Here is a 69,028-nt window from a genome sequence, read left to right on the forward strand (position 1 = left end):
CAGGGAATAGGGGAAGGAGAGCTTTGATTGATTGAAGAATTTATTAGAAGTTTGCAATAGAAAAAAGTATAGTTTCATGACAGTACAAATCACTGGTACAAGGTCAACTAAAAGGAGATCCTAGAAAGCCGAGGCTTATTTCCACAGAAACCACACTTTAAGTATCTCATATAACATTGAAAGACAGACGGATAGAACATAGTACTTTATCTAGGATAATATCAGTTTCAAAAGCATAACATCAAATACAAAGGCAGAAAAAAAAGAAAAGGGGGGGGGGGGGGGCATGGGGGCTTAGTCTATTTACAAGTCACGGGTAGCAGCTGTCTGAAGGTGACTTTTCATACCAATTTTGAAGGAGGCTAGGGATTTGCTCTCCTTTAAGGCTTGTGGAAGGGCGTTCCACTGATGGTATAGCAGGAGAACGAGCCACCCCACGCTTTCGTGGTGATGATCGGTAAGGTGGGTCTGAGGTGGAAGACCAAGCACAACCCTAGTTTGTTCTGGGCTGTTTGGAGCTTTAACTTTAAGGCAGCTGGGGCGTCGCGATACCAGACAAGGACTCCGTAATAAATGAGGGGCCCAATAAGAGAACCTCCTAGTGTCTTTCGAGATTTAATATTGATCAGCGGGGCAACCCTTTGCAAGAAACAAATTTGTTGGTTGATTTTTTGATTACCTTGGTAGTAATTTTTTCTCTGGATAGGTTAGCCTCCAGGATGCAACCCAGGTAGCAGATGTGTTTTTTTCTTTCTATCACAGTGTCACCTACTTTAATTGTGAAGTTCTCAACTAGGCTAAGTTTCTGACTAGATCCAAAGAGGATACATTCAGTTTTACCTAGGTGAATTGAGAGTCTGTTGTCTTTGAGCCAGGTGCAGATCATGTTTAGTTCACAGTTAAGGGCCTTTTCATGAGATGGCAGGGGTGAGTTATTTTGGTTGCAGCTTATTGGCATGAAAGGCTGCCCAGGAGATGAGTTCTGCTGGTTGATTTTCCTAACCCTAACCCTATTCTTTAAATGTGTGGAGTTAACCCTTGATGTCTGTTCCTCAGGCAGACATAGACATCAAAGGGGGCTTGAGCCCCTGCTGTTTTGTTTGTCTGTAAAACGTGCCCTCTCCAGACCATGAATGCAGTTTTTACTATGGAGAAATGCAATTGCCCTCTTTCCATGCCATACCTGAAGGCAGCATTCAAGAGAATTGTCTTTTCCAAACTCTCCTGAACTTGAATGCAGCATCTTATGTTGAAAGAATTTCCCTCTCTGTGTAGAAAGCTATGCCGTTACACCACTATTGACTTGATTAGTTCAGTGTGGTATCAAGCAAAATAGCAGAGCGGTGTGTCTGCTATTTTCAATATTTCACATCCCTGCTGTTCCAAGCTCAGTTGATCTAGGTGGCAGGAGTACAGCTTAATTAAAACTAAAGACATACTTCATTACTTCATTTGCACAGACATTCTCAATATAGTAAACCAGCTCAGCAAAGGCTATGCTATGACATACCATATCATTGGTAACATGCATTCTTTTGTGCAGTTTGGCAGGAAGGTACTTGCTTCATGAAGGGGTTCAGCAGATGACAGATCTTCACAAAAAAGCACTGAGATGAGTCAACCAAAAATAAATACTTATTGTGGACACCATCATAACAGTAAATCAGGATGTGGGATGACATGAAATATGCTTGAAATGTAATTATCTCATCTATTTCATTGCAATCCTCACTATATCACTGAATTGACTAATAAATAACCATTCACCTGAACAGTTTATGATGTTGTACACGTTATCAATGGAATACTTGACCATCATAACATAGGTGTAGACATCACATATTCTGTATTATGATGTATGGTTTAGGAAATTAGACACAAAATTCATTATTTAGTTATATTTTCAAATTTTTGCAACCCATCTTTTCACCCAGTGCCAATTGCCTAAGCTGTAATCCTGGGCTCTGCTCTCCCTCTGCCAACCTGGGGAGAGCCCTGAACTGAGCTCATGCTTCCTTCAGTGCATGAGGAGTGAACAGGCCGTTTCTTTTCAGCTGACGGGGGGAACTTCCCTGGTTGGACGTAGCGCATGGAAGGAACACGTTATTCCAACCAGTTCCTTTTCCCCTCCATCAGGCTGGTCAGGGGGAGGCATTATAGAGACCAGGATTACTGCATGTTGTGAGGGTATCTACCGTAGGAGAGACGGGGAGAACATGCTAACTGCACACAGAAAGGCCCTTTTGCCAACCCCACCTAGGGTGTGGGTACTGAAGACTGGAAGCCCACAGCTTCCCCCAGCAGGAATCGAACCCAGGACCTTCTAGCTGTGAGGCGACAGCGCTACCGACTGTGCCACCGTGCCCCCATTATTTGGTTATGGCGGATATTAAAATAGCCGCCATGACGGATATTAGAATGGCCGCCATGGCCACCAGTGGGCGATTTTGCGATGGCTCCATATCTGACAATGTTCAGTGTCCCAAACTGTACAAGTGTACCAAATGTCATACTTTTATGAAAAAGTAAAAATAAATTGGACAAAACCATCGTACTACCTTACAACATCACTGAATTGGCAATTAACTATTCACCTGGACAGTTAGATATCAATGGAATCCTTGACCATCAAAACATAGGTGTAGACATCACATATTCTGTATTATCATGCTTGGTTCAGGAGTTATGATGCAAAATAAATTAATTAGTAATGGCGGAAATTAAAATGGCTGCCATGGCCACCAGGGGGTGTTTTTGCGATGGCTCCATATCTGAAAATGTTCAGGGCCCCAAACTGTTCAAGTGTACCAAGTTTCGTAATTTTATAAAAAAGTGAAAAAGAATTGGACAAAGCCACGGGACTACCTCACAACATCACTGAATTGACTATTAACTATTCACCTGAACATGTTATGATGTTATACATGATATCAATGGAATCCTTGACCATCAAAACATAGGTGTAGACGTCACATATTCTGTATTATCTTGTTCGATTCAGGAGTTATGATGAAAAATACATTCAATGGTAATGGCGGAAATTAAAATGGCCACCATGGCCACCAGGGGGCGTTTTTGCGATGGCTCCATATCTGAAAATGTTCAGGGGCCCAAACTGTACAAGTGTACCAATTTTCACGCTTGTATGAAAAAGTGAACGATTCACCCAAAATATGGTGTGAACTCATCAGGTGAGTAGAAGGAAGAAATGAAAGTGAAACAAGAAACAACTTTGTATGAGGAGGTTGCTATGGGAGGTTGCCTTCTGATTGGACAATTCTTTGCAGGGATGGGATCTATAGACTGTCGGGCTATGGGATTTTAGCAACGTCAAAATAAAAGCCTGGGTTTCTGAGGCAAGCAAAGTAACCTCACCAGGGCCAGTTAGAATACTCTGCTACCTGTAAAAATACGCCCAGCATGGCAAACTCGAGATCTGATTAGTTAAAGAACCTGACAATCTAAATATCAGCCCCATTAATTTGTACAGAGGCTTGATTTCTGAAGGCTCAAAGTGGAGAGTTCTACCTGGAGACAACACAACAAAAAAACCTGATTGGTTAAAAAAAAAACAAGCTGTGTCTTTAGACCTCCAGGAAGTGGAAGCAGAGACCAGCCTCACTGAGTGAGTTATGGCAGCCAGGGACGTGCTGGGCCCCTGATTCAGCCCAGGAAAAAGAGTTGGAGAGGCCCTTATATTTCGTCGTTGTCGGGTGGAAACCTTATACTGTATGTCAAAAACCTGTTTGTTTTGTATTTATCATTTTAAAAACGATTTAAACTAGTGAAAACAGCCGATCTACAAGCACACAACGCCTCGCACCGCGAGGCGTTGTGTGCCTGTAGATCTGCTGTTTTCACTACTTTTGTGCAACAGCCTTGTATGATGAAGCAGGGCTTTGCTTTGCGAAAAAAGGTATAAATTTGAAACTTGGAGATACAAGGTTTCTGCCCGACAGTGACGATTTACTTTGTTGGCCGCACAGCCCCCAAAATGGAACGAAGGCCGACATTTTATTATTATTTTTTTTCCTAATGGCCGGCCGGGAATGAACCGGCCGTTCGGGAGTTGTCCCGCTTTTCCCAATGGCCAGCACGTCCCTGATGGCAGCAAAATAAATACAATATGATTGTAGAAAAATAAATATATATTATGAATTATAATTTTCTTTTTCAGCAAGTGCAGGGCCAGCAGAGAAGGCCTTGCTGGCCCTGACCGCCCGCCACAGCCGTACAGTATACGACTGTGGATTTTAATACTGTCAGTATACAACTGCAGGAATTAGTTTGCACCGCTCGGGTGCAAATGACCTTTTCCAACTTTCGAATGGCCCTCTTTAACACAAGCTCTATAGGCCCTGCACACAGTGGTCTCATCATCCCAAGCGATCTTGACTTCCTCCTTCTGACCGAAACCTGGGTTACTCCTGGTGACTGTACATCATTATCTGATCTCCTCCCCCCACCCCAATGCTCATTGTTTAGCTCACCCAGGACCTCCAGCACTGGCAGAGGCCTGGTTTCAGTTTATACTGGCAACTCAAATATCCAGTGCCAGTTAATCACACCTGAGACTAGTTTCTGCCTCTTTGAGTGTCAGCTATTTGAAATTAATTTGTCCTCTCCTAATCCATGTGCGCTGGTTTATTGCCCCCAAGACAATAAGCACTGTATCAATGATTTGGGAGATTTTCTATCTGGAATCATGGTCAAATATGACAATATATTAATTGGGGGAAGATTTGAACGTCCATTTGTGCTGTGACTTTTTACGCCTCATTGACGCAACTGGCGCTACTCATGAAGAGGGACACACACTGGACTGTCGCATGGCATAACCGTTATGGTAAATTATGTTTTCTCCTCCCTGTGCATTTCCGTCCATTTCCCCATAATATTCACTACCTCAACTCCCTGCTCTCTAAATAAATCTAGTCGTCTTGTTCGCCTCACACGCAATATAAATTCTTCTTTTATTGTGCCTTGCTCTTTTTGACTGTAGGCCTACACAACAGTACTTTTTTCTTTTTCTTACCTCTCTGTAACTTTGTTATCCTTAAACTGCTGTGGGGCACGGGGCACGGCGGGGCACGGTGGCGCAGTCAGTAGTGCTGTCGCCTCACAGCTAGAAGGTCCTGGGTTCGATTCCCGCCGGGGGACACTGTGGGTGCTGGGGGCGTGTTCCCTCCTCCGCGTCATCAGTGCCCACACCCTAGGTGGGGTTGGCAAAAGGGCCTTTCTGTGTGGAGTTTGCATGTTCTCCCCGTGTCTCCTAGGGTAGATACCCTCACAAAAACATGCAGTAATCCTGGTCTCTATAAAGCCTCCCCCTGGCCAGCCGGGGCGCCTGATGGAGGGGAATGGAACTGGTTGGAATAACGTGTTCCTTCCACGCGCTACGTCCAACCGGGGAAGCTCCCCCTGTCAGGTGATAAGAAGCGGCCTGCTCACTCCTCATGCATTGAAGGAAGCATGAGCTCAGTTCGGGGCCCTCCCCAGGTTGGCAGAGGGAGAGCAGAGCCCAGGATTACAGCTTAGGCAATTGGCACCGGGTGAAAAAATGGGTTACAAAAATCGTGGGATAAAAAATTAAAAAAAAATAAATAAACTGCTGTGCTGCCTCTGGGCGACTGATTTTCCCCCTTGGGACAATAAAGGTATCTATCTAACCCCTAAACTGCATCATCGTTTTCCCTCAGTTTCAGTGACTCTTTGATTCATGCTGGACTCAACCTGCACTCCCAGCGCCGAAACACTCCTCACTATGTTTAACTCCACTTGCACTGAAATACTGGACTTTGTCGCGCCTCTCGGGTAAAGGCGCACCAAAGCCCTTCCTGCCTTTTATGGTGCATTTATATAGCGCTTTTATCCAAAGCGCTTTACAGAGATTGTGCATTACATTCACCCATTCACGCACACATTCATACACCGGTGGCAGAGGAATTAAACCATGCAAGGCACCAACTAGCTCACCGGGAGCAATGTGGGGTTCAGAGTCTTGCCCAAGGACCCTTCGACATTAACTCAGGGGGAGCCCGGATTCGAACTGGGAACCCTTCGGGAACCCTTCGTGCTCTAATAACGGTTTCTCTACCCCTGAGCTATGCCGCTGTGGTTAAACCACTCCACCCGTGCTTCTAGGCACACGGCACGTGTAGGTGTGCGGTGAGGAAATGGCGTAAGGACCATCTTCATGTCTCCTTGGATATATTTCGCAACAGTCTCTCCGATTACGAGAGAGCAGTAAAAATGGCCAAAACTCAATAAATCTCCAATTTAGTCAATAACACACAGGTGCTTTTTAACTTTTTTAATTCTCTCACAAATCCACACATGATGTACCTGCTATTGTCCCCTCCCTAAGTCTCTGTATTGACTTTATTAACTATAATTTTACATAATTATACTGCCCCAGATCCAGTCACATCCACTCGCAATTACTGTATACCTGCCCCTCATAGCCAATTCAACAACTCATTTCAATCATTACTCAACTGCTTACATAACATGATAACCTGGATGGATGCCAGATTTTTAAACCTAAATGAAAACAAAAAACTAAATAATTATCTTTGATCAACACCTGGCCCCACCTTACAATACCTCGGACACCCTTAATTCCAACATCCGCATCTGCCAAAAACCTAGGTATAATTATGGATAGCACTTTCAAATTGGATGAACAAACCATTTCCGTAGTCAAAACCTTTTTCAACTCTGCTTCCTCTGGAAGTATGTTTACTAATGGGAACTGTCCTGTGGTAGGGTCCACTCCTTATTTAAGGGAGGCTGCAGAGACAGTCAAGTTAGTCTGATGGGGGCAAACACACTGTTAACATCCCTGAGGGAGAGCTACAGGGTCTTACTGTGATTAAGGGGTTACCTGAAGGGAGCTCTTAGCCTGTTGGGTTTGTTTTATTAGTGTATTTATTTATTTCTCAGCATTGCTCTACTTTTTGTATTTTTGGCCAGTCTTATTATTGCAACTTGAATTCATTGTAAACTGCACTGCTGATGGGAGGTGGTTGGAGAAATAAAAATCAAACCAAGTTTGAAGTGAGCGGTGGTGTGTGTGTGTGTGTGTGTGTGTGTGTGTGTGTGTGTGTGTGTGTGTGTGTGTGTGTGTGTGTGTGTGTGTGTGTGTGTGTGTGTAGTCTACTGACCTTACTGTACCGTACTGTACCCTACTGTACTGTACTGTACCTTACTGTACAAGTCAATCGTTTAAGAAGCGCTATGTGTTCTAGATCTATGTTTTTGATTCTATGTGTTCTAGATCTATGTTTTTGATTCTATGTGTTCTAGATCTATGTATTTGATTCTATGTGTTCTAGATCTATGTTTTTGATTCTGTGTTCTAGATCTATGTTTTTGATTCTGTGTTCTAGATCTATGTTTTGGATTCTATTTGTTCTAGATCTATGTTTTTGATTCCATATGTTCTAGGTCTATGTTTTTGATTCTATATGTTCTAGATCTATGTTTTTGATTCTATATGTTCTAGATCTATGTTTTGATTCTATAATGTTCTGGATCTATGTTTTTGATTCTATGTGTTCTAGATCTATGTTTTTGATTCTGTGTTCTAGATCTATGTTTTCGATTCTATATGTTCTAGATCTATGTTTGTGATTCTATGTGTTCTAGATCTATGTTTGTGATTCTATGTGTTCTAGATCTGTGTTTGCCAGACCCATGAAATGGGTAGGCCTACATAAGCAAATGTCGGTCCGGGTTTTCTATATAAAGGGTATATATGATGATGACATGATGATGACATGCCTACAAAAGGCATGATGTCATAAATGATGATGACAGACAGGGGGTCTGGCACAACCAGGTTGACCTGGTCTAGTTTTGATTCTATGTGTTCTAGATCTATGTTTTTGATTCTGTGTTCTAGATTTATGTTTTTGATTATATATGTTCTAGATCTATGTTTTTACATTCTGTGTGTGTGTGTGTGTGTGTGTGTGTGCGTGCGTGTGCGTGTGCGTGTGCGTGTGCGTGTTGCAGTTGATTTTCAGGCTAGACTCAACAGCACCCTCTTTGGTCAACCAGTGGTACTCCAGGCTACAGACCCACATACATACATACATACATACATACACTGATACACACATAGATAGATACCTTTATTATCCCAAGGGGGGAATTCAGTTACCCAGAAGGTACAGCAGTTAAAGGTTACAGGACAGTAAGAAAAAAAGAAAAGGACTGTTGTGTAACAGCCGAGCGACAAAAAACAAACAAGAAGAATCAACAATACAGGATAATCAACCATACAGAGCAATTAAAGGGATATTACACTTTCAAAAAACTTTTGGTCATTGTATGGTCTAATCAGGCTTGTATGAACACCCTGAACAGTTTTTAATTTGCTTCATTCAGTATTTAGATATTTGATGTAAATGTTACCAGCTCCAACACGCCCAGGCCCTCTCCACATACACACCCATTGTAACTTCAAACTCCATTTTAACCATGATAGATTCATCAAAAACACCCATTATTTTTTCTGGTGACTCATAATACCCTCCTAATACGTGAGCAGACCGTGTTTTTTCAATAACTTTTTTCTTTTATTTTTAATAATTCTTTGGGAAAATGGAAAACATTAAATACAATAATATTTTATTGAAAATAAATGAAAAAAGTTATTGAAAAAACACGGTCTGCTCACGTATTAGGAAGGTAAAATGAGTCACCAGAAAAGATAATGGGTGTTTTTAAAGAATCTATCATGGTTAAAATGAAGTTTGAAGTTACAATGGGTGTGTATGTGGAGAGGGCCTGGGCGTGTTGGGCCAGATAACATTTACATCAAATATCTAAATACTAAAGGAAGAAAATTAAAAACTGTTCAGGATGTTCATACAAGCCTGATTAGACCATACAATGACCAAAAGTTTTTTGAAAGTGTAATATCCCTTTAAGTAAAAAATAAATAAATATATATATATATATATATATATATATATATATATATATATAGGCTACATAAAGTGTCGAGACAGAACACAACAAGGAAAAAGTAGTTCTAACGTATCATGTAAAGGATTGCAATTTTAAGGGACTTTTCTAAGCATATTGCAAACTCAAAGAACTTACAATGGTCCAGTCAATCAAACATTAGGAACTACTTCTCAACGTAGTGCCAAAAAAATAATAAGTAATTTGGATGGCCCGGGATGGAAGTTTGGAACAATATCGTGGAGTTGTGTGCGGGTTGCAATCGTCCTTCCGAGCCTCGGTATACAGCGTCTCCTCCAGCCGTCTTGGCCCACGTATGATACGGACCTCCACAGCGACACATCCTCCGGTCCTCGTCACGAGCCTCCGCCGCGAGGGCTCCGCTCCTCCGGTGCGCGTTGTGCGCCTCCAGCCCGAGTTACGGGCTTTCACGACGACAGCGTGTAGGCCTCCTCATCTGCGCGAACATCGCGCGGATGTAGTTTACTCCGGATCCGACTCCCGCCGCCATCTTCTTTAAAAAATACAAAAAGCACGAGCACACCAAACACTCTCTGCGTGCACCTCTGTCAGGTTGGTGGGAGGAACCAGCAACCACCAGTAACCCCTCTACCAGGTCAAGATAAGATACAATAAGCTGACATGAGATGAGATAAACCTCCATTGATCCCGGGAAGGAAATTCTGCTGTTATTCAGAAGTAGGACATAATAACACAGTAGAAGCTCACAACGTGTGGCATTGTGACACGTTGTGAGCTTGTAGATCTGCCATTTTCAAAATGTCTTTGAATTTGAATGTTGTATTTATTTTAACAACACAAATCTTGAATGACCTGGCAAAATATATATAAACTAGAAAAAGTGCTCCTCGGAGCACAGGTCTCCGCCAGGTCAGGTAGGATATTCATACAATTAACTTTTTCATATTTTGGAAACAATTGCCAATTTCAAAATGCAAAACATACATAGCCTACACAATATTATGTGTTAGTTGCGACCGTTTACTTTCAGAACCGTCACAGCTTGTCTGTATACGTCCGTCCGGACATGTACACGTAAGGTCTATGGCCCACATTTATCAACGTGGATAACATTTTTGGCGTACACCGAAATTTTGGCAAGTGTCGGCATTTATCATTTCAACGTGACTTTGACGTTGGCCTAGGGTATAAGATCAAATATCACGTCAGGTTCTGAGGTGGTGTAGGATTCATCTTACACCTCTTATTCCATTGTAGACATGCGGAGCAGCATTATTTAACTATCTGACTCATGTATCCACTCTAAAATGTATATTTAACACACTAATAAATAATCCCTGTGAAAATATAACATTTTGAACTGAAGCATGCGGAGTAAACGCTCTTCTATTGGCTATTCTTTCGTTGTAAGGTCGTATTCGGGTTGTTCTTAGTCGTAAAATCGGGGCGTTTCGAGAATAATTAAGGGTGTGTTATTTAAATTTCAGCCTGCACATTTATCAAGGCTGAGATCAAATGTATGGCAGGTGTGTCTATTTAGGAAGTGTTGGTAAATGCCACTTGAACCTTGGCCTACGCAAAATTTGGGGAGAAAAATACACTGTTTTTTACATTCCATTGATAAATTAAAATGAGGGCCTATGGGTTTGCCGCTCTGACATCGTGCTCTGACATCACTGTGATGTCAGGGGAACCACACTAACAGAATGGGTTTGCTGCTCTGACATGCTCTGACTTCACTGTGATGTCAGGGGAACCACACTAACAGACTCCCTTTTATGCCCATAATGGAGATCCCTGATGTCATCAATATCATGCCCATATCTAACAGGACTTCATATGGGAATGCCCATACTGTATATGGAGGCCACATCGGCCACATACCACACTATCAGAATCTATATATGGCCAAGACAGATGGCCAAGACAGCCCATATCTGTGTGGCTGGTTCTACAGACATCTCCATATATGGGCATACAAGGAATTGTATGTATGATGTCAGAGACGTCATAGGACTTTCACATAACAAATAACTGAGTAAGCATGTTTGGGCTCTCACAGCATATCTCCATATACAGTACATGGATCTCCATATAAGGTACCAGGGGTCTCCATATATGGGTAACTGGTCCGATATACATCACTGGCCAGATGACCAAGACATGGAGTGACCTTGCCCTTTAGGTGGTTGTGCCGCACGCCCGGAATGCACGCCGCCACATGGGCGGAAGAGGTGTCCCTTATTTCAGTTTCTGAAAGTTGGCAACCCTAGGCACAGTACGCAGAGAGGAAGTTTGTGGTTTCCCCGAGACGAGCGTTGCTCACATAGCGCGGGTGAAAAGAGAAGTCAAGAGAGGAACTGGTTTCCTTTGCATCAAGATAAAGATGACTGAGAAGTCCAGTAAAAAAAAAGAAAGAATAAAAGAGTGTCTCATATTGAAGGATTTGGTTAAGTTTGCCTGACCATGCATAGGGCGAAGTCTGAACACGTACGTTATGGCTGCCAACATCACACGCAACGCAAGCTGCAAGCATAATTAAGCAATATTACATGAGGGGGTGTGCATTATAACGGTTATTTGGCACGACAGCCTTGCTGCAGTAGGCAGGACTGAAGTGCCAAATAACCGTGACAAGGCAGAACCTCGAGTGTAATATTGTGATTATACAACTGTTGCCCTTAAAAAAAACACGTCAACTTAATTTCATTGTATTTAAGATATTCGATAGGAATTTGTAATTTTTTAATGCCACATTTAGCTACTATGTCCCTGAACTTCACATGAAAACTGCATAGTGTGGGGAGAGGGAGAGCGCACAGCTGAAATCTTTGCTTGATGAGACAGTGCAGTTGGAGAGCCTGTTTTTCATTGAGAGCCCGACTAACTGTTGTATAATGCAGGGCATTTATTTGGCGTGTCCCGATATGGCTGCTATGTTCACCCTGTGTATAGGACTCTATAGCCCCTTTTCGACTGAGCTTTAGCACCACACTACACAACACTACACTGTGATTATAATACAAAATATTTTTTTTATTACAACTATCTTAATTATAATACACTATAATGGATTATAACTGTGATTATAACACAATAGAATCTATTATCATGTATTACAATTATATTCTGGTGGTCTAAATGAGAAGTCAGTGAGTGATCAGTCATTATGAAGTGTTTGGCCCTGTTTGGCCTAGCTCAGACCTACTCTGGATTGGATACTTTTTAGTACCACATTTAGTACCACTTTCACACCACTCTACCCAGGTCCTTGTAGTAGAACACCTGGCACAAGTGGGCCATGTAGAGTGGTGTGGTGTTGCCGTGTTGGACCATGTCAGTGGAAAAGGGGCTTTTGTTCATTCCACTGTCTTATGACCAGACAAGTGACAGTGCTCAAAGACTAGACTTCGTAAAAGAGGGAAGGAGTGAGCAACTGTACAGGATGATGACATCTATGATTATAGACTATATTATTCAAGGCCTTAAATCTGATTGGAACTGATTGTACTATTGCCCCGATTTACGTGGACTTTTGACCTTCAAGGCCTATCAAAAGTTGAGCCAAGAAAGCGAGCCAGTAGCGAGAAAGCGTGTTTTCCCGGCCAGACCTAATCCTAATCCTAAAACCTAACGATGACATTAAGCAGAAGACCGAATGTGTGTCAGATGCCAAGAGAAGGTGTCGAGGAGACAGGGACGAATTGTCTTCAAGACTCGGTTATTGTAATTCCCTGTACACCAGTATCGATCAGTCGTCACTCAGACGACTGAACTGGTCCAAAAGGCTGCCGCTCGCCTGCCGACTGGAACTAAAAAACGAGGACATACAAGCCCTGTCCTGGCCTCACTTCATTGGCTCCCAGTTAGATTTAGGATTGATTTTAAGGTTCTCATATTTGCTTTTAAATCTTTAAACGGGCTGCTCGCCCCTCAGTATCTCTCTGAGCTCCTGAAACCCTACACCCCAGCCAGAGGCATGAGATCTGCCAACAAACAACTGCTGGTCGAGCTCAACACCAGCAAGACAACCAGGGAAGTTTGCGACTGCAGCCCCCAGGCTATGAAACAGCCTGCCCTTTCATATTAGGTCTACTAAGCCCATCAATGTTTTTAAATCTCTGCTTAAAACTCACCTATTTTCTTTGGGCTTGAGTCTCACCTCAGCTCTTTCTATGTTTGTTTTTAGTTTGCATGTATGTGTTTTGTGCTCATGTTGACACTTGCTTTACATGTACTAGAAGTTTGCTCACATCTAGAGATCGCGCCCACAGCAAAGTTGCAGTAGTGATCCAACTGATATGGCCATATATGGAGATCTGTATCCGTCAGTCCTTGCACACTTGCCCACATGTCCCTAGTACCCAGTTGTCCAGGTGCCCAACTCTCCAAGTGCCCATATGTATACCTAGTGCCCAGTATTGTTTGTCTGTCTGTCTGTCTGTCTGTCTGTCTGTCTGTCTGTCTGTCTGTCTGTCTGTCTGCGTCCGTCCGTCCGTCCGTCCGTCCATGGATGGATGCATTCATCTCTATCTATCTTTTTTAAGCAAAAAATAATAAAAAAGCAAAACACTCCCTGACTGTGTGGGGCCCCAGGCAGTCACCTAGGCCCGGCCCTGCACCGCCTACCAATATTTGGGGAGAATTTGTAAACATTTTGTGATTATGAGAAGTAGAGACATATCTGAAGGTGGAAAAGTACATAGTCAGCGAGGCAGAAGCATTATTGATTTTTGCAAACTCACTACAGTCGCATCCACAACGAGCTGTGAGCCTGTATATCAGCTGTTCTCGTGCGCAATGCCGTTGCGGGGGTGAAGTATGTATGTGGAGCGTCTCCACATACATACTTCCACAGGTTTGGGGATATTTGGGGAACCTAATGATTATATGAAACAGGCAGGTGCAGTCTTAATGTTGGTTAAACAATAAATCTGTCTATATATCCTGCTGGCTGGCATCAGTGGCGAGGCCACTGTGTGTGCACCATTTGGATTTTTGAAGCATGTGGAGGAGACCAGAGGGGATAGTCCGGCTGCCAACAGGCCTTTTTTGCCAACAGACAAACGATCACAAACAAATTGAAACCACCAGTCTATAAAAACAGTCTGTAATGATGTATGGGACTAACAACAACAAGCATACTTCTCCTAGACATTTGGTAGTATGACATTTGGTATATAGTTTTTCTTTTTTGTTTATGTATACATTCTTGAAACCACCTGCTGACTGCCTGTCAGCATTGAATTTCTTTTTATTGGGGGTAAAAGTTTGGGGCCCATTCACTTACTATACACAATAAAACCTTCCTTGGGCTAAAGACGGCCCCCACAAAACTGTGAAAAGTGATGACTAGACTGTGAAAAGTGACTCATCACTAAACCATTGTTTTGTGGGGCTGTTTTTAGGAATAGCCCAAGGAATGTTTTCCATGAAAAACAAATGCTTGCAATGGATTCAGAATCAATAAAAAAAAACCTAGTTTGACCCCTCACATGCTACTTAAAGCAGATTTTTGGGGGTATTTTATTCCTTTATAGTATAGTGAGTAAGTGAATGGGCCCCACACTTTTACCCCCTATAAAAAATGCTCAATGCTGACAGGCGGTCAGCAGGTGGTTTTCATGACTGTATGTATATAGACAATATCTTAGGCCAAAAACAAAACTATATACCAAATTTCATACCCCACCTCAGGGGCAGCCGGACTAAGGGAAAGTGTAGTTCATGATCGTGTTACATTTAGCAAAAAAATTAACTGTGGATACCCGATAATAACACCAAAAAAATCGGATAGAACCCTTTAGTTTGCGTGTGCACCATAGGCGGCATGTCTGGGGGTGACGTGGGGCTGCGGCACCCGTGGGCTGAAAGTCGAAATTTACATTATCATAGCATGGCCGGTTGAGCCAGTTCGCTCATTGTGGCACGCGCCCCCGTGGGCATTAATGTAGGGCCAATAGTTCTTTTGTTTTTACCTGGCCGATTTGAGATGGAGGTGATCCTCCACACAACTTCCAAACACCAAAAAGAAGTACACAGACAGCAATTATTCGAGGTCATGGCACATCATCATCATCATCATCATCATCCCTGAACTGCAGATGCTTCTGTGTTCAACCACAATCATGCAAGATGTAGAGCATGTTGTGGTCGGAAAGGTCTTTTCATTTTCTTTCATTTAGCAATACATGATGCACTTATACGAGGACGTGAAGGCAGTGGCAGACAACGGCAGAAAGGGAGCAATCGAGGAGGAGAGAGAAATGTTTCTTCCAGAATTGAAAAAACTCTGCTTGCACATGTACGTAATCTTTTGTGAGATCATCAATAAATATCTTCAATGCCATTAGCTGTTACTTTGATAATATTAGCTGTTACTTACAGTAAATGTATGCTGAATAACATTGTAAAATGTACCACTGTAGGCTGCTATTGACAAACTCTAAATGGAAGTCCACTGGACTGGGTTCAGCAAAACCCAGCGCCTCTGGTGTGCACTGAACCCCCCCCCCCCCCCCCCCCCCCCCCCTCCGGCTGTAAATGACTTTCCGCGGGCCTGCTCATTACTAACCACAAAGCAGAAGTAAGAAGTTGCATAATGTCTTACACTCTCCTCTCCTCTTCCCTCTTCTGTTCCGTTCTGTTCTCAATAAATACAGTAAATAGATGGATTTGCACAACCCAGAGCAAAATGACTGATAGTAAGGAACCAAATGTACGCTTACATATGCGTATCTCTGAGAGTTTACAAATGGAACCAAATGGAGCTATAGAGTCCATTAGATACAATACATTTCCAACTAAAGCTATTATGAATGATCTCTTTCCACGCCTTGCTGTAGTAGATGTCCAGGGTCACATCAAACAATGTGTACAGACTGTGGGTAGAAGGACAAGGACTTCTTACCTGGTGTGCGTTGTTGTTGTTGTTGTTGTTGTTGTTGTTGTTGTGTGTCTGCAGTGTCAAGTGTCAGCCAAGTGATCTTTGCTGACAGGACACAACACGAGTCACATGACCTATTCATGAAAGGAAACAGGCTCACGGACATACTGTACACTGTACTGTACACACACACATCTCAAGTCAAGTCAAGTCAGGGATATATTTTTTTAGTTTTTTGTCGTATTCCTATGACAATAATTTGATTACAATAAATGTGCCCCCATTGATTCCGGATGGGGACCCGAATGCATTTGCAATTTGCCCAATTATTTGGATATAGAGTGCCACCATTCATTCACTTACGCTTTATTTTGAAGAGCCCAAAAGAGCCCCGGAAGCCACGTGCGTTTGCATGTTGTGTAATCTGATGGTTTTAAAATGGCCGTCAGTTTGCTTTCTTTCGGTCGCAAAACTAAAATCCTAACACGGCTGAAAATACAGGTAACCAGGGGCCTTGCGTGGCTTATTGTTTTTATAAAACGGTTACAATATGGCAACATGAAAAATCATAGACATGTACCAATTAAAACTGCTCTATTTCACTAATAATTGACAAGGTCTGCAAGAAAGTAGTTCCCAGGCCAGGCTGCAGAAACAACACACCTGTTACTTGCAATCAGAATGGGGAATAGGGGGTGCTTGCTGTTTTTACAAGCCCCAGCCGGAGTCACTCAGTTACCTTCCTATGTTCGCGTGCGGTGCTTAGAAGCCCCGCACGGCAGGATTTGAGTGAAAATCAAGCGCTCCCTTCTCTAGTTCAGCTTCACAACTCTGTGGAAAGAAATAACGCACCTGGGTTTGATATAAACTGATTCAAGGTGTGGATTATCGTGTGATTTAGACACTGGTCTAATCAGAAACCAGCCAATCAGAATCAAATATTGGAACTAACCGTTTTAGAATTTTAGAATTGTGGGTCACAGGCTAAAACATTTGGGAACCACTGCCCTAAATAATGGCCCAATTCCTCCCTCTGTCCTGCAAAGGCTGCAGGGTGCAGACTTATGGAAAGTCACCAAAACGTGACTACACTTTGGAAACCATTACGTCATGTTGTAGTCCTCAGGCGGACTAAACTTTGGCCGGATCTATCAATCCGGAAACAGTTTTAACCCAAAATAATTCCCCACGCTCAAGGGCATACTTTTTGGACTTACCCAATAAAACTGTTGATGCAGCGTTTTTTTCTTTCTTTTTTGTACAGTAGGCCTATATCCATCTTTTGATCCAACTTGTAGCGACTGGCAAGACTACGCTTCTCGAGCATTTAAATAGGGATTGGGGAAACAAACAGGGAGGAACAAAACAAAGTGACGACACTTCTTCTGCCTGCTGCCGGTTTAGGCCAAGCTTAGACCAGATCACATGGCCTGTTTAAAACTAATACCAGACTTTCCTCCTAGGTGGAAAGCCTGGTGACACAAGGTTATTTGAATGTAATGGGAACTATATGTCAAAGTTGCACAGACACTCCTTCAACGTGAGCATACAGTGCCATCTGCTGTTCAATGTATGAGATAGACTATTTTGAGAAGATGGAGGGTTTTATACTTACATTTCAAACATGTTTGGGGTCATTTTAACTTCAACTCAGGCTTTTGAGCAACCCCAGATAGTTTTTAAGTTGCTAATTCGGTATTTAGATATTTCATGTTGATTTTTTTAATCAGACACCACGTTAAAATGAACCAAAACATGTTTGAAAGGATATGTCCCTTTAAGCTATAGACAGGGACGGAATGTCAGTCAGTCCTATGAAGCAACGTTTCTCAGGCCAAGGACTAGGCATAGGACCATATGAAAATGTCAAGTCACGATTATTGTGACATTGCGAAGTACGATATTATCACGATAATCAAACAAAATACCCCCAACATCCATTACAGAAAGATTGGGGGAAAAAAGACTGTATCAAGTATGATATTTCCAGGTCCGTTTGACCAATTATAGAGGGTTTTAAATGGTATCGTATATGCAGCTCGGCTAATAAAAGGTGAATTGATCCCCCTGCACAATGATACATTTAAATCTCAACGATACCATTATTGTTTTGTGTGTTTTTTATCACGATAAACGATAATAATGATGATCGTCCCATCCCTACCAAGGACCCCTCAGCCCTGGGACAGAGATGAAGCAGGGACCCCCACTACTAGGGACGTGCTGGCAATTGGGAAATCTGGGACATTTCCCGAACGGCCGGTCCAATCCAGGCCTATCCGGGCCGCGCCAGTAAAAAAAAAAGAAAAAAAAAGCAACCGGCCGGCTTGTCACACACACTGAACGGCCGAGTGAGACAGGATCTAATTAGCTGCTACAGCTCTCAGCTGCGCACTGCCTGCCTGTGTGTGTATGCTTCGTACTTGTCGGGTGTCACGCAGCCAATATCAAAGGATGCACGGGCTGCCCCGGTGCCTGGCTGTCTGACCTGAGAATGAACTGGGATGATGGGTCAGTCCACTTAACGAGTTGACTGTTGACACGGGGGGGGGGGGGGGGGGGACTGGTGATACCCCCGCTACCTTTGGAATAGTCCCAAATTTTGCTGAAATCTGATTGGCTCACGTGGTGGCATGCACCATCTCTCTCCATCAGTTTGTTTCGGAACGACAGAGTGAGTGATGGTCAAGTCAAGTGACAAGTAGGTGAAAATTAGTAAGGAAAATAAAAATGAAAGAGAAAAGAAAGAAGACAGCTGAGAAAGAAATGGGTGGTGCAGAAAAGAAAAGACTAAAGAAAAGGAAAATGTTAGAGCAAGATGCTGCCACATGTGTAAAGTTAACAGAGCTTTTCCAAAGTGGAACGGCTAAGGATGCTACTACTGCTGAGGCTGCAGGAGGACCCAGCACGGCTGACACAACGGCAGGTGGGCATGGTGGAAAGTAAAAGCACGTTCAAAATATTAGACCTAGTAGGCTAGTAGGCCATTATCCATGCATTTATTAAGCAAATTATTCGGTAACACTCTTTATTTTAGGGGGAAATACTTTTAGTCTTTTTATTTAATGCATGACTGAATGCATCATGGATTTGTGTTGTTGCATGTACATTTTCAGAGAACTATCAAGCTATGCCTTGACTTTGTTATTTGGTCATATTACACTTAATTTAAACAGATATTTATGTGTATTCATAGTTACTTCATACATTATTTGATATGTAAATAAATGAGCTGGATTAAGAAAACCACCCCAAGTAAAAGTGTGTGTGTGTGTGTGTGTGTGTGTGTGTGTGTGTGTGTGTGTGTGTGTGTGTGTGTGTGTGTGTGTGTGTGTGTGTGTGTGTGAGAGAGAGAGAGAGAGAGAGAGAGAGAGAGAGAGAGAGAGATCCTGGCTTTGTGTATTAGTACTCTCTGCAAACTTGTTCATAATCATTATTATGATTATATTGCATCAACAGCAGCAGCTGTTGATAGTGAGGTACTGGATAAACCCAGTCATGGTGGTGACAGTGAGGAGGTGGTGGTGGTGGTGGAGGAGGAGGAGGAGGAGGAGGTGGTGGAGATGGAGGAGGAGGAGGAGATGATGGAGGAGGTGGTGGAGATGGAGGAGTTGGTGTTGGTCTTGGATGAGGAGGAGGACAGAGCTGAAACCAGCAATAAACAGCTGACAGGTACAGATGCATTGTGTGTGTCTGGTTGGGTACTAGGCAACTGTATAAAACAGAATTAAATATATTTTTATAGAATCAGATGCGTATGTTCCAAGTTCAATCACACAGGAATTAGGAAGGAGCATTATGCACTATTGCATTTAATGGCCTGCTGGATTAGACATCTATGTTCCTTTCCAATGATAATATGAGTTATTAGCAGTCTTATTGATTAGGCCTACTGATGTGTTTCCTCATACAGATTTAACAGTCCAGTCACAGACCGAGGCAGGGTCCAGCATTGTGGAGGCAGAGCCACAATCAGGAGATGCAGACTTTGATTTTTATGCACGCCCAGCCCATAAAGATTTAAATCCTTTTTTTTTCTCACCACCCCCATCAACCCCCCAGAAAGGGTAGGAGCATATATCACACCAAAGACGGGTTTCAAAGACAGTGGCTTACATACTGTGAGAAAAACAACTCTCTTTACTGTACAGTATGTTTGGCTTTTGCAAAGCCTGCAAACAGCCATAACCCATTCATACAGGGGGGGATGACAGCTTGGAGCCATGTTCATCAGAGGATTGAAGAGCATGAAAAAGTCCAATTCCACAGAGATAGTGTAGATGCATATTTTATGAAGGCCAGTGAGGCAGACATAGAAAGCCTGCTTTGTGGAAAGCAGATGTCTCTTCACCGCGACCAGGTCAGAACAAAACGCCAAGTAATGGACCGAATCATTCAAGTGGTGAAAATGATTGGCAAGTCTGGTCTTAGTTATAGAGCCAACAGATCGGAAGCTGCTTATACTTTAGAGAACAAGGCCATTGATCATGGAAACTTCCTAGAGTTGATAATGCTGCTGAGCAAATTTGACGTAACTCTACAAGAGCATGTAACTGAATGCATAAAAAAAAGCAAGGAGCATCATGAGAGTGGTGCTAAAGGCAGAGGTTCATTGGTTACACTGCTCTCCAATAGAACTGTCAACAAAATAATTGACATACTCAGCAGATTGATAAAAGAATTCATTTCTAAAGAAGTAGGGCAGGCAGGAATGTATTCTGTGCAGATTGACACTACACAAGATATTACCTCCACAGACCAGTGTGCTGTGATACTAAGATATGTCACTGATGTGGTCCATGAGAGGCTCATTGGAATGGTGGACTGTGAGTCATCAACTGGGGAGTATTTTGTGGAACTACTAAAAGCATCCCTGGAAAAGGTAGACATAGATATTAAGAACTGTGTAGGAAATTCCACAGATGGGGCTGCCAACATGCAAGGCCAGTACAAAGGTTTCAGTGCTTTACTGTCAGCAGAGTCTCCTAACCAAATACATGTCTGGTGCTATGCACATATACTTAATCTTGTCCTGGGAGACACCACAAGTGTAGTGCTAGAAAGTGCAACCCTTTTCACCCTGGCAAATTATGTTGCTGTATTTCAGGGACTCATACAAGCGCATGAATATGTGGGAGAAAGTGAGTGATGACAAGAGACACAGGCGTCTGTCTCCAATTGGGCAAACTAGGTGGTGGGCCAAAGATCAGGCTATTACCAAGATCTTTGGTGACCCAGATGATGCCTTGTTTGTCGAATTGATCATTACACTGGAAAGGTTAATCGAAAATTCCACAGTGACAGGTCTGCAAAGGGCAAGAGCCAATGGATACATTGAGTCTCTGCTAAAGTATGAGACAGTATTGACAGCACAGCTATTCTTGAGGATCTTTGAGATCACCTCACCACTCTCCAAATACCTCCAGACTAGTGGCATGGACCTAATTAGTGCTCATCGCATGGTAATGGGGGCCCTAGACAGCTTAAACAAATGCACCAGGGACATGGATAGTGTCTCAAAAGCATCAAAGGTCTTTGTTGAGTGGGCTAACAAAGCCCTGGAGGAGAAAGGATCAGAACATGAGGTTCAGGTTGCTCTACCTGAAATTAAAATCAGAAAGAGGAAGACCTTGCCAGGCGAGGTAGCCGAGGAAGTGCATTTCTTGAGTTCAGAGGACAAGTACAGAGTTAAGGTACACAATGTTATTTTGGATACAGTCACTGAGAGCAATGGCGCTCTTTGTGATGATTTTGCATGTCTTGACCCAAAGAATTTTGATACTGTGGTGGAAGCTGGGGGACTTCCATCTGAATCATTCAAAGAACTCAGTAAGTGCCTCCTTAGGTTTGATGACAGAGCCACACCTGCAAGGCTCAAGTCAGGGCTCTGTAGTCTGGCTAACCAGTGGAAGACACTTAAGTTTCCGCATTTAGTGTCATACACTGTTAGGACTGCTGAAGAGATAGAGGTTGGAGAAGAGATTGATGAGCTAACTGATATGAGCTGCAAGTCCTGTAAAGATTGTGCAATTTGTGTTTACCATAGCCTCCTCAAGTATAACTTATGGACTGATTCCTATCATGTCCTTGGATTGGCTTACAAGTTTCTGCTGACACTCTCTATTAGCCAAGTTGCTTGTGAGAGGACCTTCTCCACACTCAAGTTTGTTAAGAACAGACTGAGGACCAAACTGACAGAGGAGCATCTTGAGGCATTCATGCTAATGTGCACAGAGAAAGATATCTTGGTGAAATTAGAAAATGATGTAGTCATAGACAAAGTGGCAATGACAAGTGATGTGCTGCGACGCCTGCTGATGCTGTGATTTGGAATAGTTAGTTTATTCTCCAATAAAAGGAGATTCGTGGGGGACCCCAGTGTGGTTAAGTTGCCCCACCTGCTGGTGATGTGAAGGTTTTCGTGTTTTTCTCTAAAGAATGTTGATGCTTATTTTAATTTCATATTCATTTGAGTCCTGCTGCTATTGATTAGTGATTGTATTTTGTGCACATTACCTGCACTTTTTTTGAAGCTGCTACTAAAAGATTTTGGGTCGAGACCTAGAGGAGACGAGACCTAAAACGCAACTTGTTACATTACCTCCAGTATTTTATCATTATTGTAAGATTTTCAATGGATATTTGTATTATATATTTCTTTCTTTTTTCTCTAATACATTATTGTGTTAGAATGTAGCATTTCCATGTCCCTTTTCCAACAACATTTAGCTGCTTGTACTTTAAGATGCCTGCTGATGCTGTGATTTGGAATAGTTAGTTTATTCTCCAATAAAAGGAGATTTGTGGGGGACCCCAGTGTGGTTAAGTTGCCCCACCTGCTGGTTATGTGAAGGTTTTCTTTGTTATTTTTAGTTTTTCTCTAAAAATTTACTTTGATGCTTCTTTTTATTTCCTATTCATTTGAGTACTGCTGCTATTGATTATTGATTGTATTTTGTGCACATTACCTGCACCTTTCTTGAAGCTGCTACTAAAAAACTTGGGGTCAAGACCTAGAGGAGACGAGACCTGTATTTTGTGCACATTACCTGCACCTTTTTTGAAGCTGCTACTAAAATATTTGGGGTCGAGACCTAGAGGAGACGAGACCTAAAACGCAACTCGTTACATTACCTCCAGAATTGTATCATTATTGTAACATTTTCTTTGGATATTTGTATTATATATTTCTTTCTTTTTTTCTCTAATACATTATTGTGTTAGAATGTAGCATTTCCAAGTCCCTTTTCCAACAACATTTAGTTGCTTGTACTTTAAGTTGCACTTTTTATTTGCTTATATTTTCATGATAAGACTGTTGTTGATTTTACTGTATTAAAAATACAGTATCTGTATCCGAGTGTGCACTGTGCAATGCAAGTATTATGTATGTGATTTTACCACCTTTGCCTTGATAAAACCAATACAATAATACTTTTTCACCTGTAGATGGAGTGTGCCTTAGTGATTTTTGTATGGTTGTCTGCATCACTCAGTTTGATCAAGCTAGAATTCCTGCACTTTGTTTCCTGAGCTACTAATCCCTTTTGTGTTGCAGCACTGTCTTCTTTTTTAGTAAAAAGTAGTTCACATTAGTTCACAAGTTAACAGTAGTTGGCAATAGAGTGTAAATGTCACCTAGGCTAGGTCTTGTTTTGATTCAGTGCAATGGTAATATGCTTAGCCTACTTGTATACTAATTGCAAAGCCAGGTGTTAACATGACATCCATTGACAGGGATTTTAGGTGACTTTAGGACCCAAAATGTGCACACTGGAGCGCTCCCGGCATGCGGTCGAAGGCCACGCGCCATCAGCTCGCCGGCGCGCAGCCTTCGGCCGTGCGCCTTCATTTCGGCCGCGCGCCACCAGGGCCTCTCTGACTTAACTTCCCGGGCTGCTTTAGGAGCCCAGCACGTCCCTGATTGGACGGACGCACAGACACACAGGCACTCACACACGGACGGACGGACGGACGGACGGACGGACGGACGGACGGACGGACGGACGGACGGACGGACGGACGGACGGACGGACGGACAGGGTCGAAAACGGAGTCTCTCCCCATGCCTTTCGGCTGGTGGAGACAAAAAGTTAGGGATTGCAGTAAATTGTAATGTTGCTCTAATACATGATTGTCTTGAACTAGCAAGAGGCAGTGTGCAGGTCTAATCTTTCATCCTACTACTTTTTGTCTTTATTTAAAGGCCAGTGGTTCTCAAAGTGGGGTTCCGAGGACCCCCAGGTCCTTGAGGGGGTTCAAGGAGGTCCACAGCTAAATTAGTCTGTATAGTGTATAGCATCACATCAAAGCAGGAAAAATACCAAATTTTATAAGCATCTCTTAATTTAGAAAAAAATATATTGCTTTCTACAAAACAAATACCTTAAATTAAATACATTTGTTCAACCAATGAAAAAAAGGAGAGCACTCAAAATGGCCAGGGGGACAGGCGGGCAGACTTGTGCACTTTAGACAAAACATGTTCAATATAATATATTTTTTGCGCGCACTTTTTAACTATCAATAAAAATAAAACAATTGTGGGAAATACATATGAATTCTATTATGTTTAGTTGTTTTGTAATAATTTAATTTAAGAGTAGGCCTAGTCATGTCATGTGACATGATTTTCTTTTGGCATTCACGTGCGATGGAATGGAAGACGGAAGTAAGTGAGTCTTCCCTCTTCCTACCTGAACCCACAGACATAAAAAGGTTGACGCCTCTTCCGGCTCTCTGGTACCCGTCTCGCCTTGGTGGGCATTTTTGATTGACAGGCTTGGAATTCTTCTGTGTGCGTAAGGTCGGTGGGTCGGTCAGGTTTGAATGGAAAAGTCCCGGAAAAGACGCGTTGTGATTGGCCAGTAGTGTTTTTGAGTGGCAGCCTGCCCTCGACACTTCCTCTTTTGAGCCCACCAAGGCGAGACGGGTCGCTCCAATCAACTGCAGTGGGTGGACGAGGTATCTAGCTTTTTATATCTGTGGTGTGTACCTGTAGCGTGACTGATAGCTCAAACAAATTCAGCAGCAAACATGGATATCCGTCCATTTCTGAAGCGTAAAACGCCAACACAGGAGCCGCAGCCGCCTGACGACGGCAGCCAACAGAAGCCGGTCCCGACCATAGCAGCAGATTCTGCCAAGATACCAGCGGCCCCAGCAGAGTTGCCAGGCCCGCAGGCCCGGCCGCTAGCAGCAGCCCCAGAACCACCACCCAGCCCGGGGCCATCAGTTAGAGTGGATGAGGCCCCAGAACCACCACCCAGCCAGGGGCCATCAGTTAGAGTGGATGAGGCCCCAGAACCACCACCCAGCCTGGGGCCATCAGTTAGAGTGGATGAGGCCCCAGAACCACCACCCAGCCCGGGGCCATCAGTTAGAGTGGATGAGGCCCCAGAACCACCACCCAGCCCGGGGCCATCAGTTAGAGTGGATGAGGCCCCAGAACCACCACCCAGCCTGGGGCCATCAGTTAGAGTGGATGAGGCCCCAGAACCACCACCCAGCCCGGGGCCATCAGTTAGAGTGGATGAGGCCGCGGGGCCTTCGGTGGACAAGCAACCTGTTCTATCTGAATTCCCCCAAAAAATGATTGGAAAAAGCAAAAGATCTTTTTCCACCATTTATTACAATAAGCACCCATGGATAGAATATTCTATTGCAAAGGACGCCGTCTTTTGTTTTCCCTGCCGGCAGTTCCAGAATGACAGCAGCGTCAAGGATTCATTTCGTAAGGATGGAGTGAGTGACTGGAGTAAGCTGGGCTCTAAACTGGACAAACACGCAATATCTGAAGGCCATAAGAACTGCATCATTAAATGGGACAACTTTAAAAAGAGCACATCTACAGGCTCTATTGCAGCTAAACTATCAGATAGTCATAAAGCTACTGTTGAGAAGAACAGATCTTATTTGTGCAAAGTGGTTGATGTCTGTTGTCTGTTGTCTAAACTTGGATTGCCTTTCCGTGGACACAGGGAGGGGAAAGAGTCAGACTCACAGGGCAATTTTCGTGAGTTTTGCAGCTGGTATTCTAAATATGATTCTGATTTTGAAAGCATGCAGTCAAATTATTTTAATTCTACAAGTCCAAAATTCCAGAATGAAATAATTGAAATATGTGCTAATTTGGTTTATGCAGACATTGCAAAAACTGTGCAGGATACTGTTTTATTTTTTCTATTATGGCAGACGAGGCCAGGTCCTCCAAAACGGAACAGGTGTCGATGTGTTTAAGATATACAGAGCAGCTTGAAATCAAGGAGCGTTTTCTGTGTTTCCTTGACTGTTCAGCATCTCGTGATGCGGCTGGGATCGTGGACGCTATAAACACAGGACTGGAGATGGGTGGTCTCAAAAACATCCCAATTGTTGCACAGAGTTACGATGGTGCCTCTGTAATGTTGGGGCACCTGTCAGGAGTACAGCAGCGCATCAAAGAGACCTATCCCTACGCAGCTTATATTCACTGCTTGGCACACAAACTAAATCTGGTGCTTGTAGAGTGTTGCACTGTCAATCGCAGCGTGAAAACATTCCTGAACCTTATTGATAAACTGTTCTCTGTATTTGCACAACCGTCAAATCACCATAAATTTATTGAAATCCAGAAATCACTGCACACGAAAAAAAGGAAATGGTACAGCCCAGTGAGACGAGATGGGCATGTAAGTGGAGGGCCGTGCATGCAGTTAAAACCCACTACTCTGCTATCACTGGGTGCCTAAAAGACATTAGTGATGAGGGAGGGAGATGGGCTGTTGATGCCACTGGCCTAAATGAACACATGACAAGAATGTCATTCATTGCATGTCTGGTTTTATTTGAGGATATACTGCGTGTGATCCACGTTACACACAAGGCCCTGCAGTCCAGCAACTCCACGCTCTGCCAGGCTGCAGAAAATCTAAAAGCTCACTTCAAATCTCTGAGGCAGGCAAACACTGACACGTGGAGCACGGTGTGGGAATCAGAGAAAAAGTTCAGCGAGGACAAGGTGAAAGACGTGGCGGCGGTGACTGTAACTGAGGAGGATGCTGAAGCAGCAGCAGCCCCTGCCCCTGGCCCAACTGCAGACCACTCCAGTGACTCCACCCCCCTCCTCCCTGTCGGGTTTCCTGATAACGTCTACTTTGGACCAACGCCAAATGGATGATGAAAGTGAGACAGTCACAGAAGTGAGTCAGAGTGTGAACACCAACACCTTTATCTGCCCGTATTGGATTCTCTGATCGCCGAACTTGACAGGCGGTTCACGGGGGAGTCAATAGAACTTGCACAGGCATGTGCAGCAGTGTTTAAATGTGACAAGAACGGAGTGGAACCTCTCCTAGAAAGATATGCACAGCCACTGAAAATCCATCCTGTCCTGCTTGGAGCAGAGATGGATCTGGTGAAAGCCTCGGCTGCCTCGTCAAGCACAACAGTTTCACTTGACCTTGACCATCTTAAAAAGACAGTTAAAAAGGACAGCTGTCCCAATCTGTTCAAGATGCTACAGTTGGCACTGACTCTGCCAATTGGATCTGCTACCACAGAGAGGAGTTTCTCTGCCATGAGGAGGATTCCATGTTGGCTGCGCTCAACAACACTTGCCATTCTGAACATTGAGGATGACTTAACAGCAAAGTTGTCGCCTGAGAAGATTGTGGATGTATATGTAGGACGCAAGAACAGGCGTTTACTTCTACACTAGGTGAGACAATGATTCAATATGACTTACAGCCTGCTGTATACTGTTTACTGTACTGTGTGTGTGTGTGTGTGTGTGTGTGTGTGTGTGTGTGTGTGTGTGTGTGTGTGTGTGTGTGTGTGTGTCTGTCTATGTGTGGGCATGTGTGTGCGTGCACGGCTGCGCATAATTTGGTTCACTCAGTGAGTACTGATATAGGCTGTGCTTCAGACAGTTGTGTGCTCATGTTAATAATACTGTATGTGTATGTAGGCTGTGTGCCTGCCAGATAGTGGTTTATAACTGTGTTGGATCGCTTTGATTGATTGATTGAAGAATTTATTAGAAGTTTGCAATAGAAAAAAGTACAGTTTCATGACAGTACAAATCACTGGTACAAGGTCAACTAAAAGGAGATCCTAGAAAACCGAGGCTTATTTCCACAGGAACCACACTTTAAGTATCTCATATAACGCTGTATTATTGTATATGGAATAATGGTGGCAGAGTCTGGCACAGTAAATTGTATTTGTTTTATTTGTTACAGTAAACATCATGGTCTGGATGAGCAGCCATATGTTGTTGTGAGATCTTTATTTTCTATGCCTTGTGTTGTGTTCACCAATATCATATGAATCTATGATTAAGATCAATATCATATGAATACTATGATTAAGATCAATATCATATGAATACTATGATTACGACGTGCAGTCATCATTGGGCTGAGAGCTGTGGTGTGCTTCCAGGTTGACAATTGACATGTTGCTCAAGACTGCCCCCCCTAGGGCAAATGGCAAAGTCAGCCTATGCATGTAGATCTGCTATTGTCCCAATAGAACCGTGTTATACAAAATGTAATGGTTCAGGGTGGGGGGTCCCCAGTTAAAATGTGATTATTTTGGGGGTTGTGGCCTGAAAAGGTTGAGAACCTCTGGGCTATTAGTGTTCCTACAGTACAAAAGACAACAAATGCATGGCGTTGTATTTCAGCATGTTTTCATGCAGGGTGAACCCTGTCCTCACGTCAGTCAGCCCAATGATCTTCTATTGTGTGTTTAAACACTGTCTACAGTCATAGCATAGGCACCAGGGCATTAACGAAAAAGTCGACAAGTCGACTCAGTCGACTTCATTACACAAGTCGAAAATACTTTCTATTTTGAAAATAGCAGATCTACAAGCTCACAACGCCTCGCATTGTGAGCATGTAGATCGGCTATTTTCACAATTTCTGCCTCTAATATTTGACAATTTGGACAATGTTTAATTTGTCATTTTAGAGGTATTAAAAAGTCCTTAAATTGGCACTTTAGAAATGTGAAGATACCCTCTATACACTTAAACCTTATGTTGGTTTGTTTACAGTTGAGTGAGAAAACAATGTTTCACATCCTGTTAATCATTTGGGGACCCCCCAAAATAATTGGGGGGTCGTGTGTGATGTGATGATGTCATCAAATGATAAAGTCGACTTCAACTCAAGTTTTTACTGAGTCGAGTCGAATTGCAAAATTCAGAAGTCGTTAATGCCCTAGGTTACACTGACTACAGTCATAGCATAGGCTACTCATAACATAATAACTTGGGGGTGGAAATGAGACATGGTGGGACTTGCCCAACTCGCTCCCTGACTACTATGTGTTGGTTCCTCTGTGTAGAATAGATGACATGATATCATCTAATTCAGTGGTTCTCAACCTTTTCAGGCCGCAACCCCCCAAATAATCATATTTGAACTGGGGACCCCCCTGCACAAGCACTTGGAATTGTAGGAGTTGGCAGTTGGCATTACATTTAGTTTGACTCGATCTGTTCCATATTGTGAAAATAGCAGATCTACATGCTCTGTGAGCATGTAGATCTGCTATTTTCACAATGTCTGCCTCTAATATTTGACAATTTGACCAATGTTTGACCAGAGGTACTAAAAAGGTCTTTAAAGTCTTTAAATTGTCACTTTATAAATGTGAGATACACTTATAAATTATAAGACCAACATACATTATAAGTTATAATGTATGTTGGTCTGTTAACTGTTGAGAGAGAAAACAATGTTAACATTTAGCTAAACGTCTGGGGACCCCCCCAAATAATTTGGGGGTCCCGACCCGCAGGTTGAGAACCACTGATCTAACTGACTGTAGCCCTAGAGCTGTAGAGGCGGGTCAAAGTCCCATTATAAGGAAATGAAAGTGCACAGCGTATCTCAGGGAGCCATTTTGAGACACGACAACAACTGTGAACTTGACAGTGAGGACAACATGTGAGGAAGACAAAACAATACACAATAAGGACCAAAAGCTAACGTAAAGTAGGTGTTGCTGTTTTAATATTCACTACTAGAACCACTTGGTTCTCACAGGAACAGTTTATAGGCTACTTTATGCTTCTGGTTTCTACTAAAGCTACCACTCCCTGTTGTCTAGTCTGCCTGTCTGTACTTGTTCTCTGTGGTTAATCTGGTTATGAATCTTATGATTGATGTCACCAGCAAAATGCTTATTTAGACAGAGCAGAACATTATGACATCATTATGTTGATTATTTAACCCTATAAGTAACGTGTGTATTTGGTATCATTATGTACCAGTAAGACTCCCTAATCGGGAGATAAGCGACCGTCAGGTCGCAGCGTGATTTTAGGGCAACATGTGTAGGAGCAGTGTCCAAAAATGTGTTTGAAAAAATCGTCCTGATGGTGGCGCTATATGGGACAGATCCATGATGAGATGAGTGTAGACATACTGTGTACCGATTTGCGTGATTTTAGGGCAAAATCTGTAGGAGCAGTGTCCACAAATGTGTTTGAAAAAATCGTCCTGATGGTGGCGCTAAATGGGACAGATCCTTGTTGAAGACATGAGTCGATGAGTGTAGACCAAGTGTGTACTGATTGCCAAATTTTGGCATGGATTGGGGCAACAGTGGCGGAGATATGAGAAGGGCAAAAGTGTGACGTGTGACGTGTGACTGACAGACTGACCCTTCGTAGTCAGGCTTGCTCATCTGCGAAGAGAAAAGCCTGGTTACGACCATAGGCTGAAACGGCATGAAACGGTGCTACTTCCACCGGGAGAATTTCACCGGAAGATTGCAGCGCATGACGTAACTTCCGTTAACCGCGGCACTTCTGGTGTCTGCAGATTCATGCCATTTACATTGCCTCTTTTGGCCAGGGTGCTGACTGACTGACTGACTGACTGACTGACTGACTGACAGCCAGCCGGTGGAGGTTGTTAACAGTGTCATGCGGTCTAGAGCCCGCCTTCTGTATCCTGTTATCCTGTACACACACACGCACGCACGCACGCACGCACGCACGCACGCACGCACGCACGCACGCACGCACGCACACACACACACACACACACACACACACACACACACACACACACACACACACACACACACACAGTGTTTCCGTTGCAGACCAGATGTGCAACATGCAGAGAGCAGGCTGCTGCTTGCTCCCTGCTTCTCTTGAATATAAACCACGTGGTTGAGAGGAAGCTGTCTGTGTGAAACACTGAATATAAACCACGTGGTTGAGAGGAAGCTGCCTGTGAAACACTGAATATAAACCACGTGGTTGAGGGGAAGCTGTCTGTGTGGAACTCAAGTTGTTTTAACCCATTCAGGCCGGGTACACATTTTAGTGTATGGGAGGGGATTACAGTACATGTACAGTATGTAGCAACATATTTGTTTTTGTAGGTTAATTTCTGATTTACGCCTAACTATTAATAGGTTAGGCCTTAGCACCCCCTAAGCCCCCCCCCCCCCCCCCCCCCCCCCTATCCGAACACCTACAGTCCTCAGATTTGGAGTTGGAAACTGCCAATGATCTTGTCTGTTCAGTTATCAATACCCTAAGGGAGAGAATCTCGTGCTCTGTCTGCCGCTGAGTGTTAGTGAATGTAGTAAGCAATTTTAGAATTAACAGCAGGTAGGCCAATGTAAAGGCTCAAAATAAAAAAATAAAAACAATCCAATCAAGAAAAATATCTATTTAAATATTTTAATACAAAGGAACTGAACTAGCTGACATCTCAAAGCTGCCAGCAGTCCATGACTTTTTTAGTGAATAAAACATTATTTTAACCAGGGTAAAGTTAGCCTGGTGGTGCCAGCCTCACTGGGTGGGTCTGGTTTATTAACCAGGCTATGATGATACATTATTTTAACCAGGGTAAAGTTAGTCTGGTGGTGCCAGCCTCAATGGGTGGGTCTGGTTTATTAACCAGGCTATGTTACTAGGCTATTTTAACCAGGGTAAAGTTAGTCTGGTGGTGCCAGCCTCACTGGGTGGGTCTGGTTTATTAACCAGGCTATGATGATACATTATTTTAACCAGGGTAAAGTTAGTCTGGTGGTGCCAGCCTCACTGGGTGGGTCTGGTTTATTAACCAGGCTATGATGATACATTATTTTAACCAGGGTAAAGTTAGTCTGGTGGTGCCAGCCTCACTGGGTGGGTCTGGTTTATTAACCAGGCTATGATGATACATTATTTTAACCAGGGTAAAGTTAGTCTGGTGGTGCCAGCCTCACTGGGTGGGTCTGGTTTATTAACCAGGCTATGATGATACATTATTTTAACCAGGTTAGTCTGGTGGTGCCAGCCTCACTGGGTGGGTCTGGTTTATTAACCAGGCTATGATGATACATTATTTTAACCAGGTTAGTCTGGTGGTGCCAGCCTCACTGGGTGGGTCTGGTTTATTAACCAGGCTAGGGTAAAGTATGTTAATCAATAGTATTATTAACATGCAGTGGTGGAGAAAGTAGCCTACTCACATGTTTTACTGAAGTAAATGTATCAATACTGCAATATAGAAATACTCTGTTACAAGTGAAAGTCCAGAATTCAAAATGTACTTGAGTAAAAGTACAAAAGTATTGGCATCAAAATGTACTTAAAGTACCAAAAGTAAAACGCACAACACGTTGTGATGTGACGCGTTGTGAGCTTGTAGATTGACTATTTTCAAATAGCCGTGCTATAAAATGAGGCTAAAGTGGTTTATGTATGTTTTATAATATTATAATTGATATCTGCTAAGTATCTAGTAATTCATGTTTTCAAATAAATGTAGTGGAGTAAAAGTAGAATATTTGGATCTGAGATGTAGTGGAGTAGAAGTAAAAGTAATGGAAATTGGAAATACTCAAGTACAATTTCACTTAAGTACAGTACTTAAGTAAATGTACTTAAATACAGTACCTAAGTAAATGTACTTAGATGTAGGCTACTTAATTACTTTACACCACATTTAACATGATATTCAAAGGTCTCCCTGTTCTTCTATTGTGATATTTCAATGCTGTGGTGCAGTAGGACACCTGTTGGTTGACAAGAGCTACTGCATGCATCTGCATCTACTGTAGTCTCATCATTATGATGGTGATATTGTTGTTCATCTACTGTAGTCTCAGCATTATGATGGTGATATTGTTGTTCATCTACTGTAGTCTCAGCATTATGATGGTGATATTGTTCATCTACTGTAGTCTCATCATTATGATGGTGATATTGTTGTTCATCTACTGTAGTCTCATCATTATGATGGTGATATTGTTGTTCATCTACTGTAGTTTCATCATTATGATGGTGATATTGTTGTTCATCTACTGTAGTCTCAGCATTATGATGGTGATATTGTTGCCTCATAGCAGCTCACAGTTAATATTTCAACGTATCATCCTATCCTATGTCTGTGGCATATTGATAATACAGAATGAGATTGAACATATTACTGACACGTTCTAGAAATGTGTTGTCTGTGTGAGTGTGACTGTGTGAGTGTGACTGTGTGTGTGTGTGTGTGTGTGTGTGTGTGTGTGTGTGTGTGTGTGTGTGTGTGTGTGTGTGTGTGTGTGTGTGTGTGTGTGTGTGTGTGTGTGTGTGTGTTTTGTACATTCATTCATTAATCATTTCCTATTTTCTGCTAATCTTGACAGGTTAAATAAAGACCAAAGATGAGTGAGTGTGTGGAGAGAGAGGAGGAGGAGGGAAGAGACAAACATCTCATCCACAGAGCAGAGTCTCCAACAGCCAGCTGTGGGTCTAAAGATGAACCTGGACCTCCACGCTTAAAGTAAGACAATCCTCCTGTACCATATACACACAATGGCAGTGGTGTAAAGTAACTAAGTACACTTTTGAGGTATTTATACTAGGGCTGGGACTTTAACTGATTAATTGCGATTAATTAATGACAGAACATTAACGCGATTAAAAAAAATACTTATTTTAGTTTTTGCACCACAGAACCTTCAGTTTCGGGCAAACCGATCATAGCGATGCACCAACCAAGAAGAGACAACAAACGCAAAGGGAGAAGTAGCCGATCAGAGCGCTTTGCTTTGCCCAGTGGATGCGAAATTTAGATTAAAAAAACTCACTTGTTGATTCACTCGTACAACAAAATGTGTTTTACTTGAAAAAAAAAGCTTCTCAGGTCAAATATTTATATGCGATTAAACATGCGATTAATTTCGATTAATTAATTACAAAGCCTCTGATTAATTCGATTATTTTTCTAATCGAGTCCCAGCCCTAATTTATACTTTATGGGTACATCCAATTAGCAGTACTTTTACTTCTACTCCACTACAATTATATGACAACTTTAATTATGGCTTTTTAAGAAAGTCCAAAGCAAAGCCCATTGCCTCCAAAGCATGCTAACATGTCTTTTACGTTTCTTGACTCAGTCACATTGTTGGAAGTGGAGGACATAATTATGGTCAAGAGATGGGGACAGGGGAATTGTGAGGAGAGGGATCTATGTGTTCATTCACATGATCATTGTATGAATATTGTTGTGATTCCAGAAGTGTTGACCACAGAGCAGAGTCTCCAACACCCAGCTGTGTGTCTATGAAGAGTGACTGGTCTATGGGAAATCCTCCTCACTTCAGTGAACCTGGACCTCCACACACACAGTATGTCAATCCTCCTATTAACACTATACAATATACACTACATCATAACACAACACAGAGTCTAATAACAGTATCCTCCCCTTTCAAGCTTTATTCATAGCAGTGCTTCTCAACCTTTATAGGCCTTGACCCCCAAAATAATCATATTTCAAACAGGGACCCCCACACCCTGACTTGGAATGTAGTAGTTGAGGCATTCAATTTAGTTTCACTCCGTTCCATAGATAAATAGTGAACATAGATCAAGATCTACAAGCTCACAACGCCTTGAGATGTGAGATGTTGTGAGCTTGTAGATCGGCTATTTTCAAATGTACTTTCTTGTTGTACAATTTACTGTGAGTGAAAGAATTGAGTGGGCCAACAAATGATCATGAACACATTGACTTCACAATGATCATTGTATGAATATTGTTGTGATTCCAGAAGTGTTGACCACAGAGCAGAGTCTCCAACACCCAGCTGTGTGTCTATGAAGAGTGACTGGTCTATGGGAAATCCTCCTCACTTCAGTGAACCTGGACCTCCACACACACAGTATGTCAATCCTCCTATTATACAATACACACTATAACACCATACAATATACTAGGGATGACCAAAGGGAGAATTTTTCTTAACCGATAACCGTAAGGCCCTATCGGTTGATTAACCGTTAACCGTTAAGGACATGTGTTAAAAAATAAGCTATTTTAGAGATTTAAAAAAGGAAAATACACGATACTGTTTTTCCCCATAATAAAGTGCCATATTTACACACTAAAAACAATAAAACTAGGAGAAACAAGAATACAAATGTTTCCTAAAAGAAATGTGTTTTTGCAAAGAAACAATGGGATTGAAATAAAAAGTCTAATGTGATGTGGCTGTGCCAGGCACGTGCACACATAGACAAAAGGGGGCTTGAGCCCCTGCCCTTTTATCCAAGTGCCCTCTTCAGACCATGAATGCATTTCTTTTTTACTATGGTAAAATAAATGCAAATTTCCCCTTTCCATACGATAACTGAAGGCTGCATTCAAGAGAATTGTCCACCTTACTTTTTTATAGTTTGATTAAAGGGTTCTTCTTTTTTTCAACTTTTTCAACTTTTTTTGGAATTTTTTAGGAAAAAGGTTACTTAAATTGTCACTGTCATTTGGCGACCCCCCAAAAATCATATGGGGACCCTCCTGGGGGTCCCGACCCACAGGTTGAGAACCACTAATCTATAGAATTCAAGGTACTATGTGTGCTGTTTGTGAAAGAATTGTCCAATTCACAATGTGTTCAATATACAGACTGACTGTGTGTTACTTTGTTTATATGATTTTATTTCATTCATGTTGACATTCATTCAGTAATCATTGTGTCGTGTTCCTTTGTTTACATGAAGTTCAACTATACAACAATGTACAGGAGATAAACCCTGAGATGTTGTGCTATGTTATTGTTCTGTAATGGGACAACAAATGATCATGAACACATTGACTTCACGATCATTGTATGAATATTGTTGTGATTCCAGAAGTGTTGACCACAGAGCAGAGTCTCCAACACCCAGCTGTGGGTCTATGAAGAGTGACCGCTCTAAACATCATCCTCCAGACTTCAGTGAACCTGGACCTCCACACACAAGGTAAGATCACCTACGTATATCTGTGAAGTTCAACTGGAAAGTGTTTGGTTACAGATATGGACTGTAAGAAAATACCAAATACACACATTATATTGAAACACTGATCTCTGTGGAACAACACAAACAATGTCTTGTATCTGCTCACAGATGTGGACAGTAGGGATGGGATGATATGCGATGTTATCGTTTATCGTGATAAAAAAGATTTAATTCATTGTGATATCGTCCTCCGTCATTCACTGGGATCAATTCACCTTTAATTTACTGAGCTGCATATCCGGTACCATTTAAACCCGATATAATTGGTAAAAGATACTTATACTATATGTACTTGATACAGTCTTTTTTTCACTTTTTTACTTTTTTTACATAAACGATTTGTCGATGCGTCGGAATAACCCCCGCGACTCGAGTCCACTTGATAAATCCTGAGTCGAGGACAGCTCTATTTGAAACAGGGACCCCCACACCCTGACTTGGAATGTAGTAGTTGAGGCATTCAATTTAGTTTCACTCCGTTCCATAGATAGAGTGAACATAGAAGATCTACAAGCTCACAACGCCTTGAGATGTGAGGTGTTGTGAGCTTGTAGATCGGCTATTTTCAATGTACGTTTTGTTGTACAATTTACAGTCAGTGAAAGAATTGAGATGTTGTGCTATGTTATTGTTCTGTAATGGGCCAACAAATGATCATGATCACATTGACTTCGTAAGGGATAACATCTCTCTCAGCAGTCATTATAGAGTGATAGGAGCCTGACAGGTTGATATGCCACCGACGCGAAGCGGAGGTGGCATATCAACCTGAAATAATATAATGACTGCTGAGCGAGATGTTATCCCGCTTATTACCCGGCTACTAAATAAAATGAATAATTTGACTCAAAACTAAAAACAAAACAAAGTATTTCCTTGTTTACAGACGGCTGGAAGTGCTGGTCAAATGGAATCCATTTTCTGTTACTGCGTTGTCTATTTCTCGCCTAAAATGTTTTTAAAGACATTCTTCAGAGCAATGTTTAGTTGTAAATGACGCTGTGTGTTTGTTTACATGGTAGACATGTTGGATACGGCACTAAATTCACACAGCGCAGACTGAATGCAGCAGCTGCTCTGAGCCGTTGATTAGGCAGCGGTGAATTATAGTGGAGTGGTCATTATACGCTCATAATTCACCGCTGATTTCAGCGCTCGACCAATCAGAATCAAGCATCCAAACAAGCCGGGTAATTAACAATGATAATTGTATGAATATTGTTGTGATTCCAGAAGTGTTGACCACAGAGCAGAGTCTCCAACACCCAGCTGTGTGTCTATGAAGAGTGACTGGTCTAAAATACATCCTCCAGACTTCAGTGAACCTGGACCTCCACACACAAGGTAAGATCACCTACGTATATCTGTGAAGTTCAACTGGAAAGTGTTTGGTTACAGATATGGACTGTAAGAAAATACAATGCTTTAAGATGTGAGGTGTTGTGAGCTTGTAGATTGGCTATTTTCAAAAAATGAGCCTCTCTCTTATATTATTTGACCATTTTCTTACTTTTTTATATGATTAATTTTGATGGAGTAATAAAGGATTCTTCTTTTTTTCAACTTTTTTAAAATTTTTAGTATGAAAAAGGTTACTTAAATTGTGACATTTGGCAACCCCCAAAAATCATATGGGGACCCTCCTGGGGGTCCCGACCCACAGGTTGAGAACCACTAATCTATAGAAGTCAAGCTACTATGTGTGCTGTTTGTGAAAGAATTGTACAATTCACAATGTGTTCAGTATACAGACTGACTGCGTGTTACTTTGTTTATATGATTTTATTGCATTCAGTAATCATTGTTGCGACCGTAGGTCGCATTTACTACCAAAACCTCCACAGGCTGTCCGTGAGTGAGTCAGTCCGTCAGTCATACGTCACACGTCACACTCTTGCCCTGCTCATATCTCCGCAACCGTTGCCCCGATCCATGCCACATTTTGCACACACACTCCTTACCTGCCAAACTACAACCTCCAAGGACCCCCGGAGCTCCAGGGACCCCCAGGTCCCTGGGGGACCCCCAGATGTAAAAAATGACCAAATGTGCTAAACTGACCAAATGCTCACGGGGAATTCCCGGGGACCACCGACTCCTGGTGCTCCAGAACGGATGCAAAAGTGGTGGCGCCCCCAGTGGAGGACCCCCTACACTGCAGCTCACATAAAATGCCGTAACTCCGGCTAGGAGCGACCGGGACAGCCGGGGCCGGTACCTATTCGTCCGCCTTGGCGGCGCGGAGACCATACCCCTCAATTCTCACATGGACCTCTTCTAGCGCCACCATGAGGCCGATTCTTGCAAAACACATTTTTGGACACTGCTCCTACAATTTTTGCCCTAAAATCACGCAAATCGGTACACAGTATGTCTACACTCATCCCATCAACATGAATCTCTCCCATATAGCGCCACCTCCAGGCCGATTTTTAAAAACACATTTTTGGACACTGCTCCTACAGATTTTGCCCTAAAATCACGAAAATCACTACACAGTATGTCTACACTCATGTCATCAACATGGATCAGGAAGATTTTGGCAAAACAAATTTTTGCCATATTTGTGGAGATAAGTGACCTACGGTCGCTTATCTCCCGATTAGGGAGTCTTACTGGTGTTGTGTTCCTTTGTTTACATGAAGTTCAACTATACAACAATGTACAGGAGATAAACCCTGAGATGTTGTGTTATGTTATTGTTCAGTAATGGGACAACAAATGATCATGAACACATTGACTTCACAATGATAATTGTATGAATATTGTTGTGATTCCAGAAGTGTTGACCACAGAGCAGAGTCTCCAACACCCAGCTGTGTGTCTATGAAGAGTGACCTCTCTAAACATCATCCTCCAGACTTCAGTGAACCTGGACCTCCACACACAAGGTAAGATCACCTACGTATATCTGTGAAGTTCAACTGGAAAGTGTTTGGTTACAGATATGGACTGTAAGAAAATACCAAATACACAAATTATAGTGAAACACTGATCTCTGTGAACTTCAACTGGAACAACACAAACAAAATCTTGTAACTGCCAGGGCTGTAACCGAACGTTTGTAGGTTCAAACCTCCGTTCATTATGTTGGCAATCAAAGTTCTAAATTAATTGGTTCATTTTTTTAATTTATTTTTTATGAAAAGTATATTATCAGAACATTAGGCCTATTCAGAATATCACAGTAGTAGAGAAAGCCAAATAGGTTACCAGTAAACACTAACGGTTAATTGTGACTGTTAATAAGTAGTTTTAAAATCCGCCAGAACAGCTTGGAGCGATCGAGGACAGTCCTCCGCTCCAATTCCGCTCCTGTTGGCAGGGGTGTCGCACCAAATTCTGGGCCCTGGGTACAAGGATTCACTGCGGGACCCCCATGAATGTTCTTCACAGGGGGGTGGGGTTTAACCCATTTAGACTGGGAACGCATTATTACACGTTATTTTGTGCTTTAACTATTGAAAAATAGCAGATATACAAGCTCACAGCACGGCACAGAGTGCCTTATTGGGCCCTAGTAACTCAGTCCAACCCCCCCCCCCCACACACCATTTAATACCCAAAGGGTATTAAATGTAGAATATCAAATAATGTAATGTTAAAATATGTTTTCACATAGGATCAAAGGTTTTATGGTCATGATTCACTGCAATCCTGGATGGCTTGGTTCTAGGCTTAACATAATTGTTTTGTCATATTTTTGTAAAAGTCTATGGGGAAAATGAATGGGAGATTTTTTAGAGGGATCAGTAAACCACCTCTGCTGCGATGCTCTATAGGAGTGTATTCACTTTTTTACTAATTTACAAATGTACACATTGTATTAATTTACAGAGCAAATAAGAATCATGAATAATTCCAACACCAAACAGTATAAGAAATATCCTTCTATCTACCATGAATATAATCACAATGAATAATATAAATAAATATCCTTCTATCCTCCATGAATATAATCATAATAAATAATATAAATAAATATCCTTCTATTCACCACGAATATAATCATAATAAATAATATAAATAAATATCCTTCTATTCACCATGAATATAATCATAATAAATAATATAAATAAATATCCTTCTATCCAGCTGGACTATAGTCATAATAAATAATATAAATAAATATCCTTCTATCCACCAGGATTCCTGGTGGATAGAAGGATATTTATTAGTATTATTTATTATGACTATATTCCGGGTCCAGGAATATAGTCATAATAAATAATATAAATAAATATCCTTCTATCCAGCAGGACTATAGTCATAATAAATAATACAAATAAATATCCTTCTATCCAGCAGGACTATTAGTCCTAATACATCATTCTTCTCCTCCACAGGAAGAGGAAGAGGGTGTGTGTTGTGACAGAGCAGGCGTCCAGGTGTTCAGTGTGTGAGGAGGTTCTGACAGATCCAGTCTCTAGCAGCTGTGGACACTGGTTCTGCAGACAGTGCATCACCTCATACTGGGAGCAGTCTGCTCCAACAGGACACCATGACTGTCCCCAGTGTGGAAAGATCTTCAGGACCAGACGTAGACTGAAGACACCCAGTCACACCAGCAGTGGACACAGTAAGACTGGACACAATTTACACTAATTAACATTCACTGTTAATTACTTTAATATGTAGATGGTAGAAGACATTTTCAAATAGTGTAGCTAAAGACAAAAATATCACACACTATTATTTTCCTGGCATTTATTTTCTTATTGCGACCGTCAGGTAGCAGTTACTATCAAAACCTCCACCGGCTGTCAGTCAGTCAGTCAGTCTGTCTGTCTGTCCCTCCGTCACGTCACACGTCACACTTTCCCCCGCCTCATATCTCCGCCACCGTTGCCCCGATCCATGCCAAACTTTGCACACACACTCCTTAGCTGCCAAACCACAACCCCTCATTTCTCACATGGCCCTCTTCTAGCACCACCATGAGGCCGATTCTTGCAGACACATTTTTGGACACTGCTGCTACAGATTTTCCCTAAAATCACGCAAACTGGTACACATTATCTCCACAGTCATGTCATCAAAATGCATCTGTCCCATCTAGCGCCACCATCTGGCCGATCTTTGAAAAACACATTTTTAGACACAGCGCCTACAGATTTTGCCCTAAAATCACGCAAAGCGGTACACAGTATCTCTAAAGTCATGTCATCAATATGGATCTGTCCCATTTCCCATATTCTCTCCTGATTGCCTACTAACTAGTTTGTTTATGCGACCTGACGGTCGCTTATCTCCCGATTTAGGGAGTCTTACTGGTTCTATTTGTATTAAATTATTTTTCTAACAGAGGACATGTAACACTAATGTATGTACACATCTGTAAGAATGTAAAGTTATGAATGAAGCTGAATGTTTAAAATGTCTTCATTGTCTTCTCATAGCAGGTGTCAGTGTGCAGGAGGATTTAAAGGTTTATAAGATCACTTTGAACAGTCTGGATCGTGTGACAGACGTCACTGAAGTGCCCTCTCTCAGCAGCATCTTCACAGCGCTCTACATCACAGTGGGAGAGAGTGAAGGGGTTAATAACCAACATGAGGTCTACCAGCTTGAGACGCTCTCCAAGAAGAACACCCTCCATGACCAACCAATCAACTGCTGTGACATCTTTAAGCCCCTCCTCCTTGGCAGAGAGACACCAATCAGAAGAGTTCTGACCAAGGGAGTCGCTGGCATTGGAAAAACCTTCTCTGTGCGTAAGGTCGCTCTGGACTGGGCAAAGGGTTTGGAAAATCAAGATGTCATTCTCCTGGTTCCCTTCTCATTCCGGGAGCTGAACTTGGTCAGAGATGAGCAGCACAGTCTTCTCTCACTGATCCATGTTTTCCATCCAACGTTGAAGAAGGTCACAGCAGAGCAGCTCGCTGTCTGGAAGGTTGGCTTCATCTTTGATGGTTTGGATGAAAGCAGGTTGTCCTTCAACTTCAACAATGACATCATCTCTGATGTCACAGTGACATCATCAGTGGACGGGCTGTTGACAAACCTCATCGAGGGGAATCTGCTCCCATTGGCTCTCATCTGGATAACCACCAGACCTGCAGCAGCCAATCAGATCCCTCCTGCATATGTTGACCTGGTGACAGAAGTACGAGGGTTCACAGATCCCCAGAAGGAGGAATATTTCAGGAAGAGATTCAGTGATGAGGAGCTGGCCAGCAGAATCATCTCACACATGAAGATGTCAAAGAGCCTCCACATCATGTGTCACATCCCAGTCTTCTGTTGGATCAGCGCTACCGTTCTGGAGGACATGGTGAAGACAGACGAGACAGGACAGCTGCCCACGACCCTGACTGCCATGTGCTGCCACTTCCTGTTGGTCCAGACAAAGAGGAAGGAGCTGAAGTATGATGAGCCTCATGAGGGGGAAAGAAGAAACAAGAAAAGAAACAGAAAAGAGAGAGAGAATCAACATCAGATCATGGAGAAGGACAGGGAGGTTCTTCTGAAGCTGGGCAGGCTGGCGTTTGAACATCTGGAGAAAGGCAGCATCATGTTCTACCAAGAAGACCTGGAAGAGTGTGGTCTGGATGTGAAAGACGCCTCGCTGTACTCAGGAGTGTGCACAGAGATCTTCAAAAGAGAGGGCGTGCTCTTCCAGAGAGCAGTCTACTGCTTTGTTCATCTGATCATCCAGGAGTTTCTGGCTGCAGTCTACCTGTTCCACTGTTTCACACAGAAGAACATGGAGGTCCTGAAGACATTCCTGGGAGACGGTGTCAGTTCTTTGGAGAACTTCCTGTACGCAGCCAACTATAAAGCCATATGGAGTAAGAATGGTCACCTGGACCTGTTTCTCCGCTTCCTTCATGGTCTCTCACTGCCGTCCAACCAGAGTCTGTTAGGAGGTCTACTGGTTCAGACACAGTACAGTCCAGAGAGCATCCAGAGAGCCATCAACAACCTGAAGGAGATGAAAGATAGCGGTGCCTCTCCTGACAGATGTATCAACATCTTCCACTGTTTGATGGAGATGAACGACCACTCAGTGCATCAGGAGATCCAACAGTACCTGAAGTCAGGGGACAGATCAAAGACAACACTGTCTCCAACCCAGTGTTCAGCTCTGGCCCACATGCTGCAGATGTCAGAGGATGTTCTGGAGGAGTTGGACCTGGACAAATACAACACAGACCGGTGGGGCCGACGCAGACTCATCCCAGCTGTGAGGAACAGCAGAAAGGCTCGGTTAGTAGTCATGTGAATAGAAAACTTTTAACAGAAACAATGTACTGTACCTTCACACCACTACACTATAACTAAACATAGTTAAATCAACAGTTATACGCACGCACGCACGCATGCACACACACACACACACACACACACACACACGCACGCACACACACACACACACGCGCACACACACACACACACACACACACACACACACCCTCAAAGTTACAACGGCCAATCTAAGGCAAAAGGGTGACAGAGCTTTTTCTGTGGCTGGCCCAGCTCTCTGGAACAGCCTTCCATCCCACTTAAAACACACCTCTTCACCCTAGCATTTGAGCCCTAGACCCCTCCCTCCCTGTGCCTTTTATCTGTCATTGTTTTATATTTTAAATGTTTTGTTTTTATAGCTGTTCTTACAAGGTTTTAAATGTTTTACAAATGTTTACAAATGTTTCTATTGTTTTTGCTTTGTATTGTATTTGTTTTTACTGCGTTCTCATGATGTACAGCACTTTGGTCAACCTGGTTGTTTTTAAATCTGCTTTATAAATAAATGGACGTGTGTGTGTGTGTGTGTGTGTGTGTGTGTGTGTGTGTGTGTGTGTGTGTGTGTGTGTGTGTGTGTGTGTGTGTGTGTGTGTGTGTGAACGTGGTCTGATTGACCACCTCTAATTACAGACTTGTTGGCTTTGGTACTGGCCTCCAGAAGGAACACATGGAAGTTGTGTCTTCAGCTCTCAGTTCTAATCCATCCCATCTGAGACACCTGGACTTAAGTTCCAACCAACTGGACCTGGATCTACTGGATCTACTCTGTGCTGCACTGAAAAGTCCTCATTGTAGACTGGAGACTCTACGGTGAGATTAATTTACAATCATTATTTCCATCAGTGATTTATCATGTGATTATAATATGAATATTGTGGCATGAATAATGTTGATATCATAGTAACACACATTGACTGGGATAATGAGGAGGTACAGTAACTACAGTATGTACATGTTCACTAAATTCACTCAAACCACTCAAAGACTGTCTGTCTGTATCAGGGTAAAAACAATCCAAGTGGCAATATCACAATGCAGCTCTGTTACTAGTAAAAGTAATAAATACACTTTATTACCAAATACTCATTATGCAGAATGCCCCCTTTTTATGTTTTCAAAATGTGTCGAAATAAAAAAAAGTGTATAATAGGTGATAAAATAGCTGGTTTATGTATATTGCAATAATCTAAATCAGATCTGAAGTAAATGGTTACTAAAGTTTTCAAATAATTAATGAGTAAAAATTACAGTGTTTGCCTCTATAGATGTAGTGCAGTAGAAGTATAAAATATACAAAGTTGACATAATCAAGTAAAGTAAATAAAGTAAACTAAACTTGTACTTAAGTACAGAAGTTGAGTAAATGTACTTAGTTCCATTCCACCACTGGTCTGTATCGTCTCTTTCTCCAGCAGATGTCCTTCCTGTGTCATCAGTGTGACATCAGCAGTTATCAGCTTCACTTGTCTTAAACTGTCCATCAATTGACCTTTGACCTGTTAGGTCTTATGTGTATAATGAAGCAATAAGCCACAAGAGGCATGTGGTTACCCAGTATTTTATAACGTCTGAAAGGCGTGGTGAGACACGAAGCGAAGCCGAGTGTCTCCAACCCTCTCAGCCGTTATAAAATACAGATAACCACATGCCTCTCAGCCGTTATAAAATACAGGTAACCACATGCCTCGCGTGGCTTCTTGCTTTTCTAAAACCGTTACAATATGTCAACATGATAAATCATAGACATGTACCAAATAAAACTGTTCTATTTCACTAATAATTCACTACAAGGTCTGCAAGAAAGTAGTTCCCAGCTACAAAAAAGTAGTTCCCAGCTACAAGAAAGTAGTTCCCGGCCAGGCTTCAGAAACACCTGTTGCAATCAGAATGGGTTATAGGGGGGGCGCTTGGTGTTTTTACAAGCCCCGCCCAGAGGCACTCAGTTACAGTCCTATGTGTGTGGGTGGAGCTTATAAGCCCCGCACGGCAGGATTTGAGAGAAAATCAAACACTCCCTTCTCTAGTTCAGCTTCACAACACTGTGGAAAGAAATAATGCACCTGGGTTTGATATAAACTGATTCAAGGTGTGGATTATCATGTCATTTAGACACTGGTTTAATCAGAAACCAGCCAATCAGAATTAAGTATTGGAACTAACCATTTAGAAACTCTGTTTTCAGTCTCTTTGCTGGATCATCTGTTTTCAACCTGTTGCTGTTTCCTGTCTGTTGGAAGATTAAGTAAAGATTATTTAGTTCATGTTACTCTGTCTGGTTTTCTACTCTAAAACCCATTATTTCTCATTTAGACTGATGAACTGCTGGTTGTCAGAGAGAAGCTGTGAAGTTCTGGCCTCAGCTCTCAGATCTAATCCTTCTCATTTGAGAGAATTAGACTTGAACTTCAACGTGTTGCCGGTGTCTGGACTGAAGAACTTCTCTGGACTGGAGTCTCTGCAGTGAGTAGACTTGGACTGTGTCCATGTTGGTTAGTGCAGTGATTCCCTTGTTTCATGTTCCAATGGCATAACGTCTATTGTGCTAGTCTGCCCCAACAATCCCCTCCTCCCACCCCATTTATACAGTCATGCACCTGCTGAAGATTCATGTTTATGTGTATAATCTGTTGCAGTAAAATATCCAGGCCAAATACGCAAAATAAGCTGGGCTTGCATGATTTCATTAACCCTGCATTTTTCCAGTGGTGTAAAGTAACTAAGTACTTTTACTAAGGTGCTGTACTGTACAGTTTTGAGGTATTTGTATTTCCAAATTCCAATACTAAAACTATAGTTACTAGTTACTTTGCTGATCTAAATTATAATATGTTAAAACATACATAAACCACTTTAGCCCTATTTTATACAGAGGCAATTTGAAAATAGCAGATCTACAAGCTCACAACGCGTCACATCGCGACGTGTTGTGAGCTTGTAGATCTGCTATTTTCAAACATTTTGGACTTTTGCTTTTAGATTTTAAAACATTTTGGACTTTTACTTTTAGTATTTTAAGTAAATTTTGATGCCAATACTTTTGTACTTTTACTCAAGTAAATGTTGAATTCTGGACTGCTACTTGTAACAGAGTACTTCTACAATGCAGTATTGATACTTTTACTTAAGTAAAAAATGTGAGTACTTTTTCCACCACTGCATTTTTCCACATAAAGTTTATAAAGTCATCCTCAACCGTCGTTCACACAGAAGCAAAACTGTGCAACTGTGTGTGCGTGTGTGTGTGTGTGCGTGCGTGCGTGCGTGTGAATCGACTCTGTGCAGGGCAGAAGATATAATCTCTTCCCTTGCTCAATAAAACATAATGTCTATATTATCTGCTCTGTTAAAATTCAAATAATGACAATTTAAATGAATACTACTTGATGCAACATTCATTGCACTCCTTGTAAACTGAGCTTTGCCACGTTCATAAAGTTATACTACAGTAGCCTAGTAAGAAAAGGGTGAGTCACCTTTTCAATCACCTTTTCTAATCAAAACACATATTTTTATTTTGCAAGTTCCCACAATTTTAGCAAATTCCTGTAATTTCACTAGTAGCAGAAACACTGTAGTGTCAGGTAGTGGAGACGTTGTGTTAGACAGTCAGACATTGATGCATTGTTGTTCTACTTCCTACAGAGTGAAACATGGAGGAGTATTCTGGAATTCTAATCCTAATCCTCAACTCCTCTCAAGATGTGAGTATATGTCTGTCTGTCTGTCTGTCTGTCTGTCTGTCTGTCTGTCTGCCTGTCTGTCTGTCTGTCTGTCTGTCTGTCTGTCTGTCTGTCTGTCTGTCTGTCTGTCTGTCTGTCTGTCTGTCTGTATTTGTATACAGTGTCTGATCCTCTGTTGGCCCCTCCCTCCCTGGATGCTGTCCTGAAAGCTCTTCAGTAGAGCTTCCAGTGAATGCAGGAGGTTTCTCTGCTCTTGGCCTGGTCCTTCACACCAGCTGATGCTTGTTTACAAAACACTCCCTCTACCTGACACACCTTCTGCAATGTTCAACCCTCCTTCTGCCACACATTCTGCTTAATGTCCCCCAAACACACTGGCCCTCATTTATCAACGTGGTGCAGATCAAAATGTTGGCGTACACCGACATTTAGGCAAGTCTCTGCATTTATCATTTCAACGTGACTTTGACGTTGGCGTAGGGTAGGATCAGATCTCACGTCAAGTTCAGAGGTGGTGTAGGATTCATCTTACACCTCTTATTCCATTGTAGACATGCGGGCCAGCATTGTCTAACTATCTGACAGGCAATGGACACATGTATCCACTCGAAAATGTATATCTCTAACACACTAATAAATAATCCTGTGAAAATATAACATTTTATAAAATATATATACAACCAGCTACATCATGGACATGCACGCTGATTTTATTTCCAAGTTACAATGACAAGCAATTAAAATCTAGCGATGGAAGCAATCCACATAAAGTGCTTTAACACTAACAATCTATTGCAGATCTGGCTCAGAACAAGCACAGATACGAACGCATGCAAGAGCATTTTCGGGACCAGCTCGGCGTGGCTGTAATCTTACATTTTCGTGGACTGTGAGCCTCCAATTTAAACAGTGACGTGAGTCCTTTATTAAGGATAAAACCTGAAGGTCCAAACCTGGCTGTGCCCAGCCCAGCGCGCGCTGTGGATGATTTATTTGGGGGTCCACGGCCCACCGGGGAGATGGCCAGCCCGTGCGGGAAATATACTGTATATACCGGTACATGATTGCTATAGTTTAAGCACTCAAACGTGCATTGCACTCGTCACAGATATTGGGTTAAATTTATATCCAAACATAACCGTGGGGTCTCTCAATGTATACAGTAGCTACTGTACACTATGCTGGAGTTAATGATGAAACCCGACGCTCCACCTGTGCCCACAGCGCACCATCTTCCCCGTGGGCACCGTGGATTTATTTATGCCACCTGGAGATCACTCAACACCAGCCAGCCTTCATCCATCAATGCTTAGAGCCTCATTCATTCTTCAACCACTGCATTCAGATGACCTTTTTTTTGCGTCCATAAAGTTATTATCATTATCCATGACGGAGGCGATGAGCCGACTCAGCGCCGTTATCGAGTTATGTGAATAATGTAATAATAATAATAACTGAAATAAGTTATTTCGGTGAAATAATAATCACTGAAAAAAAAAAAAAAAAGCCTTCTGCGGTGGGCAAGCGGGGACGCGAACCCGCGGCTCATGGACCGAAAACAGAATGCCTTAACCGCTCAGCCACCAAACTACAACTTTGAGTAGGGTATTCAATATCTATTTATAGGAAAGAAAAAGCCTAACGTGCGTTGTTGCTTCTTGCGTTTCTGCCGTTCACTCGGTGACATGGACACTACATCATTTCGGCTTCATATGAACGCTTGATAAAAAAGGCAAAACGCAACGGCAATATCCCGGGACCTCGCCGTTTTCTCTACAGAGCGTTACCATATGTACGGGGCCTTAGTTTCCAGGATATCTGTCATTAACCCTTTCAAAGCCACGGGGAGCCCCTTAATGTTAAAACCGTACTATATCGCACATCCCAGCAGGGAGTCTCAGCCACGCCGTACTTTCCCGGACTTAGTCATTAAAACCGGAATAAATGATTTTGATCCGAAAATCGGCGATCGTCTAACCTTCCCTAGTCACCACTCGTGCATTGATAGCTCATGCACGGTCTGACATGAAGCAGAGGTGACGTCAGCTCCTTTCCTTCTCCAAGGCTACTCCCAGCCATTCGTTTGCTGTCTGTACCCTGGTGCTCCTACAGCAGCCATGCTAGGGGCTATGCTAGCGAAATTTTTCAGTTCTGCTTTTGAGTCACACATGGATTATTTGCGGGGACATTTACGTGAAGGGATCGCGCACGCGAAACGCACAGGGAGATCGATGATCGGCCAAAACCCCCATTCTATCCCAACGGAGAACCAGATAATCACGGTGAGTTTATGACCTGGGGGGAAAAAAAAGAAAAAACAACGGCGCTGTCCAAGAAGGAAGGGCGGCGGGCTCATGTTTATAAACATAATATTATGTCTCAGATCACAATACAATAATAGAAATTTCACGGCTAATCTACCAACCACCATTCTATTTCGGACGGCAAAGTGTTAAAGGACAACTCCGCCCTAAATCACTTCTAGGCTAATTTTCCTACTTATATTGATCCAAAAAGACTGTCCATGGGGTCTATTAGGCAATAATTCCCCTGTTGTCCAGTTTCCCCAGCAGAACCCAGCAGCTGTCATAGCATAGAGTGGAGCCTATAAGCCTATCACTTTGACACTATTTGTTGTGGTCAAAAGTGTTTTTATTTTTCATGAATGTGGTACTAGTTGTCCTTACAAACACATCCATGTCATCGTTGTCCCACACAAGCCATCACACTCTGCTAACAGATGTTATGCTTTTATGTGTTTTGCCAAGTCCCGGAAAAGATGCCCTGTGATTGGCCAGTGCAGTCACTTTGATTGGCACTTGTGCCGAATGCTCACCCCAAAACATTATTTATGAGATTGTGGTGGCTTGTGTGGGACAACCAAGGCATGGATGTGTTTGTAATGACAACTAGTAACACATTCATGAAAAAGAAAATCACTTTTGAACACAACAATTATAGTGTAAAAGTGATAGGCTTATAGGCTCCACTCTATGCTATGTGTGTGTGTGTGTGTGTGTGTGTGTGTGTGTGTGTGTGTGTGTGTGTGTGTGTGTGTGTGTGTGTGTGGTTTGTGTGGGACGTGGACATGAAGGGAAGTTTATTAGCTTTCCTTTCGTTGTTAGGACGCATTCCGCTTGTTCTGGCCGTAAAGTCGGGCATTTCAAGAATATTTAAGGGCGTGTTATTTAAATTTCAGCCTGGGCATTTATCAAGGCTGAGATCAAATGTACTCCAGGTGTGTCTTTAGGAAGTGTTCATAAATGCCACTTGAACTTGGCCTACGCAAAATTTGGGAAAAAAAGAATTACTGTTTTTTACACTCCATTGATAAATGAGGGCCACTGTCTCCTCCTTTCAGTTGGCTACAGACCTATATTGTACTTTTTACTCCACTACAATTATTTGACAGGGTTAGTTGATAGTTACTTTTCAGATTAATAAAATAAATACACACAGAACCACTTAAAGCCTATAATTTGGCTTTTCAAACAAATAGCAGATTTGCAAGCTCAAAACGCGCTGCATCTCAGCACGTTGTGAGCTTGTAGATATGCTATATGAAAAGCTTGACTGGCTGTCTGTCCGTCCTTCTGTCAGTCAGTCTGTCTGTCTGTCACGTCACGTCACGTCACGTCACGTCACGTCACGTCACGTCACGTCACGTCACGTCACACTTTTGCCCTACTCATATCTCTACCCCTATCCATGCTAAACTTTGCACACACACTCCTTGCCTGCCAAACCACAACCTCCAGGACCCCCGGAGCTCCAGGGACCCCCTGGCGCCGCTCCCAAAAAGTGCAAAAATGACCAAATGACCACCCCAACGGGGCTGCTCACGGGGAATTCCCGGGGACCACCAACTCCTGGTGCACCAGAACGGATGCAAAAGTGCTCGCGCCACCTACTGGCAGACCCCCGCCACCTACCTGTGGACCCCCACCACCTACCTGTGGACCCCCCACCTACCTGTGGACCCCCACCACCTACCTGTGGACCCCCCACCTACCTGTGGACCCCCACCACCTACCAGTAGACCCCCACCACCTACCTGTGGACCCCCACCACCTACCGGCAGAACCCCGCCACCTACCTGTGGACCCCCACCACCTACCTGTGGACCCCCGCCACCTACCTGTGGACCCCCCACCTACCTGTGGACCCCCACCACCTACCAGTAGACCCCCACCACCTACCTGTGGACCCCCACCACCTACCGGCAGAACCCCGCCACCTACCTGTGGACCCCCACCACCTACCTGTGGACCCCCGCCACCTACCTGTGGACCCCCGCCACCTACCTGTGGACCCCCGCCACCTACCTGTAGACCCCCACCACCTACCTGTGGACCCCCCACCTACCTGTGGACCCCCCACCTACCTGTGGACCCCCACCACCTACCTGTGGACCCCCACCACCTACCGGCAGACCCCCGCCACCTACCTGTGGACCCCCCACCTACCTGTGGACCCCCGCCACCTACCTGTGGACCCCCACCACCTACCGGCAGACCCCCGCCACCTACCTGTGGACCCCCGCCACCTACCTGTAGACCCCCGCCACCTACCTGTGGACCCCCCACCTACCTGTGGACCCCCACCACCTACCGGCAGAACCCCGCCACCTACCTGTGGACCCCCGCCACCTACCTGTAGACCCCCGCCACCTACCTGTGGACCCCCCACCTACCCGTGGACCCCCCACCTACCTGTGGACCCCCACCACCTACCGGCAGAACCCCACCACCTACCTGTGGACCCCCACCACCTACCGGCAGACCCCCGCCACCTACCTGTGGACCCCCACCACCTACCGGCAGACCCCCGCCACCTACCTGTGGACCCCCGCCACCTACCTGTGGACCCCCCACCTACCTGTGGACCCCCCACCTACCTGTGGACCCCCACCACCTACCTGTGGACCCCCACCACCTACCGGCAGAACCCCGCCACCTACCTGTAGACCCCCGCCACCTACCTGTGGACCCCCCACCTACCTGTGGACCCCCACCACCTACCTGTGGACCCCCACCACCTACCGGCAGAACCCCGCCACCTACCTGTGGACCCCCACCACCTACCTGTGGACCCCCCACCTACCTGTGGACCCCCCACCTACCTGTAGACCCCCACCACCTACCTGTGGACCCCCACCACCTACCGGCAGAACCCCGCCACCTACCTGTGGAGCCCCGCCACCTACCTGTGGACCCCCGCCACCTACCTGTGGACCCCCACCACCTACCTGTGGACCCCCACCACCTACCTGTGGACCCCCCACCACCTACCTGTAGACCCCCGCCACCTACCTGTGGACCCCCGCCACCTACCGGCGGACCCCCGCCACCTACCTGTGGACCCCCACCACCTACCTGTAGACCCCCCCCACCTACCTGTGGACCCCCGCCACCTACCTGTGGACCCCCGCCACCTACCTGTGGACCTCCACCACCTACCTGTAGACCCCCACCACCTACCTGTAGACCCCCCCCACCTACCTGTGGACCCCCACCACCTACCGGCGGACCCCCGCCACCTACCTGTAGACCCCCGCCACCTACCTGTAGACCCCCCCACCTACCTGTAGACCCCCGCCACCTACCTGTAGACCCCCGCCACCTACCTGTGGACCCCCACCACCTACCTGTAGACCCCCGCCACCTACCTGTAGACCCCCGCCACCTACCGGCAGACCCCCGCCACCTTGCAGCAGACACTGCAGCCCAATAAAAAGGCCGTAACTCGGGCACCCCGGCGGACCCTCGCGGACCCCGCAGACCCCCACGCCGCTGGGAAAGAAATATGGGAAAATAGTCTAAGGTAGCCGATCTACAAACTACTGCTCCACTCCACGGCCCCTGGTGTATACATATGACCTGACGGTCGCTTATCACCTGTGGACCCCCGCCACCTACCTGTAGACCCCCGCCACCTACCTGTAGACCCCCCCACCTACCTGTAGACCCCCGCCACCTACCTGTGGACCCCCCCCACCTACCTGTGGACCCCCACCACCTACCTGTAGACCCCCCCCCACCTACCTGTAGACCCCCGCCACCTACCTGTAGACCCCCGCCACCTACCTGTAGACCCGCCACCTACCTGTAGACCCCCACCACCTACCTGTGGACCCCCCACCTACCGGCGGACCCCCGCCACCTACCTGTGGACCCCCCCCCCACCTACCTGTAGACCCCCCCCACCTACCTGTGGACCCCCCACCTACCGGCAGACCCCCACCACCTAGCAGCAGACACTGCAGCCCAATAAAAAAAACGTAACTCGGGCACCCCGGCGGACCCTCGCGGACCCCGCAGACCCGCACGCCGCTGGGAAAGAAATATGGGAAAATAGTCTAAGGTAGCCGATCTACAAACTACTGCTCCACTCCACGGCCCCTGGTGTATACATGTGACCTGACGGTCGCTTATCTCCCCATTAGGGAGTCTTAAGCTGGTTGCACACTGCTGCGTTTTTCGTTGCAAAATACGTTTTTCAGGGCAAGGAGAGAGAGAGAGATAGAGAGAGCAAGGGACCGAGTGGTGCGCGAAACGGGCGTCAGTGTGCAAACGTGACTGACATAACGTGAGGTTGATTTTTTTATTCACGCGCTCCGAAATTCACCCCGATATTCGGCCCGAAAAACGCAGCACTGTGCAACCTGCTTTACTGGTAGATCTGCTATTTTCAGAGCGCAACACCCGAGCAGAATCAAACATAAAATGACTTGTCTTTTAGTTCTACTGGATCTCGTCTCCACTAGTCCCTCCCTAACATTTTAGTCTACTTTTATTTATTTTTACAAAATTGTCAGTAAATTCAGTCTTAGTCATTTTATCTTAAATGTGTGTTTAGTTTTTATTTAGTTTCACACAGTGACAAAAGTTGACAAACATTTTTCGTCATAGTTTTAGTTGACAAAATCAACACTAATAGCCTATCAATCATAATAAAAATACCCGATCTACAAGCTATTTTTACTGAAAAAAACTACATAGGGCATAATAATTCATAATAAATAAATGTTTTCTCTTCCTACAAATGTAGTGGAGTTAAAAGTACAATATGTGTCTTTGAAATGTAGTGAAAGTCACAAGTATCCAGTAATACAAATACTCAGGTATTAGTACTTTAACTACACAACATTAACTTATTGTGTACTCAGTTACTGTAAACCAATCTCTCTCTCTCTCTCTCTCTCTCTCTCTCTCTCTCTCTCTCTCTCTCTCTCTCTCTCTGTGAATATTTTAATACTTTTTAAATATTAAATATTTGTAATGTTTCCTGTCTTGTTCTCTCATCAGACTTCCATCGTCTCACACTGGATCCAAACACAGCGAGCAGAACACTCTGTCTGTCTGAGAGCAACAGGAAGGTGACTCGGCCAGAGGGGGAGGAGCTTCAGTCATACCCTGATCATCAGGACAGATTTGATGATAAGTGTGATCAGGTTCTGTGTACAGAGGGTCTGACTGGACGCTGTTACTGGGAGGTAGAGAAGAGCGGACGTGTTGAGATAGGAGTGGCTTACAGAGGAATCAGCAGGAGAGGAGAGGGTCCTAATAGACTTGGGTACAATGATCTGTCCTGGAGTCTGGACTGTTGGGGAGGCGAGTACAGTGTCTCTCACAATAGTAGGACCACTTACCTCCCTGTTGAATCCTCTGGCTCCAGCAGAGTAGCAGTGTATGTAGACCATGCTGCTGGGACTCTGTCCTTCTATGAGGTGTCCTCTGACTCACTGAGACACATTTACACCTTCCAGTCCACATTTACTGAACCACTCTACCCTGGGTTTAGGTTTAATGACTCCTCCTCCTCAGTGTGTCTTTGTGAGGACAGATAATGTCTCTGATGAGTTGACATCAACCAATATGGTTGTTATGGATGTGTGTTTGAACACAGGAAGCATTTTGGACATCCAAGGTTTCCAGCAGACAGCACCATAGTTTATGTATATATTTATATTTTATATGTCTACAGTACAGTCAATACTGCAGCATAGAAATACTCTGATAAAAGTAAAAGTCCAGAATTCCAAGTAAAAGTGCAAAAGTATTGGCATCAAAATGTACTTAAAGTTGTGTTGATTTCACCAACTAAAAATATGATGAAAAATGTCTGTCGACTTCCTTTTTTCACTGACTAAATAAAAGCTAAACAAACACTGAGCTATGATGACTAAAACTAAGACTAAATATAGAATTGTCAATTTCGTAAAATGTCAGGGAGGGACTATTAGTGGAGAAGAGATCCAGTAGAACTAAAAGACAAGTCATTTTATGTTTGGTTGCGCTCGGGTGTTGCTCTCTGAAAATAGACGATCTACAAGCTCACAACGTGACGCAGCGCGACAGGTTGTGAGCTTGTAGATCTGCTATTTTCAGCACACAACCAAGTATAAAATCAGGCATGCCATCATGGCCGCCAAATAACATTTTAGTCGACTAAAACTAACATAAAATCAGATGACAAAAATATGACTCAAACTAAATGGGGGGTAGGGGGGATGTCTCATAAGGATGCAGCTGCAGTACACAGTTCTCCCTTACCCAAAGTGGTGGCAGTGTCTCAATTGTGGGCTGGAATGTGTAGGCATCCGTGTGTCTCTATAGAATCAATGTTCAATTTCAATTCAAAGAATTGAAAAGAATTGAAAGAAATATCAAAGCAATGTAATGTCACACTGCGGTGCTCTAGACATGTTCTCTGTCTACTGTCTCCCCTCTGCTCTGTATGGCTAACACATTCAAGTATCAAATTAAATGTTAAACACTTCATCTATTTAGAAAACAAGAAGGTATGTTGAATAAGACAGTCCATACATTTGGAAACATATTTTTACTTCAATATTGTCTTCAGTTCATGTAGGATTATTTTAAAAGTAGGCTAACTACAGTTGAATTGCAATTTGACTTCTATGGGCTGGCTTGCAGTGCACCGTTCTCCCTTACCCCAAGTGGTGTCACTGTCTCAATTGTGGGTGTGAATCTGTAGGTTCCCGTGTGTCTCTACCACATTTACCTTTTTATGTTCCATGCAACTTTTATTTACAAAGCCTAAAAGGCAAGTCTGATTTAAATGTTCCAATGTCCAAAGCCAAGTACACAAATCATTGATTGCAATAATTTGTATGACAATCAATTTGCACTGTCCTAGTGTCTATTACTGTTTTTTATTATTATTATTGCTATGTTTTTGCTTTTACTTATGCATTATTTTAATTTTGTGTGAAGCATTTGTTGTGTGATTTGTTTTTGTTCTTTGCAACAAAGGAAGGTGACTCTGCCAGAGGGAGAGTCACAAATTATTTTACCAAATATGTTTATATCCATCAGACAATTACAATTTACTGTGGACCTTTTTTCTACTTTTATAAAAAATAAATGTTGAATACAACCAAATCTTTGCAGTTTCCTTAATAGTGGTATACTTTAAATCCTCAGGTCAAGCTCATTAAGTCTAATCAGCTGTGTGATTAATATGAAATGCATTATGCTGTCTGGGCCTGTTCCCATACACACCCATTGTAACTTCAAACTCCATTTTAACCAGGATAAAGTCATCAAAAACACCCTTTTTTCTGGTGACTCATACTGTCCTACTAATACATTTTGTTTTTAATATTCTTTTGTGGGAAATGGAAACATTCAATACAATCAGATTAACGTTCATGTTTCAGCATGGATTTATCACCTTCTGTTTTTAGTTACTGCAGTATCCCTCTTCAACCTGTAGGTGTCCTACCTGACCACAGGAACATAACATAACATACTCTATACTCCAGAGTGGTCAAAATAATGTCCTATTCACAAAAGAACAAAACTAGAAGCAGTGCTCTTCCGAGCACAGGTCTCCACCAGGTCAGGTTGGTCCTGGTGGCTCGTCGCTAAATGTGAAAAGGGTGTCATGTTTTCTTTGGCCTTTAACGGCAATGTGACATGATTGCATGCATGATTTGAGGCATTTTGATCCAAAAATGTGTTTGGCAAAAGTGGACCTGCTGGTGGCACTATAACAGGCCAATGTGAAAAGAGTGGTTGTTCCTTGAGCTAGTGGGAATGTGCATGCAGAATGTCTCTGTAATCACAAGCTGCCTGTAGAGATACTGTCTACCCATTTGTGTAATTTAGAAAAACATATATTGCTTTCTACAAAACAAATAGCTACCTTAAATTAAATACATTTGTTCAACCAATGAAAAAAAGGAGAGCACTCAAAATGGCCAGGGGGACAGGCGGGCAGACTTGTGCACTTTAGACAAAACATGTTCAATAAAATATATGTTTTGCGTGCACTTTTTAACTATCAATAAAAATAAAACAATTGTGGGAAATACATATGAATTCTATTATGTTTAGTTGTTTTGTAATAATTTAATTTAAGAGTAGGCCTAGTCATGTCATGTGACATGATTTTCTTTTGGCATTCACGTGCGATGGAATGGAAGACGGAAGTAAGTGAGTCTTCCCTCTTCCTACCTGAACCCACAGACATAAAAAGGTAGACGCCTCTTCCGGCTCTCTGGTACCCGTCTCGCTTTGGTGGGCATTTTTGATTGACAGGCTTGGAATTCTTCTGTGTGCGTAAGGTCGGTGGGCAGGTTTGAATGGAAACGTCCCGGAAAAGACGCGTTGTGATTGGCCAGTAGTGTTTTTGAGTGGCAGCCTGCCCTCGACACTTCCTCTTTTGAGCCCACCAAGGCGAGACGGGTCGCTCCAATCAACTGCAGTGGGTGGACGAGGTATCTAGCTTTTTATATCTGTGGTGTGTACCTGTAGCGTGACTGATAGCTCAAACAAATTCAGCAGCAAACATGGATATCCGTCCATTTCTGAAGCGTAAAACGCCAACACAGGAGCCGCAGCCGCCTGACGACGGCAGCCAACAGAAGCCGGTCCCGACCATAGCAGCAGATTCTGCCGAGATACCAGCGGCCCCAGCAGAGCCACCAGGCCCGCAGGCCCGGCCGCTAGCAGCAGCCCCAGAACCACCACCCAGCCTGGGGCCATCAGTTAGAGTGGATGAGGCCCCAGAACCACCACCCAGCCCGGGGCCATCAGTTAGAGTGGATGAGGCCCCAGAACCACCACCCAGCCCGGGGCCATCAGTTAGAGTGGATGAGGCCCCAGAACCACCACCCAGCCCGGGCCCGGGGCCATCAGTTAGAGTGGATGAGGCCCCAGAACCACCACCCAGCCCGGGGCCATCAGTTAGAGTGGATGAGGCCCCAGAACCACCACCCAGCCCGGGGCCATCAGTTAGAGTGGATGAGGCCACGGGGCCTTCGGTGGTCAGGTAGTCATAAAGCTACTGTTGAGAAGAACAGATCTTATTTGTGCAAAGTGGTTGATGTCTGTTGTCTGTTGACTAAACTTGGATTGCCTTTCCGTGGACACAGGGAGGGGAAAGAGTCAGACTCACAGGGCAATTTTCGTGAGTTTTGCAGCTGGTATTCTAAATATGATTCTGATTTTGAAATTTGAAATTGAAATAATTGAAATATGTGCTAATTTGGTTTATGCAGACATTGCAAAAACTGTGCAGGATACATTTTTTTTCTATTATGGCAGACGAGGCCAGGTCCTCCAAAACGGAACAGTTGTCGATTTGTTTAAGATATACAGAGCAGCTTGAAATCAAGGAGCGTTTTCTGTGTTTCCTTGACTGTTCAGCATCTCGTGATGCGGCTGGGATCGTGGACGCTATAAACACAGGACTGGAGATGGGTGGTCTCAAAAACATCCCAATTGTTGCACACAGTTACGATGGTGCCTCTGTAATGTCGGGGCACCTGTCAGGAGTACAGCAGCGCATCAAAGAGACCTATCCCTACGCAGCTTATATTCACTGCTTGGCACACAAACTAAATCTGGTGCTTGTAGAGTGTTGCACTGTCAATCGCAGCGTGAAAACATTCCTGAACGTTATTGATAAACTGTTCTCTGTATTTGCACAACCGTCAAATCACCATAAATGTATCGAAATCCAGAAATCACAGCTGCTCATGAAAAAAAGGAAATGGTACAGACAAGTGAGACGAGATGGGCATGTAAGTGGAGGGCCGTGCATGCAGTTAAAACCCACTACTCTGCTATCACTGGGTGCCTAAAAGACATTAGTGATGAGGGAGGGAGATGGGCTGTTGATGCCACTGGCCTAAATGAACACATGACAAGAATGTCATTCATTGCATGTCTGGTTTTATCTGAGGATATACTGCGTGTGATCCACGTTACACACAAGGCCCTGCAGTCCAGCAACTCCACGCTCTGCCAGGCTGCAGAAAATCTAAAAGCTCACTTCAAATCTCTGAGGCAGGCAAACACTGATACGTGGAGCACGGTGTGGGAATCAGAGAAAAAGTTCAGCGAGGACAAGGTGAAAGACGTGGCGGCGGTGACTGTAACTGAGGAGGATGCTGAAGCAGCAGCAGCCCCTGCCCCTGGCCCAACTGCAGACCACTCCAGTGACTCCACCCCCCTCCTCCCTGTCGGGTTTCCTGATAACGTCTACTTTGGGCCAACGCCAAATGGATGATGAAAGTGAGACAGTCACAGAAGTGAGTCAGAGTGTGACAGAGAGTGACACATTTCGCCAACACCTTTATCTGCCCGTATTGGATTCTCTGATCGCAGAACTTGACAGGCGGTTCACGGGGGAGTCAATAGAACTTGCACAGGCATGTGCAGCAGTGTTTAAATGTGACAAGAACGGAGTGGAACCTCTCCTAGAAAGATATGCACAGCCACTGAAAATCCATCCTGTCCTGCTTGGAGCAGAGATGGATCTGGTGAAAGCCTCGGCTGCCTCGTCAAGCACAACAGTTTCACTTGACCTTGACCATCTTAAAAAGACAGTTAAAAAGGACAGCTGTCCCAATCTGTTCAAGATGCTACAGTTGGCACTGACTCTGCCAATTGGATCTGCTACCACAGAGAGGAGTTTCTCTGCCATGAGGAGGATTCCATGTTGGCTGCGCTCAACAACACTTGCCATTCTGAACATCGAGGATGACTTAACACTTGGGGAGCCAAACGCGTTCAGGGACGAGTTATGGCCACTAGATGTCACCCTGCCACAGGAAGTTATATCGTCGAGGGACGAGTCAACAAATAGTTAACTTTTCGAGACCGCAGCTTCCCTTTGCATGCCCTGAATCCATTACGTCACCCAGCCAGGGCAGGAAGCCCCCTGTCTCTCCCCACACGGAAGGATTTTACATGGCTTTAGATTCTACTTTGAAACATAAGAACGGCTTTATCTGAGAATGAGGTAAAAACAGCCCCATGGAGGCAGAGAGCTGATTGTTTTCACGGCGACACTTTACCGCGAATTTACCGCGATTTTTTTACCGCGAGTTTCGCGAGCGTTTGTAAACAAATGGAGTACCTCCTCAATCTTCTCTGGACACGCACGTGCACACGCACGAAGCTTGCGGGGCTCATCAAAACATAACGTAAGTCAATGGTGGCACCAGCAACAGCTATAAATGTTATAAACCTTGGCCGCCCATGTGTTAACAGCAAAGTTGTCGCCCTGAGAAGATTGTGGATGTATATGCAGGACGCAAGAACAGGCGTTTAATTCTACACTAGGTGAGACAATGATTCAATATGACTTACAGCCGGCTGTATACTGTTTACTGTACTGTACTGTGTGTGTGTGTGTGTGTGTGTGTGTGTGTGGGCGTGTGTGTGTGTGTGTGTGTGTGTGTGTGTGTGTGTGTGTGTGTGTGTGTGTGTGTGTGTGTGTGTGGGGAAATAAATCTTGAAATATTCTGTAACCTAAACTCTTCCTTGATCTTCATTTGACTCTTAATCATCATATATCTCTTGACTCTCAAAACAGCAATAAAAAAGAACAGCAGAGAGCACTGCTGATGTTATATTGCTGTTTTGAGAGTGTGTGTGTGTTGCCTCAGTGCTCTGTTCAGAACTGTGAACTGCCTCTACCTCAGCTCTAATTAACAGAGCTCCTAAAGTACCCTTGCTCATCAACAGATCTGAATCAGCTGTCAAGAAGTCACCCGGGGTGGTAAAACCTCAGTACACAGGAGGAAAACAAAGGCACATGAAATGGACCAAAACAAGAACATTATGAACGTATTCAACCTTATTAAAACAAAAGAAAATATATATCCACAAGTTTCCAACATCCCATTGTGCATTGCGCAGAAATTGGACTGAGCTTCCGGCGCTGCAGCCGAGTGTGATCTACAAGCTCACAACGGCTGCATCTGCAACGCGACATGAGCTTGTATGTCTGCTGTTAACCGGAAGTGTGGTGCAGTGTGGTGCAAAACATTCTCCAGTAAATTCCCGCGGAAAGAGGTGGATATATAAACATCTGATGGCGGCTACATCTTGTGTACAATTATGCTGTGCAGCACTGTGGTCTGCCTTTGGTTGTTTTGTGTTTTATAAATAAAAAATACTTTTAACTTGTTTTAGGAGCAGGCTGTCTTGAACACACCTATAGGTATATAAATACATTGACTTGCTGCCATGCGTTTGTCTTATTAGAAACATTACAGTTAATTACGTGTGCATTATTTTCCTTCTACAGCCTGGAGTAGAATCCTTAGCTTTTTAAGTTAAGTTCATGTTGGATCTGCTGTCAAGATGTGAATTAACAGAAGACCAAATTACAAACATATTGCAATTTAAGTTGTAAACATTTGCAATTCTAGTTGTATACATTTTCCCTGTGTGTATCTGGATGTTTTAGTTTGTTATTTTGACTAGTGAATTGTCATGTTGGTTAGTTTTTGGCTCATCGTTTGTCAAATGAAATGGGACTGTCTTTTGTGTTCACATGTTCTGGGTTGCTCAACCACCTTTATTAGACAGATTGGACCAAGCCTAACTTCATCTGGTATCTGTCATCCTTGACCTAATATCTAGAAAATAAATTGATAAAAAGGCTACCGTTCCGGACCTTACAGGCCATCGGTCGGTAACCTTTCCTCATAACAACACACATCTTCACCCTACAGCAGTTTGGCTCATACTGAGCCAAGGGCAGGCAAACACACTGGAGTATATATAGACAACTCTTAACAGGACACAGCTGAACACTGTGGGCGATTAACACGTGATTGGCTATGAGTCTAATAGGACACAGTTGATTGGCTATGGGTCTAACAGTTACAGAACACCAGAGATGGACAGAGTAGGCCTACTCCAGGGACGTCAATTGGGTATGGCAGGGGTATGCAGCTGCCATACCCTGGGACCAGGGGGGTCCAGGGGTATGCAGCTGCCATACCCTGGGCCCAGGGGGGAAAATAAAAGTTACTTTTAAATATAAATCCATGAATGTCTCTTTGTCTATCTGTGCTGGTTATTATGTTGTTAAATTACAGTAAAATAACTACAAATGCAAAAGGTTACAAAATGGTCACTTTAACAAGGTATTATAATTATATTCTCTACACTTGTATTCACCCCATCTTGACAAAATGGTATATTCCCAGGTTCTGCAGGTCAGCTGCACAGGTGCAATGCACTTGAACAACCGTTCCAGACCTTAGCTTTTTCTGAACTGACGCCACTGGCCTACTCGACCCCAGTACCTGAGTAAGAGTACAGACACTCTACACAACAAGTAAAAGTAGCTCAGTCAAATGTTACTTGAGTAAGAGTAAAATTGATTTTAAATGTAAGTATTCAAGAGTTCATGTTTTTAACCCATTCAGGCCTAAGAGTAAGAGCACATGTATTAATGGATGAATTATTGTATTTTTTTCACAATTAATTTATGGACCTTGAACTAGGGCATTAATGAACTGTGATTTTTGCAAGTCGACTCGACTCAGTAAAAAGTTGAGTTGAAGTCTGACGACATCACATCACACAGGACCCCCCAATTATTTTGGGGGGGTCCCCAGATGATTAACTTAATGTGAAACATTGTTTTCTCACTCAGCTGTAAACAAACCAACATAAAGTTTAAGTGTATAGAGGGTATCTTCACATTTCTAAAGTGACAATTTAAGGACTTTTTAATACCTCTAAAATGACAGATTAAACATTGTCAAAATTGTCAAATATATCGAGCCAGAAATTGTGAAAATAGCAGATCTACATGCATGTGGATCTGCTATTTTCACAATAGAACGTTTGTTTTTTTTTTTGTTTTTTTGGCAACTTCGACTTTCTCTGGTGGGAGTCGACTTGTGTAATGAAGTTGACTGAGTCGACTTGTCGACTTTTTCGTTAATGCCCTACTAGTCGGGGACCCAGTCCCCAAAAATGCCGTACTTTTTATTTCTGTTTTATCTATTAGTTTGGCAATTAAGGTCCACAGAATGAGAGGCCTGCTCTGCCGGAAAGTTTGTGAAAAAAAGTTAGAGGCATTTTTGTGTAATAAAGCCTTCATTTTTTGACCCTGTGATATGAACTAGGTTTCCTTTCTTAAAGTGCTCTTTAAGTTGTGTAGAATGTCAATAAATCATTCCCAGATACACAGAACACATGTGTGAACAACACCAAGTCAAGAAATAATCTCCCAAAGCCTTTCCAAATGATTTATAGACATTTTATGTACAAAAATGTACCCGTTTATTGCATTTTTCCCAATAATTCTATCTTTACTTCAATTGTAATCAACTTTGCCATGGCTTATGACATCAGGCAATGTTTCATCCTTTTCAGCAATCTTTATAGTTATTCCACACAAAATATTATTAAAATCAACCCTAAATTAAAGGAACTGTGGTGATTTTATTACCCTTATGCTCCGAATTCATTTAGCCTTTTTTTTTGGCAGAAAAAAAACCTGTACCCCCTCAAAAAACAAAACAAACATGTAACACAACAAATTCAAGTATTTTTTTTTATCATAAACAGCTGTTATCTTATACAGTATATGAATTGATAAACAGGAAATTTTTTTCGCGAACTTTCCGGCAGAGCAGGCCTCTCATTCTGTGGACCTTAATGACCAAACTAATAGATAAAACAGAAATAAAAAGTACGGCAGAAAATCATAGGTACCCCTCTTTTCTTTGAGCTTTTGGCCATGTGGGTCCCCGACTACTACCTTGAAACTCTTGTTTCAGAGAATTTTAAGCCACCTGTACTGATGTACATACGTTGAGCAACTACGTTATACAAAGCCTGCAGAAACACCTCTAAAAACTGTAATAAAATGAATGGGATCATAAAAAAGGACAGTTGTGTCATTCTCACGTTTTATTAAACACCCCCCGCACACACATCACATCAGGCAAGGCATCGCTATCTCCCCCTCACACAAGGTCCATTCATTGTTCTGCATTTGAGCCACGGACCACCATTATGAGATTTAGCCTCTCAGAGCCAAGATTTGTCTTGTCCACACTAGGGCATAACGAAAAAGTCGACAAGTCGACTCTGTCGACTTCATTACACAAGTCAACTCCCACCAGAGAAAGTCGAAAGTCGAAGGTATATATCGTTATATATAAAAAAAAACACTGTTTCCATGTCAAATATCATTGTGTGATTAAAATGTGATTAATTGAGATTAATGTATTACAAAGCCTGCCTACTGGAATCAGTTTTAACCCTGTCATCGCAAGCGCAAGTAGTTAGCGCATGCACAAGTAATTTAGTTTTGGGTTAAAACTGATTCCGGTTTGGTAGTTCCGGCCAAAATGTAGTCCGTTTTTACTACAAAATAACGTAGGATATCATCCGGTCTAGACCGGATCAACCGACCTTTTTAGTAAACGAATACCAGGCTTTCCCCAGAAAGCCAGGTGACGCGAGGTTATCTCTTAAAGACACTGATCACTATAAGATAATCACAATTATTTTACATATTCCTCAGAATCCTTTCCCTTCATCTGTATGAATTAATCTGTTGAAAAACAACATTGGTTTTGTTTAAAATTGGTTTTGGTCAAAATTGGTTTCTAAAAGTCCACAAGGTCACAAGCTCACTTGCACTATAAACTATTTGCACTATAAAAGCATATTTAAAGTATTAAAAACGTAATATTGCCCTACAAATGATGTAGCGGGGCAGTTAAGGAGAACAATACTTCAGTTCTGGAAAGAAGCACCAACATTTTACAGAGTGTACCTCTTGGGTCATTCTTTAGAAAAATCACATTAGACACTTAATTTTCAAAATGGCCGCCAGTTTTAAAGATGGCCGCCTTTTCGGATATGTTTTACAGGACGCCAGCCAGTTAATATAGAATTTTCATAATATTAAAGTTGTTTTGTAGGTTTTAAAACATCCTGAGTTCATTTATTACACGTTTAAAGCAGCCAGAATAACCTTTCTGACTTTTGGTTGGGGTCTTTCCTCACCTGGGACCCCCCAGACAGACCCCTGAGCCTATTTCAGTAATCGCTCTGCTCTTGCTCCAGAACAATGTTAAATTAGATCTGAAATATGCTCTGAAATAAAAAAATGACTAGTAGCAAATAACAGAGGTCTTCCACGGGGGGTCCGGGACCCCTGGGGGGATCCTCAGAGCTACTACAGGGGGCCTGCCAAATCTCTTTTTTTTTTTTTTTTAACTTCGAATGTTTTTATGTATCCTGGTTTTATGTATTGTACTTTGATGGTTTATTAGTATCCACAGTGTTATTTATAATGTTTTTTGTGTTAAACAGTTATGGTTGACAGCTGTTACTGCAGGGATTGCAATAATGAAGGTATTGCAACTTTTCACTTTGGGCGCAGAACAACATTTCCATTTATTGCACTGCACTCACACTGACCACACACACACACACACACACACACACACACACACACACACACACACACACACACACACACACACACACACACACACACCTCTTTGTTATTGTCACCCCAAAACCCTCACCCTATTAGAGCCCATGGTCAATTACGCCCAAAGAGATTCACTACAATACAGTAATTTCAGACATGCAGGATATATTCGTCTTCATCATCATCATCATCTTCAATGTCCAACCTAATAGTGTTGACACAGTCTCCACCATAGCATAGAGTGAAAGGCAGGTTATTTGAGCAGCTGCACCGTCCCTTACAACCTGCTTTGCAGACACATTTGATGAGCTCAAGTACTGCCTTTGGAGCCCTGCCCTGCATTGTGACAGAGTTGGCGCGGAGGTAATGTGGTAGCAGTGCAGCACGAGTTGGAGGTAGCATCTCACCCTCCAAGTTCTTCGACAGAAATAGTTCCCATCTGAGTAATCCCAGGGTTGTTGGACCCTTTGAACTGTAAACATGGCATGCAAAATGTTCCGACTACAATGTTGATGGAAGCTCACCATTTATAAGCTCAGGAGGAATGGCCAATGACCTTGCCAAGGTCCTTGAAGCGGTTAATGGCTTGGTCATCATCATCATCATCAAGTAGTCATTGACCCATGTCTTTTTGGTGATTCCAACAAATGTTCTTCCCCAGTCAGCACCTGAAAAACTATGTACGCAAAGGAACCCTTGACATTTGTAACATCCAATAACTTAAACTCACTCGAATATATAAATTTCCTTTTTTTGTACCGGAGGCAAGGACTTGATAAGGAATCGGGGTATCAGCCTCTTCATGTGTTTGCACTTCCTCAAAATCATGTCCCTTGATGAAGGTATCCTATTATGATGCTTACTTTGTCATACCTGACAAATTGCCGTGAGCTTCCATCAATTGAAAAAATAGATGGAATTCAGAGAGTGGAGGGTATGTCCAGTCAGGTTTCTTGCCCTCCCTGCTGCAAAGGCAGTACTTGAGCTCATCAAATGTGGCTGCAAAGCAGGTTACAAGGGACGGTGCAGCTGCTCAAACAATAACCTGCCTTGCACTCTCCTCCCTGCAAATGCTATAGTGGAAACTGTCAACACTATTAGGGAGGACATGTATAGTAGTGAATTTCTTTGGGTACAATTGACCGTGAGCTCTTTAAGAGGATAGGGTGCGGGTTTTGGGGTGACGATAACAAAGAGGTGTGTGTGTGTTGTGTTGTCAGTGTGAGTGCAGCGCAATAAATGGACATGTTAGACTGCGCGCCCAAAGTGAGAAGTTGCAATACCTTAATTCTTGCAATCCCTGCAGTAACACCTGTGAACCTGTCTGTCTGACACAAAAATGTAATAAATAATACTGAGAATACTAATAACAGTTAAAAAAAAGAAAAGAACTTCCCCATCAAGATTCGGCAGGCCCCCTGTAGTAACTCTGAGTACCCCCTAGGGGTCCCGGACCCCCTGTGGAAGACCCCTGGGTATTTGCTACTACTCATTTTTGCTTTCAGAGCCCAGTTACAACAACTTTAATGCTTCAGTTATGATCTAATTTAACATTGCTCTGGAGCAGGAGCAATGCGATTACTGAGGGGTCTGTTTGGGGGGTCCCAGGTGAGGAAAGACCCCAACCAAAAGTCAGAAAGCTTATTATGGCTGCTTTAAAAGTGTAATAAATGAACTCAGGATGTTTTAAAACCTACAAAACAACTCTAATATTATGAAAATCGGACATTTACTGGCTGGCGTACTGTTCAGAGGCAGCCATCTTGGAAACATGGCAGCCATTTTGATTTTTCAGTGTCTAATGTGTTTTATCATAGGAACAACCCCTAAGGAGTACTTATGAAAAGTTTTAGGTTTCTTTCCACTTCTGAAGTATTTTAGTGCAAAAATGCATTTATCTGCCCCGCTAATGTATTAAGATTATTGTTAACGGACATTGTCATTGTCATTAATTTGTGTATTTAAGTCATCATATCTTTCTTCTAGTGCAATGTTTGGTAACAAAGTCTAAAAGGTCAACGACAGAAATGTAATTTCTATTCTATTGTTCCAACGTTCAAAGCCAAATACTAAACAATATCATTGTTTGTATGATAATGAATCAGCAACTAAAATGTAATGATGGAGTCACTCCTAGAAGTGTTCAGTAGTTGTGGATGTTTCTCGTTTGGACCAAAGAGTTCTTGGCTGCTGAAGACCAAGAACTAATTATTTATGTAAGAACAACCTATTTTAAACACTTATGGCTTTTTATATGTATCTGACTGTGCCTGATTGATATGAACTTTTTCTATTTTCATAAAATAAAATGCTTTGTAAACATCCTAATCGTACTCTGTCTTAATAGATGTAAACTTTAATTAAATCTTTAGCTCAGTTTGTGATTAATAAATGCATTATGATGTTAATAATAGGACATTATTTGATGCTCTATCAACAATACTATTAATATTTTATTAAATGGTTCCAGTGTAAATATATTAAAAATGTCCTTGACGTGAAACAGTTTGAGCGCCAATAAGACACCAGACTCATCTTACCAGCTTTTTTAATCTTGCCATGATAGACTGTCATTCAAAAGTATGCAATATTACAGAATACTAAGATATTATATTGTACTGTCATCAGGAAACTCTGTGCTATTCTTCTGCCATAAACACAATGATCAATACATGATGTCATACAACGTCATACTGTATTATAATACTGTATATCGTCCAAACATGTAAAAGAAGATTAATGTTCCAATGTTCTGATTTAACATCAGCCTGTTTTACTACCTTTGTCAACCTGTAGGTGTCCTACCAGACCACAGGAACATAACATAACAACTATTATACTCAGAGTGGTCAAAATAATATCCTATTACAGTTTTTTTCGATTGCTAAAACACATTTTTCAACACTGTACGTTTGTTTCAAAACTGCACACACAAAACTCCAAACATCAAACACAAATTGCTAAACCCTGGCATCCCTTTGCAAAACAACTCTTTGCCATCACATTTCTTAACATGTTCACAAAATGGAACTCGTGTTTTCATTTGGTAAACACAGCCATATTTTCACATGACACACACATGCATTCATTGAATAAACACAACTAGCTTTTGGCTGAACACTACCAAGCATGAACAGAACACTGAAGAGCAAAATTGAAAACACAATTGTCGAAATGGAACACACTGAATGAATGTCAATTACTCTGGTAAATGAACCAATTCCCTTTTTGTAA

At 43.0% G+C, this 69,028-nt stretch overlaps 1 protein-coding gene across 1 annotated transcript; it reads left to right on the plus strand.

Moving 5' to 3' along the window:
• Window positions 1–19,428: 19,428 nt before the first annotated feature.
• LOC308290097 (protein NLRC3-like) lies at window positions 19,429–54,902 on the plus strand (the record flags this gene model as incomplete). The annotated part of the gene is made up of 6 exons (XM_080731872.1): window positions 19,429–19,516; window positions 24,873–25,027; window positions 26,718–26,959; window positions 40,472–40,665; window positions 41,594–43,332; window positions 54,378–54,902. The coding sequence occupies 6 exons, from the start codon at window positions 19,429–19,431 to the stop codon at window positions 54,900–54,902; spliced, it is 2,943 nt and encodes a 980-aa protein (XP_080587998.1).
• Window positions 54,903–69,028: the final 14,126 nt, after the last annotated feature.

This window comes from Nannobrachium achirus (assembly GCF_963921795.1).
Source record: "Nannobrachium achirus genome assembly, chromosome: 1".
NCBI lineage: Eukaryota > Metazoa > Chordata > Actinopteri > Myctophiformes > Myctophidae > Nannobrachium > Nannobrachium achirus.